Genomic DNA, 72089 nt, shown 5'->3' with positions numbered 1-72089 from the left:
GCACAAGACCCAAAATTGTGGGCTATCTGGACGTAGATAACACAAACGTTAAGATTCTGATGGATTCTCTTTGTGGAAGCAAATTTAAGCTATAGTGTTTAGAGCCACCGACTCATTTTCAAGTATAAAACAAAGAGAACCAATGGGCTCAGGTTCAGATATTGATATTGTCATAGGGACTTACAGTTGAAGTTGGTAGTTTAAATACACTTAGGTTGGAGTCATTAAAACTCGTTTTTCAACCACTCCACAAATTTCTTGTGAACAAACTATCATTTTGGCAAGCCGGTTAGAACATCTACTTTGTGCATGACACAAGTCATTTTTCCAACAATTGTTTACAGACAGATTATTTCACTTATAATTCACTGTATCACAATTCCAGTGGGTCAGAAGTTTACATACACTAAGGTGACTGTGCCTTTAAACAGCTCGGAAAATTCCAGAAAATTATGTCATGGCTTTAGAAGCTTCTGATAGGCTAATTGACATCATTTGAGTCTATTGGAGGTGTACCTGTGGATGTATTTCAAGGCCTACCTTCAAACTCAGTGCCTCTTTGCTTGACATCATGGGAAAATAAAAAGAAATCAGCCAAGACCTCCACAAGTCTGGTTGATCCTTGGGAGCAATTTCCAAATGCCTGAAGGTACCACGTTCATCTGTACAAACAATAGTACGCGAGTATAAACACCATGGGACCACGCAGCTGTCATACCGCTCAGGAAGGATACGCGATCTGTCTCCTAGAGATGAACGTACTTTGGTGCGAAAAGTGCAAATCAATCCCAGAACAACAGCAAAGGACCTTGTGAAGATGCTGGAGGAAACAGGTACAAATGTATCTATATCCACAGTAAAACGAGTCCTATATCAACATAACCTGAAACATAACCCGCTCAGCAAGGAAGAAGCCACTGCTCCAAAACCACCATGAAAAAGCCAGACTACGGTTTGCAACTGCACATGGGGACAAAGATCGTACTTCTTTGAGAAATATCCTCTGGTCTGATGAAACAAAAATATAACTGTTTGGCCACAATGACCATTGTTATGTTTGGAGGAAAAAGGGGGAGGCTTGCAAGCCGAAGAACACCATCCCAACCGTGAAGCACGGGGGTGGCAGCATCATGTTGTGGGGGTGCTTTGCTGCAGGAGGGACTGGTGCACTTCACAAAATAGATAGCATCGTGAGGCAGGAACATTTTGTGGATATATTGAAGCAACATCTCAAGACATCATTCAGGAAGTTAAAGCTTGGTCACAAATGGGTCTTCCAAATGGACAATGACCCCAAGCATACTTCCAAAGTTGTGGCAAAATGGCTCAAGGACAACAAAGTCAAGGTATTGGAGTGGTCATCACAAAGCCTTAACCTCAATCCCATAGAAAATTTGTGGTCAGAACTGAAAAAGCGTGTGCGAGCAAAGGAGGCCTACAAATCTGACTCAGTTACACCAGCTCTGTCAGGAGGAATGGGCCAAAATTCAGAGTGCAGTGCGTACGGCCCAGTACATCACTGGGGCCAAGCTTCCTGCCATCCAGGAACTATATACTAGGCGGTGTCAGAGGAATGACCCAAAATTGTCAAAGATTCCTGTCACCCAAGTCATAGGCTGTTCTCTCTGCTACCGCACGGCAAGCGGTACCGGAGTGCCAAGTCTAGGTCCAAAATGGCCACCCACTCATTGTTTTTACTCTGCTGCTACTTGCTATTTATTGTTATTTTATTGTGTTACTCTATATTCAATTGTTTTACTTTAGTTTATTTAGTAAATATTTTCTTAACTCTATTTCTTAAACTGCATTGTTGGTTAAGGGCTTGTAAGTAAGCATTTCACGGTAAGGTCTACTCCTGTTGTATTCAGCGCATGTGGTAAATGTGACAGAACATTTGATTTGATTTAATTTGACTCCTGGGCCATGATGAAAATGGACAAGACATAGTGGGTATTGGGGATGTGTCGACAGCACTTCTGTTTGCAAGAGGGTACTGTGATGAAACTGAGCCAAGCAACCAATTGTCTGTGAAACAGAAGGCAGCAGTCACATAACGTGAAGGATTTGAGAGGGAATGGATTGACTGGAAGCGGACACAGCAGAGGTGGACTGTATCGAGGACTCAGGACTCTTGGAAAGGGAGAAATACTTTGCCACTGTGAGAGTTGCTGGTGTCAAGGCTCCTGGCTAGAAGCCAGTGTAAATCTCCTACAATTGCTGTGTCAGCAGTGGTTTCATACACATAGCTTGGTGTTTTATGTCCCCTCCACTCCTCCTTCTCCAGTTTATGAAGAAACTAATGAAAAAATCTTAAAAATACAACTGGAAATTTCACAGAGTAACTAAATGTGTGTTTAAACGCTACTCATCCAAAAACACAGGTGGTGCCTGTCATACCCAGTTGATGTATGACATGCTGACATGCTGCACAATGTGTCCTAGTCACCAGGCTTCCACATGATCTCATCTCCTGACATGAGGATTTTGTCATGCTGCAGATGGCTCGCTGTACCTTGGCCCATATAATAACACATGACAGGAAGCTCCCCACTGGGAATATTCTTGGATTAAGAATGACACAGACATGAATTGGAGCATTGATATACTACACATTAGTAGGGTAACACACTATAAATTGATGTACTACACATTAGTAGGGTAACACACTATAAATTGATGTACTACACATTAGTAGGGTAACACACTATACATTGATTGTGTGATGTCAATATCCCTGGTTGTCAAATAGTAATATCTTCACCATCTTGATAAATTGCACAAGCCAAAAGCAGTAGTTTGGAGCAAATCATTTCTAATAGAAAAATCATAATTTCTTAATGTTCTTTTTTGGAGTAATACAAGCTGTTTTCAATGTCCTTAGAAATATAATACACACTTTAATAAATGACTTGAGCTGGGCCATCTTCCTTGGAGGATTCAGCATAGTTTAATTGAACAACCCAATAGTCAAATGTCCATCCATCTCCACTCTACAGCCTTCCTGTGCCTTGGTTGTGTCTCTGAGGAGAGAGAGGCTGTACTAGCAGAGAACAGCCAGCATACAGGGAGCCGTCCAACTGTCAATAAAGAGGCATTAAAAGCTCATTCCTTCTCAGTCACTCTCATGAGGAAGGAACCACACTGGCCAAGTCCAATCGCAAAGCCAATGGACAACAATTATTACACATTCAAAGACACACTTCCCAAAGAAAAGTATAAAACGGTGGGCGTAAAGTAAATAACACAACATTATAAAATAGCATTTTGGGTTAAAATGATATGTCCTGGCACTGAATGGTGGAAGTGAGTCACTATGAGTGACAACAGCAGGAGATTGAATTGTCAGGTGTCACTAACGATTGACATCAAAGTCCATTCAGTGTTGAAATACTTGGGTTTCAACTTGGATCTTCCATGGTTTCAAATGGAGGTTCTTTTGAATCTTTTGTACAAACTTTGAAAAAAGCTTTTTGAAGGAATTGACATTAAAAGTCCTCTTGTGTAAGTTATTTTCTTGTATAATAGGCATCCAGTAACAAAACAAAACAAACAACTTTTTGGAGAAAACTTTCCCCTACGCCACCACCTCATGGTATAAATATTAATTCACTGCCTAATTAAAGATGGTTTTTGCACCATTTTTCAGAAAAACCTATTATGAGTTCTCACCTCCAGTGTGGTGTGGTACAGTACTTAGGGGGACCTTGGAAATACTGCATACTGCATTGAGCAAATTCAAGCAGTCAATACAGCCATCTGCATAAATGATTCCAGATTTAAAAGAACGTCATTGAAAATGATCCTGTCAAAACATGAATCAACTGTAACAATGCCAAACTAAGCCCCTCTGCATATGGTTGCATAACTGAACACACACTCTCCATACATACCAGGTTTAGTCAGGACAGCAAGAACAGTGCAGTACCAAAACATCCCAAGAGGGTCTGCCTCTGTCTTCCTCATGGAGCACAATGCAAGTGCCTCGTTTTATGTCTCCAGAGAGGCCTGGGTTTCAATTAGACAATGCTGTGTGCACTACGTGTTAACAGAGCTTACTTTTCTAACCCAAGTCCATGTTAATCAGACATCCAGTGTTGTCTGATCCTAGAGCGTGTAGGCTAAACAATAGGATCACAACACAACAGGAAGCTAAAGGTAAAGTGACGTGGATGTGGGAATAAGACTGTGGACTTGGCAAGGAACAGTGGAAGCTATCATTAACATAAATGCCTTCCAGTAGCAAGGTGCTCATTACCATGATCGAAAGGGCCAAATATACTGTAGTCTTAATCCAATGCCGAAGGGTAGACAAACAAATCACAGTGCACAGTGCAATTACAGATGCACTTACACATACAACGTTTCATTATTACTACTAAAACATTAACTATGGACATGAAATCCAAGGCGTTTTCTGACACTTAACATATGACTCTGTGAGAAGCATTAAGTATGCTGCAGTGAGGCTGTGACTGAGAACCATGGCTGCAGGCTGGAGGATGTCAGGGGAATCTGTGGAAAGGTCACAAGCCTGTACTTTCTCTGTTTGAGATGAACAGCAATGGAGAAGGAACTCACGTTAGAGAAAAATAAAGTGTGGTTGAGACTGAGGCTTACAACCTCTTTTGTTTAGTTGTATAGAGCAGTGACAATTGTGTGAGCAATTTCTCTTCCATCTTAGCTATGTATGTGTAAGTACAATTTACTATACTATTGCTGACGATTGAAGGATGACATCCAGCGGGACCTTGCAGCATGCTTCTATACAAGAGTATTTATGTAAAGGGACTAGGCAATACACATACGTACGCAGTCAATACAGTACATGCATACAGTAAATTCATAAATTGCAGTGGCTAAGGAAAATGATGGTTCCGGTTGTTATAAATTTGTTCCTTGTCATCCGGCGCTTCCCTTATAATCCAAATGCAACTATCGCCAGAGGAGTCAGCCAGGGTTTACTCACTGAGGATTTAATTTGGATCGGATGAGTAATCACTGAACTTTCACTAGAGTTTTTCCTCCCTGGTTACACTAACTTTAACTTCAGTAACCTTTAACCTGGCCTGACTTAACCCACCAACTTTTCGCAAAATCGAGATATCCTGCAACTATGTAATAATGGTATGAAACTCCATTGAACATAAAGGGCCAATTTTAGTACTGTAATTGGCAGAATCCGGGAACCGGTCCAGAATATCCGTAACCCTAAAAGTTAACAGACAATGTAGCTGTATGGATATGTGCCCCAATAGAGTGGCACAAGTAGACAAGATATTGCGCTTAATAAAATAACTTATGGAGTGGTTTTTGCCTTATGCAGAATATATCAAGCTTAATGTTGTAATTTAAATGAAATATATTCTATTTATGAGGGACGGTAGGTGTCATTTTGTATGGGTGAGCAGAAAAGGGAATACTGTTAAACTCCTGCAGTAGTGTAGAGTGTAAGTGAGTCAGTAGGAGGAAAAACTGTTTAGTCATCCAGCGATGCGTCACGACTGTAGTGAGAGTGAGGACAGTATACCTCTTGTGTTTTACACTGTGTTTTAGTGTGTAGGTGGAAGTGGGGAACACATAGTCAAGGTGAAGAACAGTAAGGGAACACTAGTAAACAAATAATAGAGCAACAAAAGTGTGGCTCATATGGTCACATGTCATTTTGTCCCTGCAGTTATTTAATACCAATAAGAAGCTAATTGCAAAGTAGGCAGTACATATTATTTTACAATTAAAACTGGCCATGAAAATGGTACCTCAGGGCATACCCACTGGGCACACACTGATTGAATCAATGTCGTTTCCACATCTGTTCAATGAAATTACGTTGAACCAATGTGGAATAGACGTTGAATTGACGTCTGTGCCAAGTTGGTATTTTGTCAACAAGTTATTCAAGTTTTCTTTGCAGATAGCTAATCAGAATATTTGTGGACACAGTGGACATTATTCTACTGTAGAGGCCTTACTACAGGTACAACTACTGACTCAGTCCTACTGTATACTGTGGTGGGTGTTTTGATGTTTCTGAATCAAATCTTAAGTAGCCCAGAACCATTTGCCTACCTTTTGAAGTCTGTTTATCAGATTCCGCTGAACAAGAAAGTTGCATCCCAACTGATTGTAAAGTTTTAATATTGGTATAGAAAACTGTCTCGGCGCAGAAACAAGCCCTGCAGAAGCTCAGAACTTTGTTACCACAAAGTATCTTTTGACGATAGAGCTTCAAGACACAACTGAGACCTCTACTTGGAGCCATTGTTTGGGCCTATTGATTTACCAGCACCATTGATGTAGGTTTTCTCACTTTGAACAGAACACTCCCTCTTGAATCACAAGAGGCCTCATATGACGAAAAGAAGAGAGTTCTATCCCATACATCATTCCAAATGTGTAGTGGAAAAATGAGAGAAGGTGATACTTGCGACTAGCAACTGGCTGGTGTGGGAGCACAGCATGAAGACTCAATAAATTGTTTGGATGGATGGCTGTATATTTGCATCTCACAGGAGAGAGCCCCACTTTAGCTGTCAAAATCTCCGGGGAAGAGACGTTCCCACAGATGTCCTGGGGTCACTGATGCCAGGCAGAGAGGTTTAATCGACAAAATTAATGTTACTGTGTGAATGAAATTGTCATGTTTGGTTTGTTTTAAGAGTTCATAAAGAGCTACAATTTGTTTGATGTTTTATTGTACTGTAAGCGCTATGGATTTATTGTTACAGGGAAACGGTGTTATTTTGTTCGTCGGACAGTTCAAAAGAGGTAACACAGGAGTGGACTCCTATCATTTTAATTGAGTTGATTCGATTAGAATCTGAGTGTTGTTTCTGCCTTTTGTTTAAATTAGCAAAGTGCAAAGAAATGTTCATTCTGGTTTAGGGTGAGTTTCTACTTGAAGGTTAAATGGGCAGTGAATTCACTCATACTTGGATAACTTGCTTCCAAGCTCCTGTGTGTATCAGACTTACATCGTTTTTTGTTTTAGAGATTATTCTGAACTGAAAACACGTATAACCACATCAAGTCTTATTTAGTTGATAGTCATTTACTCTGGGTATTCTGTAATGTATCATGTATTTAATGTACACTGTAATTGTTTGAGTGTTAATTCTTTCATGACTAATAAATTCCATTAGTTGAATTGAGTAAATGCATTCCTCCATGTTCAGAATAATAATTTGATTGACTATATGCTCAGAATTTAGTGAATCTATTGGTAAATATTATTTATACTACACAGTACAGTAGGCTTGGGTTCCACTTTGATATTCCTGGTCTACTTGACTCTATAAATTAATGCTAGAACATTGGTCGCCAGGATTAGCTATTTGTATCTAGCCTCTTAATGATTGCAAAACGGTGACACATGTTCATTATAGTCATACTGAGAGGTGATGAGAGGCTTGCTACCTTGACTAGATCCTCCAGAGACGCACAAGGCCTGTTGCATTTATTCACAAAATAATGGAGTCAGATTGATGAATGTACTTTATTATTATATTCAACATAATTCTATAAATGTACACAAATCAAACTGGAAAGAAAGCAGCAGCTCCTGTTTTATTTACCATCGTTTTAATCCTTCGACTTCAAGCTCATAAGGACATGTTTAACATGTTTTGCTTCATCCTCATTTAAATGTTCCTTCACTAAAGATGTCCAAATCATTAGGGAGATGTAGTCTTTTCTCCAATAACCATCTGGATGCCCTTTTCCTTAACTACATGTTATGAGACTGAAAAGCTCCAAGACAGAAGGTACTAGCAGACGGTCCTTTATTCTTTCCTGTCTACCAAACAAAAATTGCCGGCTGTCAGCGAAAGCATCACTCAAACTCTGCAGACATAAACTACATACATTATGATTCAAAATGTAACTGTTACGAATCCCTTTGGCCCGACAGTCTAGGGGGGATGGTAATGGGACCCGTAACACAACTCATGCAAATTATAGTGAAAACGTAACAGTGAGAACAAATAACCCAGACAACTTAATTACCGTCAAACACTAAATGTTTATTTATAAACACACGGTAAATGGGGGGGGAGCAGGAAAAGGGGCTGAGCAGGACCCAAGGAATGAAAGAATAATAATTCAAAAACACCCCAAAGCTAGACTAGCCTACTTCACAAACAGCTAACTAACCAAAAATACAGGGGGTGGTCCGCCCAGTTCTAACTAGTGTTTTTAACAATGTTTAACTACGGGTAGTGTAGCCCAAGGGCGACTTGTCTGGTTACCCCCTTTTCCCACCATCAAACAAACACTCAAACACCATAACCAAAACAATACTCACAGGTGGGGACAAAGTGACATGTAGCTGCAAAACACACAAGCGATCTACAGACAGAAGGCATGTTACAAAGAGATTGAGCTGGGGAGAAAACAACTGACAGGGGTTTTAAACCAAGGGAAAGGGACTGTGATTGGGTAAGGGAAAAGGAGCAGGTGTCTTCCGATTAGCGACTGATTGATGACTGATTGGGGAATGATTATTGTCACCTGGGAGTAGGGGAGAAGGAGAGAAAAGAAATACACACAGGATACACACAGAACACTTGTATCCGTAACAGTAACTATTTGTGTTCCAAGCAGAAAGGGACGCATTTCATCAGGGGCACAATTTTTACTGGAAACGGGGAGGACATGTCCCCCCCACATTCTGAAATTGCATTCCCTCCAGTTTTATCATTGGAATGTGATACAAAACAGGGCAATGGTGTGCTTCAGGACCATGCGGACACCTCCGAGCGGTCGGGTAGGCTGTTTGGAGTGCTTACTCGACTGGATAATAAAAAATAAAAAAACATGTCCCTCCCCCACTTCTAAAACCAAAGTTGCGCCCCTGCATTTCACTACCCATAAGCACCTCACATCTTTTCGAGTGTAGTTAATAATGCCTAGCTACTGTACCTCCCCACCACATCAATAATGTTCCAGGCTCAAGGTTAATCTAAATAAGCTCATGATCTGTCTTTCAGAGTTTGAGCTCATGCTCAGAGAAGTACTGAAAAAGCCACAGAGCTCAAGACAAGTTTGCTGTTTATATACAATGTCCTCCCTCTGCAAAAATGTATCTAATTCTCAAGTCTGAGTCAAAAAATGAAATACCACCAGCCCCAAGAAGATTTCAACCCTGCCATGAGGATTCAATCCCCACCGAAACAGATAAAGAAGTCCTTCTCACATGAAAAATATCATCTCACATTGCCCTTTACCCCAGTGGCCGAAATCCCTACCTGTGGGTTGAGTGTAGAGCTTGTAGTTCCATATATGATCATGTTCCTGGGGATGTACGGTCATGTAGCACAGCAGGTGACCCGCGCCTCACGACAGCTCTGTATGAGATGGCTCCCACTGCTAGGAGAAGGGGGCTGTGACATCCCATCAAAGCCCATCTCCCTGACACATCAAAGAGCCAGACCCAGCCTCTCTCTCGCCTCCGTGGCCCCTGGGTGAAGTCACAGGCCTGTATGATGGAGCGATAATCACATCCACCGGTGGTGCACCGCAACACTTGGAAGAGAACATTGAAACCAGGGGCTCAAAGAGGGAAATCAAACACATTCACATGACATCTACACAGCCTTTTCGCCAGCCAGGTATGGGGGGAGGTTGGATCAAACACATTCACATTACATCTACACAGCCTTTACACTAGCCAGGTATGGGAGGGAGGTTGGATCAAACACATTCACATGACATATACACAGCCTTTACACTAGCCAGGTCTGGGAGGGAGGTTGGATCAAACACATTCACATGACATCTACACAGCCTTTACACTAGCCAGGTCTGGGAGGGAGGTTGGATCAAACACATTCACATGACATCTACACAGCCTTTACACCAGCCAGGTCTGGGAGGGAGGTTGGAGGAAGGGAATGATCTGATTGCTATGGGTAGACACAGTTACCTAAAGCAAATCAAGCTTAGTGATGCTCTTCTCTCTGGTTATGGTCTAAATATAACAAGCCTCATTGTAGGAGGTTATGGGGATGACTGTAGATATTTAGATCAGAGAAAAATAACACAAGACAATATGTCTACCAATTCGAAATGAATACATTGACAGGTACAGGCTATCTCTAAAAGTGGAGTGTGTGCGTGCGTTCCGTAGTGCGTGGGTGTTGTTCAGTGGGGTCAGAGATAGCGTCGGCCCACTCCATTGTTTTGGAACAGATGCCAAGTGAATTCCTCCCACTTTCTTTTCCCTAAGTTAAATTCTCTTGCTTAAACAGTATGTTCTGTTCTGGTTCCATGTTTGTTAATGGATGCTGCACTTATGTTCTTAATGAGCCTGTCTTGCCCCTTAGTCCAGGTATACCGTCCAAGAGTCCAAGAGACTTTTGCCTCATTTCTACAGTGAGTGTGTCCACAAGCACACACACACACACACACACACACACAGTCTTGTACAGCTAACCTTTGGGGACACTCAATTCAGTCCCATTCAAAATCCTATTTACCCTTAACCCTAACCCTAACCCTAACCTTAACCCAAAAACCTAACCTTAACCATAACCCTAAACCTAAACCTAGCTCCTAACCCTAACCCTAAAACTAACCCTAGCTCCTAACCCTAACCCTAAACCTAATTCTAACCCTAACACTAATTCTAACCTTAACCCTAAACCCCACAAGAATAGTTTAACACGTCCGCACGCGCACACGCACACACACTCACTCATGAATTTTCAGGACTTTTTGGGGAGTAAAAATATATTCCCCATACAAAATCCTATTTTCCCTAAACCCAACCCCAACCCTAACCATAACTCTAACTTTAACCCCAAACCTTTAAACCTATACCTAACTTCTAACACTAACCATAACCCTTTTCAAAAATGTTCTTATTTTCCAACCTTGTCAAGACATTCTGGTGACTGGTCAGGACTTTTTGTTCCTGATAATCTAGGAAAAAATATACACACACAAACACACACAGACACATGCAAACACACACACACAGTTTCAAATAAACAGTAATTAATCATTTCATGAAACCTTTGTTTTGTCATCATTTCAGGTTATTCAAAGTCATATTGGAGGCCAGCAGATATTTGAAATTCAAGGTTCTGAATTATTAAAAAGCCCAATCCATGAACAGCCTTGGCAATGAACTGTCATGCATTTCTATGGGACCCAAGATTAAATCATGCAGCCTTGTTTACAAGTTCGAACACTGGAACACTGGAATATGAGATGCAATCTACACCTTGATTAGGATGATAGATATCCTCATTATTATTTTTGTGTAATTATTTCTATAAAGCCTACACTTTCTTGTTCTGAACATCTAACACCAGTGGGGCGGATGTTGCTTCATGACAATGATTGCAACAGCAGCTGCTCACCGATTTGACAGCTCCAACGTGCCAAAAAATCCTCTATGCGGGTGTTTACTATTCCTGGTAGCTTGATCTGATTGGCCTAGTGTTTGCTTTTAACCCAAGCAGAAATTTGATAAAGCAGAAATTTGATTATGTCAGTGACTTTTGTGATGGGTCTGTTCACTGTTAATAGCTGTGATATCTTCATAATCGCTCGGCAGGCCATTTCAGGGGAAAACAATCTCCCAATACACCGAAGAAGCTGACTCAGAGATGGTGTTACACTGCTGGGTGGTGAGTATAGCTATTTCTGTTACCAGGGATTCTTACTCAATCAGAAATCATTTAGAAAGGCAACAGTGAATAAGCTTGGAATAATACAGCCAGGATTTGTCTCCTTTCCCTGGTACCCTATGACATTATGTTTTCGGTTAATAATGATAACAGAAGAACTGTATCACCCACATAGTTCTTGGCAGTCATACAAGAAATTGTGGTTCAATGCATGCTGTATTTACAGTACAGACGGTACTAAATTCATACATTGCCTTGGATTTCTATTTCTTGTTTGTACTGTATCATTATTCTCTACCGGCTGCCTGTGCTTAGTAGTGTGTTTGTGCCCAGAGCTTCTGTGCAAGATGAGATTGTTCCACACCAATTACAAATGGTTGCTTAAGTCTGTTTCTCATGATTCGATGCACCTCTAATCCAGTTGTCAGGTAGCATGTGTAAAAATGTCAACTATTTTACAGAGCCTTGGGTGAAATCAGGACTTGCTCGCGCAGCAGCTTGTGCTTTGTACTCTCACTTCCACTAGCTCTCTCTGTTAGGAAAATAACTCCTAACCACACATACTTACAGAGGACTAAATCAATTAACAAACTAACAAACGCACACACACGCAGACAGTCAGACACAGACACCCACATAAACGTACCCACATAAACGTGCACACATGTGGGCACACACACACACACACACACACACACACACACGGTTCTCTAACAGAAACATACTGTACTGTGCTTTTGGCCATATTAGGTTTATTCCCATGAGAACACACATAAAACAGATGACATTCCACCTATGGGAGAAGTTATTTTCTCTAATGATAAAGGAGCTTTATGCAAATGGCATAAATATGATGCTACAATGTCACAGTGAAATAAAATACATTGATGGAACAAGTGTTTGGAGAAATGCAAATAAATGTTATAGAAGGGGGGAGAAGGGTTCAATTTAAGATATTTGTCATCTTAGCTATCATCAACATATTGGTTTACAATATCTGTAGAAATTGTTCATTGTAGTTTGCATGCCTAGAAAATACCCTGTATTATTAGTAGTGTATTAAACTTGCTATGTCGAGGGGACAGTTTATTATCATGCAAGCTCTGTCATACACATCCTCAAAAGAAAACTGTAGAAAATGTGACACACAGGACAAGTGACAGAGTCATACACGCTCTTAAGCAGAGACAACAGTAGCTAGCTGAGTCCAGACCAGGACTATGGGTAGAATAAAACTGAATCTGGACATCTGCAAAATATCTGTACGCGACCAATACAATTGCATTTTATTTAGATTTGATTTAAACAGAACTAACCAAAGGTGAAGTAAGACGAATAGCACAAATAGCTTGTATTATGTCACAGTGCAGGGAAGAAATACTTATGAGCGTACATATCATTATAAACCTGCTTGTATCATCAGTAGCCTATACTCAACACCATGCACTAAAATATGCACCAGTCAGGGGCAGGAGGGGGGACAGGGATGGAGGGAAGGGGGGCATATCAGGGTCACAGGACTTGTGCTTATGTATCATGAATATCAAAATGAGGTACTGCCCGTTCCCCTGGGTCCAATACTGAGGGACTCTCTGGGTCCTGTGTTTTGCTCTAGTATATTTGTCACACGTAATGCGATTAAGCATGACAGTGGAACCGCAAGGGAGATTGGACAAAATACGAGGGTGATTGGACAAAGAGACAGCGCTTGATCTATAGCGGGCGGCGAGCTGAACTGAGCTGAGCTCTACTTCCTGCCTACAGGTACGAAGGAGGGCTAAAGCGCGGCTGCGTATATATTGCCTTCAGTTAAGAGTTTCCATAGTGGAGTACTGTAATAACAAAGCGTGATGGGATTGAAGATAATGATCTGGTCCGTACATATTCTGTCGGAAGCGGAATCAACAATCTCTAAATTTAGGATATTGGATAATTTGTAAGCTGTGATATTCGTTCGTCATGGCTACCTGTTCCACTTCAGGTTATACAGTATATCACTTGAGCTATTACTACTGTAATGGAAATATGTGGTCGCCTCAAATATAAAAAGACAATACGACCAATCTGGAGCATATTATGTTTGTATAATTGTGTGTGTGTGTGTGTTTGTTTGTTTGTGTGTATTTGTGTCTGCAAAACAAATATTTACTACAGATTGACACTCTAGAGAATTATTGCATGGGGAGGGGGGGGGGGGATCTTTTATCTCCAAGCAATGCAATGGAACAAGCTGGCCATTGACTAAATGAGGCATAGTCTTTAGTAACTTTGTCTCTGGTTTGGCTTATCTGAAGTAGTCAGTCCAGTCCGGGCTGGTCTTCCAGAGCTGCAGCCGAGCCGTTGATCTCTCCCCTCTCCCCTTCCTCCCCCTTGTCCACCTCTTTGGTGAGTGGGTTGTGGGTGGACAGAGGTTCCAGGGTGTAGGGTTTGGTGGGCTCGGGCGTCAGCGAAGAGAGCGTGGGGAGCAGCTGGCCCTCTCGTAGTGTAGCGGCTAGCTCTTTAGCACTGCATGACGGCGTGTTGGTCTCGTAGATGTCGTGGAAGCTGTTGTAGTCCACCTCGTAGAAGCCCTTCTCCAGAGACAGGACTGGGGTGAAACGCCAGCCCCACAACACCTCTTTGTCCAGATAAGAGCTCCGGGCCTGGCAGGTCATCCCTGTTAACACACACAGATGCGATCACACGTGCACACACACAAACGCACATGCACACACAGAAATACACACACACACACAAACACAGAAAAGGAGAGCCAGATGGAGGGAGGAAGAGGAATAGTAAATTATTCACAAACAACACTCCAGAGTCAATAACGGTCTGAGGTCTCAGGATCAACAAACAGAGAGGATCAGTGAGAATAAGATATGAGGAGCATCAGGACTGAGAGGTCCAAGAAGATATATTCCACCTGGGATTCTCTGTGTGTCTATGCTAATGTCCATACCTCTGGAGAATCTGTCTCATAACCTGATAGGATTCCAAAGTGTGCTCTACAAAGCATTGTAAGTTAGATCTTACTAACCATTCAGCCTGCTGTAGTGTCCAACTTAATTGATGGGGAATACAGTATCTATCCAAATTGAGTATGTAGCATATAATGTATTGCCCTACCAAGCAAAAGGGCAGTAACTGCACATTTGGTCAAAAAACATTTTTATACATTTAATACATGCTTTATCATGTGGACAAATATCCTGCCTCCATTGTGTTGTGTTATGGAGAAAATGGGGGGGGGGGGGGGGGGGGCTCATCACTTACGTCAGTTACTGCCTTTTACCTTGGTTTCACCGAGCTTTGGGCTGCAGTGTCTATGGTTTACCTTGGCAGTATTGATTGTTCTTTGCTGATACAAGTATCAAACTATATGAAACTGACAGACATATACAAATAAATCTATGAACACAAGTTTGTGTAAAAAAAATTGTAATAGAAATGTATTCCAGTGGGTGTACCAAGGTCAAAGGTCATGTCAGAGGTCAGGGTCAATATGAATAAAAAATAAGACAACAAATAATCACATATCCAGTGATCTGCCTACAACTAATTTGGTTGGACAATAAAAAAACTTGAAAGCCATTTTTATCAGTTCCACTCAATTAGCTGCTCTTTTCTTTGGTAGGGGCGAACACTGGAGGTTCCTCATGGTAATTGACAGCACACAGCGTCCTAAACAATCAATTGATCTGCGAAGCCAACTGCTTCTTTAGGGAACTGCATAGGATCATTTTTTCTTGGTGAATCACTGAATAAACATCTCTTGGTCTGTTGGGGAAAACAAAGACCCACCTATCTGCTGTGATCTAGAGCTAAATAACAGCATCTTCAGGAGCCTGCTACACTCCTGCTGTGATTACATCAGGGCATAGTAAATCCATTACTCTGAGTGGGAAGAAGAAGACAAACACTATCAATTCTATGGGAAGAGATAGAAAGATGTGATATGGTCCAGTTGACTCAGCCTGGTCTTATAGACAAGAAGTAACATAGTAAAGGTAAATCCGGGACACTCAAATTAGTCTGATATGCTACGTTTGGTATGGTTACATAAGACAGATGATTACTTAAGGCAAAACAAAGGTTGCTAACTTTAGCCACCTAGCCACCTAGCTAGAATTCGTAACATATCATACATACATTTAGCAAATTTGAACCATCAAATCAAATGTTATTTGTCACATGCGCCGAATACAACAGGAAATACTTACTTACCCTTAACCAACAATGCAGTTCAAGAAATAGAATTAATACAATATTTACTAAATAAACTAAAGTAAAAAGAAACAAAATAAAATAACAATAACGAGGCTACAGTTGAAGTCAGAAGTTTACATACACCTAGGCCAAATACATTTAAACACATTTTTTCACAATTCCTGACATTTAATCCTAGTAAAAATTCCCTGTCTTAGGTCAGTTAGGATCACCACTTTATTTTTAGAATGTGAAATGTCAGAATAATAGTATAGAGAATGGTTTATTTCAGCTTTTATTTCTTTCATCACATTCACAGTGGGTCAGAAGTTTACATACACTCAATTAGTATTTGGTAACATTGCCTTTAAATTGTTTAACTTGGGTCAAACGTTTCAGGTAAGCTTCCACAAGCTTCCCACATTAAGTTGGGTGAATTTTGGCCCATTCCTCCTGACAGAGCTGGTGTAACAGAATGAGGTTTGTAGGCCTCCTTGCTCACACACGCTTTTTCAGTTCTGCCCACAAATTTCTATGGGATTGAGGTCAGGGCTTTGTGATGGCCACTCCAATACCTTGACTTTGTTGTCCTTAAGCCATTTTGCCACAACTTTGGAAGTATGCTTGGGGTCATTGTCCATTTGGAAGACCCATTTGCGACCAAGCTTTAACTTCCTGACTGATGTCTTGAGATGTTGCTTCAATATATCCACAAAATGTTCCTGCCTCATGATGCCATCTATTTTGTGAAGTGCACCAGTCCCTCCTGCAGCAAAGCACCCCCACAACATGATGTGGCCACCCCCGTGCTTCACGGTTGGGATGGTGTTCTTCGGCTTGCAAGCATCCCCCTTTTTCCTCCAAACAAAACAATGGTCAATATTGCCAAACAGTTATATTTTTGTTTCATCAGACCAGAGGGCATTTCTCCAAAAAGTACGATCTTTGTACCCATGTGCAGTTGCAAACCGTAGTCTGGCTTTTTTTATGGCGGTTTTGGAGCAGTGGCTTCTTCTTGCCTGAGCGGCCTTTCAGGTTATGTCGATATAGGACTCGTTTACCTGTGGATATAGATACCTTTGTACCTGTTTCCTCCAGCATCTTCACAAGGTCGTTTGCTGTTGTTCTGGGATTGATTTGCACTTTTCGCACCAAAGTACGTTCATCTCTAGGAGACACAACACGTCTCCTTCCTGAGCGGTATGACCGTTGCGTGGTCCCATGGTGTCTATAGTTGCGTACTATTGTTTGTTCAGATGAACGTGGTACCTTCAGGTATTTGGACATTTCTCCCAAGGATGAACCAGACTTGTGGAGGTCTACAATTCTTTTTTCTGAGGTCTTGGCTGATTTATTTTGATTTTCCCTTGATGTCAAGCAAAGAGGCAGTGAGTTTGAAGGTAGGCCTGGAAATACATCCACAGGTACACCTCCAATTGACTCAAATGTTTTATATTTTATTTTACCTTTATTTAACTAGCAAGTCAGTTATGAACAAATTCTAATTTGCAATGACGGTCTAGGAACAGTGGGTTAACTGCCTTGTTCAGGGGCAGAACGACAGATTTTTACCTTGTCAGCTCGGGGATTTAATCTTGCAACCTTTTGGTTACTAGTCCAACGCTCTAACCACTAGGCTACCTGTCGCCTGTCGCCTGTCAATTAGCCTATCAGAAGCTTCTAAAGCCATGACATAATTTTCTGGAATTTTACAAGCTGTTTAAAGGCACAATCAATTTAGTGTATGTAAACTTCTGACCCACTGGAATTGTGATACAGTGAATTTTAAGTGAAATAATCTGTCTGTAAACAATTGTTGGAAAAATGACTTGTGTCATGCACAAAGTAGATGTCCTAACCGACTTGCCAAAACTGTAGTTTGTTAACAAGAAATGTATGGAGTGGTTGAAAAACGAGTTTTAATGACTCCAACCTAAGTGTATTTAAACTTATGACTTCAACTGCATATACAGGGGGTACCGGTACCGAGTCAATGTGCGGGGGTATAGGTTAGTCGAGGTAATTTGTACATGTAGGTAGGCGTAAAGTGACTATGCACATACTATATACTGTCTATACCATATTATACGTTTTGCAAAATTGTTACATATTGTACGTTTAGTAAATTTGTAACATGCTGTATAATATGGATTGTGACTCGTGACATATCATATGAAATGTGTGGTGGACATCCACAAATTACGTACAGAATAATACAAAATGCTCTGTAACCTGGTTGGTTGACTCTGAAACCAGTGTTTGTTCATGTTTCAAATTAAGCAATAAACCCACTTTATAATGTACAATGGATGTTTTCCATACAATTTCAAAATCTAGGTAACATGTGAATTATATGTGGGCTGAGTGTGCATTATACAAATGTGTCTGGACTACACAAGTAAACTCTATGTGATTATATCATGCAAATATCTTTTTTTACATAATACAACAATATACTATATTTAACATATTCATGAATCTGTTAGTAATTCTGTTTTAAGTTGGACGCGCTCTTCTTTGAAATCGCACAGAAGGAGAGATTTTGGGGAAGAACGTTCAGTAATCAGACAAAACTGTATTTTATCTCTCTCCCCACCCTCCCTCCCTTTCATATGCCTAGGACTAAGTTTCTTCTCTCTTTTAAAGCGATGCATACCCAAGGACATCTCTATATAGATTTCAACATTTACACAACAACAAAGATATTGGATAAAGGAATAAAACAGACACATTTGGTCTATAAATAAGGGGAAATTGTTTCATCCCCCAACTCTTCTGAGAACATTAAAAACAACAGCAGTGCATGTAGGCAACAATAAACACAACAGGAAGCTCTTTGATGACTAGGGTCTTTGGGCGTAGCAGCTCCACTCGCTACATCATTATCAGCAGGGCATTCTTATTTGTGATTAAACACAAAAATACTGTATATTCCACATTTTAAAAAATGACTTTGAAGTAAATCAGTGCATGTTGTTCACCACCATTTTTCAACAGCTCTTCTCAGAGTTGGGATTGGAACAATCCATGGACTTTTATAACACTACGCCACGGGGGTCTCTACACACCCCTCCCACCCCTCCTCTCCATCCCCATCCACAGTCACTTCTCAGGGCCATCAAGCTTGAAGAGGCATGTGTGGGAGAGAGATGTCACCTCTGCAACATTCATTTAGCATCCAGCAGCAGCACAACAGAGCCCATTCACCCACATACTGGACCTGGATCCCTCTTAAGCCTGGGAGTCAATAGAACACTGGAATGTGTTTCTGGCCCCTTAAAAACACTGGCCATCACCTCAAGGCCAGGGTTCCTCTGGCTATTTTTATCTAGAGAGCTGTGTGTGTGCTGCAGTGAGTTCAGCTGACACAATGGAACGCTCGTACGCGGGCACACATGCACACACAGCACTGGGTAACACAGTTTCTCTGGATCAAATAATATAGTCAGTCCACCCTCAAAACACTAGCTTACTAGGGATTGTTTCATTATAAAGTGTACTATCTATAGCTACTATATACACCATATTTAGCTGCTATTTATAAACTTTTTATACAAATTACACATCAAATAGCCTAACAATGTGGAAAAAAGTAGTCGGCTTGATGATATTTTCAACCACTATTTATCGTTGAATTTAGCGGGTTTTGTCTGGCTAATAGCCTACACAAATGGGCTGCAATAATCAAGGTAAATTAAATTACATTAAATTAAATCCAACTTGCTGTTTTGTGTGCAAATGTTTTCACCACCGGTTAAAGGTCCAGGTTGTGCGCAAGACTGTTTTCTATACTGAGTATTAGCAACCCAGAGAGTCTTTCCTGAAACGTTATAGGCCTATGTCCATTGCGCTGCACACAATTTAAACTTAGTGTTGAATAATGCATCCCAAGATATAACAGAGATAAGGGACTATTGATATTTGCAACCACACAATTCAAAAACTGGTTCACCAGTATGAATAAAATCAAGCCCTCAAGAACTGTTGTCCGCTAGGTATGATAACCTCCTTGCATCTGCTAATTTATTGGCTGTCCCGTGTCCAGACGACCTGTCCCCAGAGCTTCCTATACAGTTAATCTCTTTCCATAACGTGTTGAGGCCAGCAATTAAAGAGAATGAGATGCTCAATTAAAGATGTTGCAAAACTGCTGTATTTGAAGCACAACTCCCTTCTACCCAGTTTCCCTGATGGTGCTACTGCAATCCAGCTGTTTTTACCATCCCTGTAACTTCTACAGAGATTGTTTTCTAAACAAAAACTCATAAAGAACTACCTAAGAAGCATTAGGCTCTCAGTCTGAGAATGAAAAAAATCACTTTCAAGGCCTGAGGCACTTTTCCAGTCACATTCCTGAAGCCCAAGAAACAAACACTTAGCTTCCTAGTACATATGGATATTAAAACGTTTTATGAATGACTTCTTGGAGGGTTACTATCAAAATTATTTAAAAAACAAAATAATAATAGACATCGGTGATAGGCTCGTGGGCCCCCCTGCCGTGCAGGGGCTGCGGGGGTGTTCGGTACGACAGTAACACATGCACCCACACACACAGAATGACGGCTGGTAACACGATGCAGGCTGCACGGGGACACAAAACACCCTGTTTTCTCTTGTACATTGCAATACCTAATCTAAGGAAGTCTCTAGATTTTGCTCGCCTGAAGTAGAGTAAATTGGGATAAATTGCATGCCACACTACTTGCCTAGAGAGTTCTCAGCTATACTTTTCGTGGCTGTTTATTTACCACCACAGACAGATGCTGGCACTAAGACCGCACTCAGTCAGCTGTATAAGGAAATAAGCAAACAGGAAACCACACACCCAGAGGCGGTGCTCCTAGTGGCCGGAGACTTTAATCCAGGGAAACTTAAATCAGTTCTACCAAATCTCTATCAACATGTTAAATGTGCAACCAGAGGGAAAAAAATTCTAGATCACCTGTACTCCACACACAGAGACACGTACAAAGCTCTCCCTCGCCCTCCATTTGGTAAATCTGACCACAACTCTATCCTCCTGATTCCTGCTTACAAGCAAAAATTAAAGCAGGAAGCACCAGTGACACGGTCTATAAAAAAAATGGTCAGATGAAGCAGATGCTAAACTACAGGACTGCTTTGCTATCACAGACTGGAACATGTTCCGGGATTCTTCCGATGACATTGAGGAATACACCACATCAGTCACTGGCTTTATCAATAAGTGCATTGAGGACGTCGTCCCCACAGTGACTGTACGTGTACATACCCCAACCAGAAGCCATGGATTACAGGCAACATTCGCACTGAGCTAAAGGGTAGAGCTGCCGCTTTCAAGGTGCGGGACTCTAACCCGGAAGCTTACAAGAAATTCCGCTATGCCCTGCGACGAACCATCAAACAGGCAAAGCGTCAATACAGGGCTAAGATTGAATCATACTACACCGGCGCCGACGCTCGTCGGATGTGGCAGGGCTTGCAAACTATTACAGACTACAAAGGGAAGCACAGCCGCGAGCTGCCCAGTGACACAAGCCTACCAGACGAGCTAAATCACTTCTATGCTCGCTCCGAGGCAAGCAACACTGAGGCATGCATGAGAGCATCAGCTGTTCCGGACAACTGTGTGAGCACGCTCTCCGTAGCCGACGTGAATAAGACCTTTAAACAGGTCAACATACACAAGGCTGCGGGGCCAGACGGATTACCAGGACGTGTGCTCCGGGCCAACTGGCAGGTGTCTTCACTGACATTTTCAACATGTCCCTGATTGAGTCTGTAATAGCAACATGCTTCAAGCAGACCACCATAGTCCCTGTGCCCAAGAACACAAAGGCAACCTGCCTAAATGATTACAGACCCGTAGCACTCCCGTCTGTAGCCATGAAGTGCTTTGAAAGGCTGGTAATGGCTCACATCAACACTATTATCCCAGAAACCCTAGACCCACTCCAATTTGCATACCGCCCAAACAGATCCACAGATGATGCCATCTCTAATGCACTCCACACTGCCCTTTCCCACCTGGACAAAAGGAACACCTATGTGAGAACGCTGTTCATTGACTACAGCTCAGCATTCAACACCATAGTACCCTCAAAGCTCATCACCAAGCTAAGGAACCTGAGACTAAACACCTCCCTCTGCAACTGGATCCTGGACATCCTGACAGGCCGCCCCCAGGTGGTGAGGGTAGGTAGCAACACATCTGCCACGCTGATCCTCAACACTGGAGCTCCCCAGGGGTGCATGCTCAGTCCCCTCCTGTACTCCCTGTTCACCCATGACTGCATGGCCAGGCACGACTCCAACACCATCATTAAGTTTGCTGACGACACAACAGTGGTATTCCTGATCACCGACAACGACGAGACAGCCTGTAGGGAGGAGGTCAGAGACCTGGTCGGGTGGTGCCAGAATAACAAGCTATCCCTCAATGTAACCAAGACTAAGGAGATGATTGTGGACTACAGGAAAAGGAGCACCGAGCACGTCCCCATTCTCATCGACGGGGCTGTAGTGTAGCAGGTCGAGAGCTTCAAATTCCTTGGTGTCCACATCAACAACAAACTAGATTGGTCCAAACACACCAAGACAGTCGTGAAGAGGGCACGACAAAGCCTATTCCCCCTCAGGAAACTAAAAAGATTTGGCATGGGTCCTGAGATCCTCAAAAGGTTCTACAGCTGCAACATCGAGAGCATCCTGACCGGTTGCATCACTGCCTGGTACGGCAGTTGATTGGCCTCCGACCGCAAGGCACTTCAGAGGGTAGTGCGTACCCTGGGGTGACCCCAGCCACCCTAGTCATAGACTGTTCTCTCTACTACCGCATGGCAAGCGGTACCGGAGTGCCAAGTCTAGGACAAAAAGGCTTCTCAACAGTTTTTACCCCCAAGCCATAAGACTCCTGAACAGGTAACCATATGGTTACCCGGACTATTTGCATTGTGTGCCCCCCCAACCCCTCTTTTACACTGCTGCTACTCTCTGTTTATCTTATATGCATAGTCACTTTAACTATACATTCATGTACATACTACCTAAATTGGCCTGACCACCCAGTGCTCCAGCACATTGGCTAACCGGGCTATCTGCATTGTGTCCCACCACCCGCCAACCCCTCTTTTTACGCTTCTGCTACTCTCTGTTCATCATATATGCATAGTCACTTTAACGATACCTACATGTACATACTACCTCAATAAGCCTGACTAACAGGTGTCTGTATATAGCCTTGCTACTCTTTTTTCAAATGTCTTTTTACTGTTGTTTTATTTCTTTACTTACCTACACACACACACACACACACACATACATTTTTTTCCGCACCATTGGTAAGTAAGCATTTCACTGTAAGGTCTACACCTGTTGTATTCGGCGCACGTGACAAATAAACCTTGATTTGATTTGATTTGAATACCTGCTGATGTGTGTTTTCTGTTCAGTTTGTCAAGGAGGATTAAAAAGTAAGCTTATTCGCTTAGCTAGGCTTGAATTGTAAATGGTAGAGGGTCTCATAAGATGTTGATTTGTGATATAGTATTTGAAGCAGGTTCTAATAAACAGTGTACTGACATATTAATAATGTGCTGAGAGAATGATAATCAGAGTATCTTACAAGACCATTTGATGTATTCACTTTATAACTGTTGCTGTTGCATTGACAAAGACATGGATATAATGTTCTTTGACAAGATAAATCATCATCTTGTTTTCTAATTATCTGAAATGCTCAAGGTGAGAGAAATGACATTTGTCAGTGGAATAAGTGGCTGACTCAGTTTTTTTTTTTTTTTTATCTTCAGGGTGATAGGTTGTCAGTGATATAAGCAAATGTCAGATTTTATTTTTGTCAATGAGATTATGCTTATGCAATCAGATGCTTGCTGCAGGGCTATACATGTCCACGGTGCAAAAATTGTACATGAAAAGGGCAGTTTACTGTACTTCAAGAGATGGAGATGTGTTTTGCATTGGGGCTGTTTAGCATGCCCTCGGCCTGGCTATAGGAATGGATCCCACGAACCATGCAGATGATTCCACTATTAATCTGAAAATCATTAGGATTTTGTCAACAGCACATTAACTACAGTACTAGCCTAGTAATTTAGCACTACAGCAGAGAATGTACCCCATCTAGAAGCTATCTAGCCATAATAGAGCAGAATAACAAACTCATACATTTATAATGACAAGTGTGGACATATATTCAAAAGTTGCTGCAGCATGGGGGTTACTGTAATGGTGTCTTTGACCTTATAATACATCCACTGGTTGTTAACTCTGAGTAACGAATCGAAAGTGAGCTATCATTACCCAGTCCAGGTACTGTGGGCTTCGATCCAACAGTAAGAGTTGTAGGCTTCTGCTTTCTCTGGCTTATAGCCGACACCAAGATGACTGATCACTTGGGCCATTCGTCAGATGCAGTACTTTGTAATTTACACAAAGTCCACAAAATCAATGTCATTAGCAAGAGCCGACCATATTGATTTCCTCCCCTGCAGATGAACAACATTTAATGCAAAATGGTTGAAGGCCACAATTCCCAGGTCAGGAGAGGTCCTTCTGTTAATTCCTGTGAGAAAAGCTTGTGATTGCTTGTGTAAGACCCCTTTAGTATCATGACATAGTGGAGGAGGGATTACTCAACGATCAGTGATTGACATGACGACATGTGCCCAGCATGCCATGCTCCTACTGGTCAAGAGGAAAGCGATGCGATTTACTGCCTGAGTCTAGGCATCAGGCATGGTGTGAGTGTGAGGGTTGACTACTGGTGGTATGGAAAGAAAAATGAAATAAATACAAATCCTAAAAGAACTAGAGCAGAAATGTTCAGATGCATGAAAAGCCATGCCAGATCAAATTAGAGGTTGGAGATTTCTGTATTTTAAAAATAGGGGAAGATGAAACGTAAACTGAAAATCCTCTGTCCACCGATGAAAATATTCCTAATTATGCTACTATGTATTTCTTGTAGTCACTGCATTTACACTGTATTTACAAGATGGGGAGAGATACTGCACATTCAGAAAGTATTCAGACCTCTTGACTTTTTCCACGTTGTTACATTACAACATTATTCTAAATTTGATTAAATTGTTTTTTTCAACGATTACAGCCTCAAGTCTTATTAGGTATGATGCTACAAGCTTGGCACAGCTGTATTTGGGGAGTTTCTCCCATTCTTCTCTGCAAATCCTCTCTAGCTCTGTCAAGTTGGATGCACAGCTATTTTCAGGTCTTTCTAGAGATGTTTGATCGAGATGTTTGATCAGGTTCAAGTCCGGGCTCTAGCTGGGCCACTTAAGGACATTCATAGACTTGTCCCGAAGTCACTCCTGCGTTGTCTTGGCTGTGTGCTTAGTGTCATTGTCCTGTTGGAAGGTGAACCTTCATCCCAGTCTGAGGTCCTGAGCACTCTGGAACAGGTTTTCATCAAAGATTTCCCTGTACTTTGCTCCCATCTCCACAGAAGGACTCTAGAGCTCTGTCAGAGTGACCATCAGGTTCTTAGTCACCTCCCTGACCAAGGCCCTTGTCCCCCATTTGCTCAGTTTGGCTGGGCGGACAGCTCTAGGAAGAGTCTTGGTGGTTCCAAACCTCTTCCATTTAAGAATGATGGAGGCCACTGTGTTCTTGGGGACCTTTCAATGCTGCAGAATTGTTTTTTTTACCCTTCCTCAGATCTGTGCCTCGACACAATCCTGTCTGGGAGCTCTACGGACAATTCCTTCGACCTCATGACTTAGTTTTTGCTCTGACATGCACTGTCAACTGCGGGACATTATATACACAAGTGTGTGCCTTTCCAAAACATATCCGATCAATTGAATTTACCACAGGTGGACTCCAAATAAGTTGTAGAAACAACTCAAGGGTTCTCATTGCAAACAGGATGCACATGAGCTCAATTTCGAGTCTCATAGCAAAGGGTTGAATACTTAAGTAAATAAGGTTTTCACTTTGTCATTATGGGCTATTGTGTGTAGATTGCTGAGGATAAAAAAAAAAAATTTTTAGAGTAAGGCTGTAACGTAACAAAATGTTGAAAAAGTCAAGGAGTCTGGGTACTTTCCAAAGGTCCTGTATGTCAGTAATAAAAAGATGTTCTGCGTTTTTGACAAAGATCAACTGCACTAGTTGTTCACGCTCTGGTCTTGCCCATCGTGATTACTGTCCGGTAATATGATCAGGTGCAACAAATAAAGACCTTCGAAAGCTGCAGCTGGCTCAAAACAGAGCAGCACTCCTTGTCCTTAATTGCACACACAAAACGAACATCAACAACATGCATGATATTCTTTCCTGGTTGAGGAGAGATTGACCACTTCTCTTTTTGAGAAACATTTGTATGTTAAAAATGCTTACTCACTTGTATAATGTATTTGCATACATTTTAATCATTTAGCAGACACTCTTATCCAGAGCAGCTTACAGCAGCAATTAGGGTTAATATCAGGATAAGGTAAGACCCAGATGCAGACCATGTTGAAGTAACAATGTTAATTACAACAACAGAGCTAAGGTACCGGACGGCAGGCAGGCCCAGGGTCAGGTCAGGCAGAGGTCGGAAATCCAGATAGGGGTAAAGGTACAGGACGGCAGTCTGGCTCAGGGTCAGGGGCAGGCAGAGTGGTCAGGCGGGCGGGTTCAGGGTCAGGACAGGCAAGGGTCAAAAACCAGGAGGGTGAGAAAAAGAGAGGCTGGGAAAAACAGGAGTTGACAGGACAAACGCTGGTAAGCTTGACAAACAAGACAAACTGACAACAGACAAACAGAGAACACAGGTTTAAATACACATGGGATAATGGGGAAGATGGGCGACACCTGGAGGGGGGTGAAGACAAGCACAAAGACAAGTGAAACAGATCAGGGCGTGACAGTACCCCCCGCTCTGGGGTGCCACCTGGTGTCCTACCTGGGCGCATACCTGGTTGACCGGGGTGCCGGCGGTGGAAGTCGGCGACGAGGGCTGGGTCCAGGATGTCTCTAGCGGGGACCCAGCCCTCTCCTCCGGGCCATAACCCTCCCAGTCAACCAGGTACTGGAAACCTCTGCCCCGTGGTTGAACACTCAGGACGCGTCTCACTGTGTATGTCGGATGGCCATTGACGACACAGGGAGGAGGGTTAGGCCTAGAAATGGAAGACAAAGGACCATGAGACATGGCCTTAATACAGGACACATGAAAGGTGGGGTGTATACGAAGGTTACGGGGCAATCAAAGACGAACAACAGAGGGGCTAATAATCTTGGAGATGGGGAAAGGGCCGATGAACCAGGGGGACAGTTTGCGAGACTCCACCCGGAGGGGCAGTTCCCGGGTGGAGAGCCATACCTTCTGCCCGAGATGATACCGGGGAGCCGCTTGTCGTCGATACCTGGAGGTGGTCTTGAGGAGGGCCGACCGCACTTTCCTCCAGGTACGACGACAGTGGTGGACAAACATCTGGGCAGAAGGTATTCCAACCTCTTCTTGCTCAGGGAAGAGCGTGGGCTGATACCCTAGGGTACACTCAAAGGGAGATAGGCCCGTGTCAGAGCAGGGAAGAGTGTTGGAGGCTTAGTTGACTCACACAAGCTGCTGGCTCCACGTGGTGGGGTTTGCGGAGACCAGGCAGCGCAGGGTGGTCTCGAGGTCCTGGTTGGCTCGCTCCGACTGGCCGTTGGACTGGGAGTGGAACCCAGAGGGCAGGCTTGCCGACTGTGGTGCTGGGGTGAAGCTGTGGTGAAACGATGTTTGAGGTCCAGTCAGCAGTTGGGAACCACGTGAACGGAACCTTGGCCGAGGTGAGTGCTGACAGGTGGGAAGCCAGGGTGCTGTAACCCTGGAAAAAGCGGCAATAGAAATTGGCGAACCCCAGGAAACATTGCAGCTGCACCCTGGACGTAGGCTGAGGCCAATCCATCATTGCTCTCACCTTCCCGGGATCCACCTGGACAATCCCAGCAGAGATCATATAATCCAGAAAGGGGATGGTGGAGCGATGGAACTCGCACTTCTCCGCATTCACAAACATCTGATTCTCCAGAAGGCGCTGAAGGACCTGCCTGACTTGGAGCAAGTGTTCTTGAGGGGAGTGGGAGAAGACGAGGATGTCTTCAATGTCGACGAAGACGAACTGGTTCAACATGTCGCAGAGAACATCATTCACCAGAGCCTGGAACACAACAGGGGCGTTGGTGAGGCCAAAGGGCATGACCAGATACTCGTAGTGGCCACTGGCTGTGTTGAAGGCGGTCTTCCACTCGTCCCCCTCTCCTATCTGCACCAGGTGGTAGGCGTTCCGTAGATCCAGCTTGGAAAACACAGTGGGCCCCTGGAACAGCTCGATGGCCGAGGAGATGAGTGGTAGCGGGTAACAGTTTGTAACTGTAATGTCGTTGAGTCACCGGTAATGAATGCACGGGGGTAGGGTCTTGTCCATTTTCTCCATGAAGAAGAAGCCTGCTCCGGCGGGAGAGGAAGAGGGACGGATAATCCAGCAGCTAGGGAGTCCCCAATGTAGGTATCCATAGCCTTGGTCTCCGGTCCCGAAAGAGAGTACAGACGTCCCCGGGGCGGCATGGTGCTAGATAGAAGGTCAATCCCGCAATCATAGGATCAGTGGGGCGGAAGTGACGTGGCCCGGGCCTTGCTGAACACCTCCACCTCTCCTTTCGAACCCCCAGGAAGACGTCCCGGTCCAGGTTGTGCTGACTTCAGGCAATGGGCGTGGCAGAATGGGCTCCAGCCCATGATGGCACCAGTAGACCAGTTAATGAGGGGATTGTGTCATTGGAGCCAGGATAATCCCAATACCATGGGAATCAGAGGGGACTTGATGAGCAGGAACTGGATAGCCTCGCTGTGGTTCCCTGACAACCGTAGGTGGATGGGAGTAGTGTTGTGGGTGACTCAGCCTATAGAACGCCCGTCCAGTGCTCTAACGTCCATGGGAATGGAGAGGGGCTGAGTGGGGATGTTCAGCTCGGACGCAGGGTAGCGTCCAAAAAACTCTCGTCGGCCCCAGAGTCAATGAGAACCCGGAGAGATTTGGACTGGTCTCCCCACAACAGAACGGCATGAAAAGGGGTGTGAGCAGGGGAAGCAGGAACGTCCTCCATATGGCCCACCAGAGTCCTTGCTCCTACCGGTGAGCCTGGCTTCTTTAGAGGACAAGTGGATACGAAATGACCAAGAGTCCCGCAATACAGACAACTCTTCGTGTCGATCCTGTATTGCCGTTCCGCTGGTGACAGCCCAGCTCTGCCTAGTGGCATAGGCTCAGGAAGCGGTGACTCAGCCGTCTTCAGCAGCCCTCGGGGCAGGTCAGGAAGCCTTTGGTCCTCTCGGCAATGAAACCGGCGGGAGCTTCCGGGTTGACTCGGAGGCAAGGTGGGTTCCCTGGGCGTGCGAGCAAAATCGAATTTCCTCTCCTTCCGTCGTTCCCGTAGTCGCCCATCGATTCGTATGGTCAAAGCGATGAGGGAATCGAGAACCATAGTTTAGTTTAGTTTATTAATTCGACCATTTAAAAAAACCAAGCACACATAAAACTTAAAAGCCATACATGCACATGAATAAAATAATCGAGGATAACACACAATAAAGTCTGGAACTTATTTCCATTGTGGTCTTCTAGGTAACTCCCAAGCAGCAAACTCGTACTTGACCTCCTTCAAAACGAAGTGCAGGAACATATCGAACAGTGCATCATGGTTCCAAGCATTCTCCGCTGCCAACATGCGGAAATCCACTGCATAGTCAGCCACACTGCAGGAGCCCTGCCAAAGCTGGATTAGCATCCGTGCAGCTTCTCTCCCGGAGAACGGGGAGTGAAAAACCTTCTTCACCTCTGTCAAGAATTCCTCCAGACTAACACATATGGCCAGCTGCTGTTCCCATACAGCAGTAGCCCAGGTGAGAGCCATCCCGGACATCAGCGTGATGAGATGGATCTCTCCAAGATAGCCTGATGGGAAGGAGGAGGGCTGAAGCTCGAAAATGAGGGCACACTGAGCTAGAACTGCCTGACAGGTGCCCGACTCTCCATTGAAGCATTCCGGGGGGGTGGTAAATGGGAGAAGGTGGAGTTGCAGATGAGATGGCGCTGCTAGCAGCTGGGTTACTGAGTGGCTGTGGGGTTACCAATGCCCGGTCATGGCATTCAGTCAACGATTGGACCCCCTCCATAAGGCCACGAAGCAGTTCCTCGTGCCTCCCGATGGTGGCTCCTTGGGAGGAGATGGCGTCGCGCAGCTGGCCCGGGTCTGCTGGGTCAGTCATGGCCAGTTCCTCCTATCAGGATAAGGTAAGACCCAGATGCAGACCGTGTCGAAGTAACAATGTTTATTACAGCAACAGAGGCAAGGTACCGGACGGCAGGCAGGCTCAGGGTCAGGTCAGGGCAGAGGTCGGAAATCCAGATAGGGGCAAAGATACAGGACAGCAGGCTGGCTCAGGGTCAGGGGCAGGCAGAGTGGTCAGGCGGGCAGGTTCAAGGTCAGGACAGGCAAGGGTCAAAAACCAGGAGGGTGAGAAAAAGAGAGGCTGGGGAAAAACAGGAGCTGACAGGACAAACGCTGGTAAGCTTGACAAACAAGATGAACTGGCAACAGACAAATAGAGAACACAGGTATAAGTACACGGGATAATGGGCGACACCTGGAGGGGGGTGGAGACAAGCACAAAGACAGGTGAAACAGATCAGGGCGTGATAGTTAAGAGTCTTGCTCAAGGACACATCGACACATTTTCCACCTAGTCTGCTCAGGGATTCAAACCAACGATTTTCAGTTACTGGCCCAAACCTCTTAACCACTAGGCTACCTGCATACACTTCAAACAGACATACCACAACGGGTTTCTTCACGGTACCCAAACCAAAACCAGATTTAATGAGTTGCTCAGTTATTTATAGAGCCATGCCATCGTGAAATGCTCTGCCGCAAGAGGTTACTCAGGCAAAAAGCATGTTTATCTTTATTTATTTTTTAAAGACATCTTGTAGCACAGCTCCCATCCTCTTTCTACTGTACATAAGAATATTAATATGCACACTACCGTTCAAAAGTTTAGGGTCACTTAGAAATGCCCTTTTTTGCCCTAATTTGTCCATTAAAATAACATAAAATTTATCAGAAATACAGTGTTGACATTGTTAATGTTGTAAACGACTATTGTAGCTGGAAACGGCAGATTTTTTATGGAATATTTACACAGGTGTACAGAGACCCATTATCAGCAGCCGTCACTCCTGTGTTCCAATGGAACGTTGTGTTAGCTAATCAAAGTTTACCATTTTAAAAGGCTAATTGATCATTATAAAACCCTTTTGCAATTATGTTAGCACAGCTGAAAATGGTTGTTTTGATTAAAGAAGCAATAAAGCTGGCCTTTTTTAGACTAGTTGAGTATCTGGAGCATCAGCATTTGTGGGTTCAATTACAGGCTCAAAATGGCTAGAAACAAAGCACTTTCTTCTGAAACTCGTCAGTCTATTCTTGTTCTGAGAAATGAAGGCTATTCCATGCGAGAAATTGCCAAGAAACTGAAGATCTCGTACAACGCTGTATACAACTCCCTCCACAGAACAGCGCATGCACGTCTGGCTCTAACCAGAATAGAAAGAGGAGTGGGAGACCCCAGTGCACAACTGAGCAAGAGGAAAAGTACATTAGTGTCTAGTTTGAGAAACAGACGCCTCACAAGTCCTCAACTGGCAGCTTCATTAAATAGTACCCGCAAAACACCAGTCTCAGAGTTCCTCTGTGTTCTTTTGCCCATCTTAATCTTTTCTTTTTATTGTCCAGTCTGAGATATGGCTTTTTCTTTGCAACTCTGCCTAGAAGGCCAGCATCCTGGAGTCACCTATTCACTGTTGAAGAAACTAGCCACTAATGTACTTGTCCTCTTGTGGTTACATGTGGTTACCTAGGTTACAGAAATTGTCTCACAGCTAAACTTAGCCTTTTTCAAACACAATTTTCTCGTTGTCTGCTTGTTTTTGTCAATTACAAAACTATATTTAAGAAAAGTACATGTCTAAATATTACTTTCAACATTGCCTGCTCCCGAGAGTTCTCTCTACTTAGAAAAACACGATATTGTAGAGCTTCCCTCATGTCCCTTTTCATTAAGGTGCTAGCAGCCACCTGAGTGAGTGCTAGCTAGCTAGCTACCGACCGGAACATTAAGCTAGCCAAGATCAACAACACAAGCAAACAGACTATACAACTACAAGTAGTGAGTGGAGTTACAAACAGATTATACTAAACAAGTTAAATGTTTTTTTTTTAAATTATATTTTCCAACTTTTTTTTCACCTTCTCTCCATTATATCGAGTTAATGAGGAAATCGACACCTTTGCAGCCTGAATGGAGAATGTTTTATATACAAACCGGTCCATTGGGATACGAATGTATAGCAGGCTGCATTAATTTCCTTTGGACGGTAAGATGAAACGACTCAATATCGCCATCTGCAGGCCTTTTGGCAAAGCCTTCATCAAGTAGTACAAAAATATAATTGTATCATTGTAACTTTGTACTCCCTGACGAAGGCCATACTGCCGAAACATGTCAGAGTTTTAAAATATTTGTTCAAATCAAATCATAGTTTATTTGTCATGTGCACCGAATACAACAGGTCTACCTCACCTTACAGTGAAACGCTTACTTACAAGCCCTAACCAACAGTGCAATTTTTAAGTAAAAAAATAGGTATTAGGTAAACAACAGATAACAACAGATATTTTTTTTTTAAATGACAGTGAAAATAACAGAGGCTATATACAGGTGGTACCGGTACAGAGTCAATGTGCGGGGGCACCGGTTAGTTGGGCTAATTGAGGTAATATGTACATGTAGGTATAGTTAAAATGACTATGCATAGATCATTAACAGAGAGTAGCAGCAGCGTAAAAGAGGGAGCTGGCGGGTGGGGGGTGGTGGGACACATTGCAAATAGTCCTGGTAGCCAATGTGCGGGGAAACCGGTTAGTCGGGCTAATTGAGGTAATATGTACATGAATGTATAGTTAAAGTAACTATGCATGATGATAAACAGAGAGTAGCAGCAACGCAAATGAGCGGTTGGGGGGGGGACACATTGCAAATAGTACCTGTTCAGGAGCCTTATTCCATTGAACATGCAATGCAAATAAAGGCATTGTAATTACATGAAGAGTGCCTTGTTTCTCCTTTCTTTTTAAAAACATTAACATTCACGAGGAAGAAGAAAAAACATGACCCTACTGAATAAAGTAAGCAAGTGACCTGTATAATGCATCGTATTTAGATTGGTGCATTATAACCTTTCCTTGAACAAAGGCCAGTATACGATGCGTAAGGCTTGCACAGTACAATGTTTACCTGAGTGAAATAATACACCACAGGAACATATTAGGACAAGCAAATAAGGAAGCCAGGGCTCTACAAGTGTGTACATTCCCTGTGCTACTGTGATAAATAAGCAGATTTCCTCAAGCAATATTCCATACAAGGATTTCCAAGGCTATCAGGAAGCTAGCTGGGGGATCTCGTGAATGCAATTAATTAAAAAGTCTCTGGGACGCAACTTCGGCATCTGCCCCTCATTAGGCACAGGACAGGTCTTTTACAGCTTGAATTTAAATGTTGCGAGAGAAAAAAAGTGAAATCTTCTTATCCTTATACATCTGTATAAAAAGGTGGTTTTGTGTTTTTGGTAACTTTCCAGAGAAGAGAAGGCGTTGATAATGCTTTGGCCAGGCCAGTACTGTCTGAAACCCCCCTGGAGCGATTGCTTTCATCATTGCACCGCCTCTCCCCAAATACAGACCGCCTCTCCCCAAACACAGACCAGCATGGGCAGCTAATATTCTTTCCTTTTTGGAACAAACATCTCAAAGAGGCCTCTCTGATGCACCAACATAGGGGAGATGTGGGCCTAAGTATGGATGTGGAAGCATATGCATAACTGTAACAACCTTCCTAATAAAGACCCTACCCACTGTTTCTTTTTGTTGGTAATTTGTCTTTGTGGAAAATTACAAGGATGGTGATGGCAACAAGATATAACCTATTGTCATGGATCCCTCCGGAAATGTCATTACGCACACCTGGTCCCTATTCCCATTTGATGGTATAAGTGTGCCCTTTGTTCACCATTGTCCTGTCGATTATAGTTCCAATGTCCGTTGGTCGTGTGAGTACCTGTGCTGTGTTGTTTTGGCTTTCGTGCCACGTGTATTGTGCAGATGATTACGGGTCTCATCCCGTGTGATAATCATTGTGCGATTGTATATTTACTCGAGGTACTCCTCGCTCTTTTGTTTGGGTCTCAACCCTGCGTTTTATATAGTGTTTGTTTGGTCTTTGTCCCCGTGCCTGTACATGGCACGCTGTAATTTGGGTAAATAAAAAACCCTATTACGCATTCCTGCGCCTCTCTGCCGACCCTTTATACCAACGTGACACCTATGCTCTCAAAAAGTGTTGTTTCTATTTTTTTAATGGTCTTTTAAAAGCCATATTTACCTGAGTTGGTAAATATATTTATTATATGCAGATCTGTACCACATGTTGCCTCTAGAAATTGTGTTTGTATGGGTTTGAAATTGTCTGGTTTGTTGAATAAAAGATATTACATTATCAATTAATATGAAGAACCTCAATGGATTAACTGAACACACAAGAATTGAAATGGAATTGACCAAGGCCCAATCCAGAAACAACCCCTAGCTAGCCCCTACTCCCTACGCATTTGTGTAGTTGCAAAACGATTGGACAATTCCACCAAGCCTATCAGAAGACAAGGTGGAGCTACTACCATATTGCTTATGCCTATCTAGTTATTTCAGGTCTACATGAAGGGTCTATGGGCTAGGGGTCCTGCTGACCTATTAGCCTTGTTTCAAGAGGACGTACCTGTAGCTTCAACCATGCCCTCCAGGATGACCACGATCTCAAACTCCTCCTTGTCCATTTGGGCCTGGGACAGCTCCCAAAAGGGGCTCTTCTCGTTGATCTCGTGGGAGATTATGAGTGGGGACACCAGGAAGAGCCGGTCGTCTCCCGTGTCAAAACCGATGTTGATGTCCGTCTGGTTGAGAGGGATGAACTCCCCCTCCTTGGTCTGCTGTGAGCGGATCAGCTTGGCCCGGATCGAGGCCTCCACGATGTGGGAGTTGCGCAGGTCCCCGACTCTGAACATCAGACACAGCTTGTTGTCCCGCACAGAGATCACCGCCTTGTGGGAGAACATGAGCGTCTCGGCACGGTTCTTTGGCTGGGAGATCTTCACGAACATGCAGCCCACCATCATGGCGTTGACGATGGAGCCCAGGATGGCCTGGATCAACAGCAGGATGATGCCCTCAGGGCACTTCTCTGTGATGACGCGGTAGCCGTAGCCGATGGTGGTCTCCGTCTCGATGGAGAAGAGGAAGGCAGAGACGAAGCTGTTGAGGTTCTCTACGCAGGGGGTCCAGCCCTCCTCGTCGCTGTGCCACAGATCCCCTCGGATCAGGGCGATGATGTACCACAGCAGGCCGAAGAACAGCCAGTTGACCACGTACACCAAAGTGAAGATGAAGAGGCTGAAGCGCCAGCGCAGGTCCACCAGGGTGGTAAACAGGTCGCTAAGGTAACGGTAGGTTTCCTGCACATTGCCGTGGTGAACGTTGCATTTGCCGTCCTTCTGGACGTAGCGTTGTCGGGGCTTCTTGATGGGGTCGGCGATGAGGTGGGTGCGCTCAGTGGAGATCTGGGCCTCCCGCATGTGTTTGGGAAGCTTTTTCACCTGGAGAGACAGAGAGGAATAGAGACAGTTCTGCTGAGACGTTGGTCACATTATCATTGTCTTCAGAAGTTCATGTGTGTAGACAGGAGTGACCTGTTCAGGAAACACTCTGTGCTCTCGTTACAGTCTATTGCTAGAGGCCATTGTTTTCCTGGTCAGGTCAAAAGGTCAACAAAAACGTATGCCTCTATTCATGTGCAATGTCCTCATATTACCCTTGTTACTACAATGTGTGAAATGTCCTCATTTTACCCTTGTTGTTACAATGTGTGACATTTCCTCATATTACCCTTGTTGCTAAAATGTGTGAAATGTCCCCATATTACCCTTGCTGCTACAATGTGTGCATTATAATATGAGAAAATACACATTCTCAACCTTTTAAGTAATTTCTTTGCTTTCACCCTCAACAACCTTCAACTGCTACCCTCGTTGACCATAAATAAACTGTAAATCAATGCTACAGATACAGTTGAAGTCGGATGTTTACATACACCTTAGCCAAATACATTTAAACTCAGTTTTTCACAATTTCTGATATTTAATCCTTGTAAAAAATTCCCTGTTTTAGGTCAGTTAGGATCACAACTTTATTTTAAGAATGTGAAATGTCGCAATAATAGTAGAGAGAATTATTTATTTCAGCTCTTATTTCTTTCATCACATTCCCAGTGGGTCAGAAGTTTACATACACTCAATTAGTATTTGGTAGTATTGCCTTTACATTGTTTAACTTGGGCCAAACTTTTCAGGTAGCCTTCCACAAGCTTCCCACAATAAGTTGGGTGAATTTTGGCCCATTCCTCCTGACAGAGCTGGTGTAACTGAGTCAGGTTTGTAGGCCTCCTTGCTCACACAAACTATTTTATTCTGCCCACACATGTTCTATAGGATTGTGGTCAGGGCTTTGTAAGGGCCACTCCAATACCTTGACTTTGTTGTCCTTAAGCCATTTTGCCACAACTTTGGAAGTATGCTTGGGGTCATTGTCCATTTGGAATACCTATTTTGCGACCAAGCTTTAACTTCCTGACTGATGTCTTGAGATGTTGCTTCAATATATCCACATAATTTGTCTCCCTCTATTTTGTGAAGTGCACCAGTCTCTCCTGCAGCAAAGCACCCCCACACCATGATGCTGCCACCCCCGTCCTTCACGATTGAGATGGTGTTCTTCGGCTTGCAAGCCTCCCCCTTTTTCCTCCAAACATAACAATGGTCATTATGGCCAAACAGTTCTATTTTTGTATCATCAGACCAGAGGACATTTCTCAAAAAAGTACGATCTTTGTCCCCATGTGCAGTTGCAAACCGTAGTCTGGCATTTTCATGGCGGTTTTGGAGCAGTGGCTTCTCTCTTGCTGAGCGGCCTTTCAGGTTATATCGACATAGGACTCATTTTACTGTGGATATAGATACTTTTGTACCTGTTTCCTCCAGCATCATCACAAGGTCCTTTGCTGTTGTTCTGGGATTGATTTGCACTTTTCGCACCAAAGTACGTTCATCTCTAGGAGACAGAATGCGTCTCCTTCCTGAGCGGTATGACGGCTGCGTGGTCCCATGGTGTTTATACTTGTGTACTATTGTTTGTACAGATGAACGTGGTACCTTCAGATGTTTGGAAATTGCTCCCAAGGATGAACCAGACTTGTGGAGGTCTACAATTTTTTTCTGAGGTCTTTGCTGATTTATTTGCCTTTTCCCATGATGTCAAGCGAAGAGGCACTAAGTTTGAAGTTAGGCCTTGAAATACATCCACAGGTACACCTCCAATTGACTCAAATTATGTCACTTAGCCTATCAGAAGCTTCTAAAGCCATGACATCATTTTCTGGAATTTTCCAAGTCTAACGCCTACCAAACCCGGATCCGGGATCCCCCCCATCACAAAAGCTGACTAGCATAGCCACAGGGATATCATATAATAAAATGTTCATGAAATCACAAGTCCAAGACACCAAATGAAAGATACACATCTTGTGAATAAAGCCATCATTTCTGATTTTTTAAATGTTTTACAGGGAAGACACAATATGTAAATCTATTAGCTAACCACGTTAGCAAAAGACACCAGTTCCATACTCCACCATTTTTTTACTGCATCAGCAGCTATCACAAATTCGACCAAATAAAGATATAAATAGCCACTAACCAAGAAACAACCTCATCAGATGACAGTCTGATAACATATTTATTGTATAGCATAGGTTTTGTTAGAAAAATGTGCATATTTCAGGTATAAATCATAGTTTACCATTGCAGCCCCCATCACAACTCTCACTAAAACGACTAGAATAACTACAGAGACCATCGTGTATTACCTAATTACTCATCATAAAACATTTCTTAAAAATACACAGCGTGCAGCAGATGAAAGACACAGATCTTGTGAATCAAGACAATATTTCAGATTTTCTAAGTGTTTTACAGCGAAAACACAATATAGCGTTATATTAGCTTAGCACAATAGCGAACATCACACCAGCATTGATTCAAGGCAAAAATAGCTATAACGTATAAACCACCAAAATATATTAATTTTTTCACTAACCTTCTCAGAATTCTTCAGATGACAGTCCTGTAACATCATATTACACAATTCATATAGAGTTTGTTCGAAAATGTGCATATTTAGCGGCACATTCGTGCTTATACATTGAGAATAGTGTCCAAAATATCAAGCAATCTGTCCGGCGCCATCTTGGAACGGCACCTATTCTTATCGAAAACTATTCCTAAACTTTACTAAAAAAATACAGGTTTGACAGCAATTGAAAGACAAATTAGTTCTTAATGCAATCGCTGATTTACATTTTTTAAATGAACCTTACTGCGCAACACAGGCTGCGATAACGCAAGGCTACACTGCCAGAAATGGCGTCTCATGCATTTTACTTTTTTCAACAGAACAATGAATTATCAGCATAAATAGTTCTTACTTTTCGATGAACTCTCATCAGAATCTTGGGATGGGTGTCCTTTGTCCAAAAGAATCGTTGCTAGGTTGGAGAACGTCGTCTTCAGAGTTGCAATTAGCAGTAAACATTAGCACGAAAGAGAGAGATACCCAAATTCCTACAGCGCCAAGGAAATAAATACCCGAAAATCGCAATATACTGACATAAACTGATATAATTCGGTTCAAAATAACAAGATTATGATGTCTTTAAAGCCTATATCGAATAAAAACACAGCCGGAAATGTCAAAGACCTATAACCGATGTTTCCAAAAGAACGTCCCAAGGTCCTTAGTGCGCCAGAGCGAAGGTGAAAAGAAAGAGCCACCTATTTCCCAAGCAATTTATAAACTTTGGGAACTACGTAGAAACTCCATTTCAAGTCTCCCTATTCGCTAACAACCAGGGGAAGGCGTATGCAGTGCATCTCAACCAATAGAGGACAGGCAAATTAATACACAGGTCTCAGAACAGCCAGCAAAATTCTGCATTCTGACATACACATAGGAAAATTGCTCTAAGTCGAGTTCTGTTTCACCCACAGATATAATTCAAACGGTTTTAGAAACTAGAGAGTGTTTTCTATCCAATAGTAATAATAATATGCATATTGTACGAGCAAGAATTGAGTACGAGGCAGTTTAATTTGGAAACGAATTTGTACTATGTCGAAATGGCACCCCCCTAGTGGCAAGAAGTTAAAGGCAGTCAACGTGGTGTATGTAAACTTCTGACCCACTGGAATTGTGATACAGTGAAATAATCTGTCTGTAAACAATAAAAAATATACTTGTGTCATGCACAAAGTAGATGTCCTAACTGACTTGCCAAAACTATAGTTTGTTAACAATACATTTGTGGAGTGATTGAAAAAAAACTTTTAATGACTCATACCTAAGTGTATTTAAACAACTGTATCTCTGCTACAACAGTGCTGGGCGAGGACTGCATACGATGCTCTTGTTAAATGAAATTAAGGGCCCTGATACTGTAGCTGCACTGCTCCCATAACATTGTGTGAGAGAGTGTTTCTCCAAGCACATGGTGCGCCATCACTGTGGGAGGAAGAAGAAAGGGAAAAAAGGGAAGAAAAGGAGAGAGAGAACATAAGGGTACAGGGCCTTCCTTCCTCACTGCTGGCCTAGCTCCAGCCAGGCGATCTGGCTCCACAGCTGTGCCTCCCCTGTCCCTAGTGCTGTACCTCACCCCCTATGGGACACTGGCAGGTCTGGATAGGAACATAGGAACACCCCACTGTCCCGTCCCTCTCAGCTCCTACTCTATCCCCCAGCACACACAGGCCAAGGGTACATTGGCACTCTGTATCCTGATCGTTGGAGACGACGAGCTCAGTTGTTAATTGAAATGTGGTATTGCCGTAGTGGTGTTGCTCCTCCTGTGCCCTCTGAAGATCAGGGTGTTAATCAGACACCTGTGTTCACTGCTCACCCTCTCCCCAGAGTGGCGTGACATCCGAAACTGCCACACAACTCTTTTTTTTTTGCAACCTGTATTGAATATTATTCAGCTCCAGCTCCAAAACTGAAATAATGGCTCCCGATTGAAGGAATTCAAATTAAAGACACAACCTTCAATATACATGCTATAGTCCTGCAAATGATTTAAATAAAGATCTGAATACTGTAGGCAGGTTTCCTTTGACCCAAGTTTATTCGACAAAAGCAATGCTCAAAAGAAATCTTTGCAACGTGTAATGGAAACAGCAGATATTGGGGAAATTTTGTTTAAAAAAAAAATCTATGAATTTATCCATTCAAAGGGTGGATTTTTCTTTTGTCAAAGTTTATTTATCGAGACAAATTATGATAGAAACAGTGTTTTTTAAATAAATTATGATTGACTAATATGCAGGACACGTGATATCAACACATAACTATGAAGCTCCACTCCACATTTATTTCTATATGCCTACTGCCTGCTAAATCTTTTTTTCAGCTATAAAAATAATGTTTGTTTGCAGGATCCTTGTCCTGACTTTCAACAATGGCTGATTTTCTTCGACTTGCTTTCTGATTTGCTGGACGCAAGTTTCCCTATCCAATTACATCAGATCTACAGGAGTGTAAGTTTCACCATGGCATGGACTGTGACAATACATTGACACGAGAATTATTACAATATGGCAAATATTTGTAAATTCTTGGATTCTATCCATGCTGGCTTTTGCGGCCTACCTGAGACATGAAACAGATAGGTGGGAGAGCATACAGCCTGTCACCAATTTATTCATCCGCAATTTGCCTAAATGGGTAATGTAAACATATCAACCACTTAATTTGTATTCAACACAGTTGTTTTTTTCTTAGTTGTAACGTCATTTCGGACAGCTGTTTTTATCAACACAAGATAGCAGGCAATTGTTGAATCTGTTTTCGATGAAAATGTTCTAAATGTCGACAAAAAAATCACTGGACAAGTTAATGGAAACATAGCTGCTGTGAAATTCTAGCTAGGGTCTCTTCATTGTAGTTCTATGTACACACACATTAGGAGAGTATTCCATGTATCAGATGTTGCTTTATTTATTTACATATTGATCTTTCTCTAGATTATACGGTAATGAGAGGTTTGACAGTGAAGTGAAAGACAACACCCATTGACAATTACAGCAATTAGTCACTCAATGACATTGGGATCTTTGACCTGTGTTTGGGAGAACACATGGGTCACTTCAACATGTATTTCCTTGGGAGAAGGTAGCTTTTAGACCCCCTCCTACAACAAGATCAGTTTATGTTTCCTCAAGGCCTTTAATTGTACAGATGTGGGATCTTAATTTGAAACAGTTTGCTACAGCAGGAAAATAATCCTGCAGCAACAGGAAATGTGAATTATTATGTGGATTAGAATGGACATTTTTAAACCTTCAACACACTACAGGTTTTAAATGTCCTGCATTGCAAGTTCTCCTGACAATGGACCTTTTTGTTTCTATTTGAGAGTGTTGAAGAAATTTCTAATTGAGTGATTGATGAAGCCATCACAGACAGTGCTACAGTAGTTCAGCGAGCCCACGTTTGGCCATCCCAGAGTCAATGATGTCCGCAGTGCTGACACTCCAACAGATTCATTAGCAATTGCTGTGTGCTGGTGTTTTTCCACAATTGGTTTGCCTCACCACACTCGGTTAGGAAGAATAAATTCAATCGTCTCTGGAATGAAGACAAATAACCTGGACTATTTCACCATCCATTATCAGGACGTGTGAGTCGTTTTCTCACAATCCTCTCCATAGTAGTGGGCTGAACCATCCATCCATCCTCTTCTGCAGAGACAGACAGGCACACACACATGATCACCCGTCTTATAGGAAACTCATGATCCACAATGGTTCCCTCTCGTCCCCTTATATTTTCCCTTACACCAGACACTTCCATCTTTCACCACCCCCTCTTTCTTTCCCGCTTCCTTGCTCTGCCCCCTCTCTCTCTCTCTACCTCCCAGCAGTGTTGCACAGGACAATTGGGGGAGGGGGAGGACTGTATGTGCATATGGAAAACATGTTCTTACCGCTGTGGGTGTGACTCCTATCTCCATGTCGTGGTCCATGTGGACTTGAGAATCTCCTGCCATCCTCAGGTGGAGCTCACCACCTGTGGGGAGAGAGGGAGGTGGAGGTTCAACAAACTGTGAATCTCCACTACAGTCAGCATTTCACTTTCATTAATGTTCAGAATTATGCATCAATCAACTCTCAACAATGGATGATTTTTCACAAAACATCCCATAAGATCACTCAGGAAAAATCCGGGATCAGGAAAATTCTGCGTAGTCAATACTACATTAATTGATAACCCCCCAATAAATAGGTTTCTACACATATCATGTCAATCACTTTAATGAAATCAATACTACTATGCCAGTCATCTGTTTGAATAGGAGCCACTACTAACAGCGAGCCTGAATCTTAACAATGCATGCTCAGGTCTCCATTTTAATGTTAAATCTAGGCTAAAACACTATGTTCCAACAACCATACTAGCATGCCAATAAGAATGCATAGCCAGTACATTAATTCATTCATTACTCCATGCTACAGTAGGTGGTATGTGAGGACAGTAAAGTCAGTAGTGAGGACATTAGAACAGAGCCTCAGTTCATCATAATAAGACAGACCTTTCTCACCAACACAGAATGCTAATGTGTGGATTATCTCTGAACTCACATGGGAAATGGGACTCTGTTCAAAATGTGCATCACTCTGTTAGCTAATTTGTAATCTCTGAATGAAGCAGTCTCAGCTGTCTGTAGCTACCGTGTTCAACCTTTGTTATCCCCCCGAGGAGGAGTGGAGGAGAACACATCAGTGCCAGTACGCTGCCTGGGCTGAACACCAACCCAACTGTTAAAAGCCCTGATGCTGCACGGACACGCTGACCATTACTTGAATCACAACGATCACCAGCCTGGACCTTTCACATTCTGTCCACAGCACATTTTAAAATCTTCATTTCTTTGTTTAAACTTCCCATGTGACTACAATAATAGCTCTTTGGCGTTTTAAAATAAAGTAACACTATGAAGGTGATTTGATGTAGTTTCAAAGACTTCTTTCGAACACTAAATGTGGTTTCTTTGTTGCTATTTTAGGTATGTTGGTGTAATACAGTGATCTAGTGACAGACTGCAGTATCTGTGATCTGATTTTAAAGTGCTGGAAATTTTATTTTTAAACATCAATTACAATGACTCAAACTGACAGAGGGAAAAACAGAAGAAAAAAATATTTTGGCAATAGGATGAAATAACACATACAGGAAGTCAGCACTACAGATATGAGAGGCGGAGAGGGCACATCGATAAGGACTAATTTTAGCAGCAATTTCATAACAACACCTATTCAGTTATATAAAAGCATAATAACTGATAGGGTCACTGGTGTTTGAAAATAAACCAATAGAGTGACAGAGAGTATGAACTGTGTGTTCCCTAATCACCAATCAGAAGAGGTGTGGACTTGAGTCGCATGACTTGGACTCAAGTCTGTCTCGAGTCACAAATTCGATGACTTGAGACTCGATTTCATAGAAAAAAAATAACTTGAGATTTGACTTGGACTTGGAGCCTCAAGACTCGGGACCTGACTTTGACTTGAGATTGTGGACTTAAATTATCTAGCCACGTTTTGACACTCATTTTGTGGCACAGAGTCTCCATGGATTACTCTCCACACAGTCAGAGACCGTAGCTGCAGCATGCATTTGCAAAACCAAAAAAACCTGCAACAGATTGGCTAGTGAAATGCATGTTCAGCCCTCTGATTGGACCAGAAAACTGTCAATCAACACAGGTTGGGTGAGCTAGCGCAATGGTTCTCAAATTGGGGAGAAGGTTTTGGGGGGTTGCGAGTGTGAAACTGAATGGGAAAATACATATTTTTCATACATATTTTAATAGGTTACATATAGCCTACCATTTGTATTTATATACACTACATGACCAGAAGTATGTGGACACCTGCTTCTTGAACATCTCATTCCAAAATCATGATCATTAATATGTAGTTGGTCCCCCCTTTGCAGCTATAAAAGCCTCCACTCTTCTGGGAAGGCTTTCCACTAGATGTTGGAACATTGCTGCGGTGACTTGCTTTCATTCAGCCACAAGAGCATTACTGAGGTCGGGCACTGATGTTGGGCGATTAGGCCTGGCTCGCTGTCGGCGTTCCAATTCATCCCAAAGGTGTTCGATGGAGTTTAGGTCAGGGCTCTGTGCAGGACAGTCAAGTTCTTCCACACCGATCTCGACAAACCATTTCTGTATGGACCTTGCTTTATGCACGGGGGCATTGTCATGCTGAAACAGGAAAGGGCCTTCCCCAAACTATTGGCAAAAAGTTGGAAGCACAGAATCGTCTAGAATGTCATTGTATGCTGTAGAGTTAAGATTTCCCTTCGCTGGAACTAAGGGGCCTAGCCCAAACCATGAAAAACAGCCCCAGACCATTATTCCTCATCCACCAAACTTTACAGTTGGGGCTGGTAGTGTTGTCCTAGCATCCGCCAAACCCAGATTCGTCCGTCGGACTGCCAGATGGTGACAGGCTGTATGCCCTCCCACCTATCTGTTTCATGTCTCAGGTAGGTCGCAAAAGCCAGCATGGATAGAATCCAAGAATTTACAAATATTTGCCGTATTGTAATAATTCTCGTCCAAAATCATGATCATTAATATGTAGTTGGTCCCCCCTTTGCTGCTATAAAAGCCTCCACTCTTCTGGGAAGGCTTTCCACTAGATGTTGGAACATTGCTGCGGTGACTTCCATATTTCAGATAGGCCTAGTTTGGGTGGCTACTGGCTTTATGTCTAAGGATAGCTGTAACATCTCCCTGCCTTCAATATTATGGGATGAATATTGAACATATTCTGGTGAATTAAATACAGTATTTGTGAGGAAGAAAAGGGCTACCCAATTGGCAACGAGTATTCTGGAGACGGGCAGACCTTGAAAGTGATAGTGTTTGGTGTAGACTGACCATGCTTTCCATCCGATCCTGCACCTGCCACTGCATACAGGTAGGTAGGCCGTATGATTCTGCTTGCTCTGTCCTCCAGAGAAGTGACATGATATGCCTTCTTGATATTGGCTGCTAAGATGAATGACTTTCAGCTCAAAATGCAGGTGTAAAACATAGTTTATAGTTTTGAAAACGCAGTGCCGTTTATGGAGGTAGTGGCAGGCTACGTTTGCGCAGCTATTGTGCGCGCATGTACGTGTGTGCACGGGGGTCACAAGCTTTTAACCACTGCTTTTTGGGGGTCAAGGGTCAAACATTTTGAGAGCCATTGAGCTAGGGAACAGATTTCTGATTTGCTATACAGCTATAGGATCGGGTGCAGTGCAAACATCACATTTTATGGAGAGGATTGCCATAAATAAATATGCAGCTCCAAAAAATGTTTGGTGATATTCACTGTTTACTTTGCAAGCTCACCAGCAATGGGGCATCAAGCAACAATTACTAGCATAGGCCTACTGGTCTTTTGGTGTGTCAAACATTTCTTGAAATTTATAATTTACTTATGAAGCTTGCATTTGGAATTTGTTGTTAAAATCAATTTTTACATAATCGAAATATGTTTTAGACAAAATAATAAAAAGAGCTATCTGGTAGTCTCAATAAATAGACAAAGATGTGTAGTTGAACAACTCATTGCATGTATAGCTTTTTCTTTACTTGACAAAACGATTTGCTCTTAGAATGTATGATTGGACTTGACTCGAGACTCAACCCATTATTATTTTATTTTACCAGGCAAGTCAGTTAAGAACAAATTCTTATTTTCAATGACGGCCTAGGAGCAGTGGGTTAACTGCCTTGTTCAGCGACAGAACATAGATTTTTACCAGCTCGGGGATCTTGCAACCTTTTTTGATATTGCAACCTTTCGGTTACAGCGCTCTAACCACTAGGCTACCTGCCGCCCCATTCTACTTGGGACTCAACTTGAGACTCGGACCTTGTGACTTGAGACTTGCTTGTGACTAAAATAATAGTGACTTGATCCCACCTCTGTCAATCAGAGAACAATCACCAGATTGCTTCTACAACACCATCTGATTTGTCTCTGTCATCCTGCTCTGACATTGCTCTGTTTTGATCAGTGAGATGGAAGGCAAGGCATCATGGAGAGAAATTGCAAAGCAGGGTGGAGGAATGAGGGCTCACGTCACACAGGAGATCCACGCAGGAATACAGTGTTGACATTGACGGGTTTAAAGCAAAGGGCAGAGTGACGTGACAGGCATCTGAGATGTAGAAAGACAGACAGACAGAGGAATAGAAGACACACAAAGCCCCAGAAGAACCCTGGGTGAATGCATTATAGTGTTACCAGGTCCTGCTTCCCAAGTCAGTTTAGGCTTTCATGCATTAAACATCTCCCCAGTGACTGGTGAACCCAGGACCTGTGTGCATACTCTGCCTGCGTTTGATTGCTGCTTTGCTCTCGCTGCAGACTCACCAGCGGTTGTGCGAACACAGATTCCAGCTCAGTGTTTTATCTTTAAGAGGGTAACAAGCGTTTATCTTGTTACTTGAAGAGCGACAGGATGCTTTGGGTAAATTGTGTTTAGGCTCTGATAGCGTCAGCGCTCATCTGTCGTGTTTAGAGGCAGGGTGACAGTGGCAGAGAAGTAAACCTGCTTTCCCCCTCTCTCTCTCTCTCTCTCTCTCTCTCTCTCTCTCTCTCTCTCTCTCTTTCTCTGTCTCTCACTACAGCAGCTGTGTCAGGCTTCTGTAGTGTTTCCACCTGTATACTTTCACATTATGTTTTTTGAGGACAGTCCAAGTCTTTGTTTGAGTTACACAAACAGCTATTGTAAGGTTTAATTATCTTAATTAAAGGCACTTCTAAAATGTAGTTGTTGTCAGCCCTCAGTGCAGTTTGGGAAGGTGAGGGCTAGCTGTGAGGAGCCAGGTGGCCAGGCCAGGATGGGGCTTGTATCAATACTAATTACTGCTCCAATAACACGGCCGTCGCCCAGCAGAGTTAAACCGGCCTCTGAGGACCGTAGTACCCCCTAATCATTACTCTGCCTGAGAAGACAAAGAACTTCATCAACAAGATAACTGGGTTTGGATCACTTTATTTTCTCAATTAGCTTACATTTTCTCATAATTTGAAGGTAATCAAAGCTCTTTAAAAGAGCAAGTTTAGGGAGTCTGGGAAACAAACACATTTTCTGCCTAAAAATATCCATGAGACGTGCATGTTTTGCAAATTGTTTCAAGATAGATCTGTGAACAAGCTACAATATACCACCGTACTGTCCATTCCTCAGAGAATGATGATTGCAGTGAGAAACTGCTAATTCCGCAGTAAACCTTTGGTTTACAATACAAATTCTGCTATTAGGGGGCAATCATCCATATAGAAACTTCCCGTTTTCCACTGAAAGGCCATTCTGAGGAGTCATCAAAACAGAGCACAGATCTGGCAGAGGAGAGGAGAGAGAGAGAGCTGAGTCTTAAACAGTATCTGCACTGGGAGGATCTGCACAATCAGTGCAAAAGATAGGTATCTCCTCTAGTGGAATAATTTGCTCCAATGTCTCTTTCATCTCTGTAGCCCAGCATTGGGAGCGTACCGTAACTTTCTCTCAGCAGCGTCATGGTTACCAGGTTCTCATGCGTGCGTTCGTCTCAGGCTAAGACAAGTGGCCCACAGTGCAGCGCTTCGTTCCTATCTCTTTGACACTTTGAGGTCGGTCAGGGCAAATGACTAAAAATGTCTCCAAAGCCTGCGGATGCCAGCCAGCTTGGCTCCAGGCCCAGACTGCTTATTCCCCTCCCCATGGCTGATAGCCGGCCTTGAGTATATACAGTACATCTCTCACGGATCACCTTCTACAGAGCAATAGACACTGCCTCAGCTAGACGTCCTGCCCACACTGGAGACTATTAGTCTAATGAAATGACAAAAGACAAATAAAACACTACACAGCCTCAGCCAGGAATAGCTGTCGCAAGTTGAGTCTCTGCTGCTTGCTCCAATCTCGTCCTCTCGCGCCCCTGCGCCAAGGTTACGTGTATTTATAAAAGTGATGCCCCAGACTCCCCAACACTGTTGAGTGATGCTGGACGGACTGAGCACCAGGCCAAGCCAAAAACACCCACTCTACTGGACCAGAGCAGTCCTACAGGAATGAATGTGGCGGGGGATGGGGGTTAAAGAGAGGAAAGGAGCACCAACACCCTGTCCCGCTTTTATCAGGTGGCTCGTCAGCCTCTTGTCATGATTTACAGCCCAGGCCCCACATTCCCTCTCTCACAGCTCCATCTCTGTAGGAGTGAGAGAGTGAGGGATGGATGGACGAGAGGATGTAGAGAGCAGGAGATGAAGAGAGGAGGGGGTGCGAAGTGCATGCAGGAAGAGCCAAAGGTCACACAGACCTAATTAGAATTCCTGCGGCACCTCGCTCTGTCCCTGCACCAGTCCTATCAGGAGGCCGTTCCACTCGCCACCACCATACCACATCAGAACATCCATGGTGTCACTCAATAGGCCTTGAGCCTGTTATATTAAACATATGTCTCTTTTCTCTGTGTTAATGGGCTATGACTGAGGGCAACTTGTCCCCTGGGTGAAGAATAATCACGCTTGCCTCCATAGATAGAGGTGTACGCAAAGAAAAGCTCCTCTGGAGATGGTTAACTTTTACCGAACCTCAACCCCGTATCCGGGATCACCCCCCACCCCCCACACACTGATTAGCATAGCTAGCATAGCTTCACAAGTAGATAGTAGCATCTAAATATCATTAAATCACAAGTCCAAGACACCAGATGAAAGATACAGATCTTGTGAATAAAGCCACCATTTCAGATTTTTAAAATGTTTTACAGGGAAGACAAAATATGTAAATCTATTAGCTAAACACGTTAGCAAAATACACCACTATTCTAACTCCATCAGTTTCTTACTCCTTCAGGTGCTATCACCAATTCGGCTCAACTAAGATATTGATAGCCAATAACCTATAAAAAAAACCATCAGATGACAGTCTGATAACATATTCATGGTATAGGATAGTTTTTGTTAGAAAAAAGTGCATATTTCAGGTAGAAATCACAGTTTACAATTGCACCGACCATCACAAATCGACTAGAATTACTAGATAGAGCAACGTGTATGACCAATTTACTCATCATAAAACATTTCATAAAAATAGACAAAGCATAGCAATGGAAAGACCCAGTTCTTGTGATTTCAGACCATATTTCAGATTTTCTAAGCGTTTTTCAGCGAAAACACAATAAATCGATAAGTTAGCATACTACATGTGCAAACGTTACCAGAGCATCGATTCCAGCCAAAGAGCGCTATAACGTCAACATCGCCAAAAGATATTAATTTTTTCACTAACCTTCTCAGAATTCTTCCGATGACACTCCTGTAACATCATTTTACAACATACATATACAGTTTGTTCGAAAAGGTGCATATTTAGCCATACAAAACCGTGGTTACACAATAAAAATACTAGGAAATCAAGCCTCAATATGTCTGACGTCATCTATCAGAGTGATCTAGTTTAATTGAAAGCTAATCATATACTTGACTAAAAAATACAGGGTTGACAGGAATCGAAAGACAAATTAGTTCTTAATGCAACCGCTGATTTACATTTGTAAAATTATCCTTACTTTTCAATACAGGGTTCGCCAAGTGAAGCTACACCAAACAAAATGGCGAAATATGCGTTTAAAATATTTCGACAGAACAACAATTTATCATATTAAATATTGCTTACTATGAGCTGTTCTTCCATCATATTCTTGGGCAATGTATCCTTTCTATGTTATAAACGTCTTTTGGTCGATAGATGTCCTCTGTCCTTCGAAATATCCACTAACGATCGAACGGGACCCCAAAACGTGTCCAAAGTTTCAGAGTGCACAACAAAGAAATTCCTCAAAATCGCACTAAACGGATATAATTTCCTATAAAACGGTTTAAATTAACTACCTTATGATGTTTCTAAGTCCTATATCGAATTAAATTACAGACGGATACATTTCAAGTTGATAACCGAGCCTGTGAAAATGGCGTCCGGAGGTCCCTTCCTGCGTAAGGGCGAGCGTCGAAAGGGGGGCTACTCTCACTCCTTGGTCTTTTATAACCTCTGAGAGCTACGGAGAAGGCCCATTCCACTTCTCATTGGTTACTGACATCCAGGGGAAGGCGGGTGCAGTTCGTGTCGTTCCATAGGATAGACAGAGACCTTAAAAACTGATCTGAAACCAGAGCTTCGCTCTCAGACCTTTCACTGTCTGTCATGGATTTCGCTGTAGAAAGAGTTCTGGGTCACCCACAGACATCATTCCAACTTTGTATGAAACTAGAAAGTGTTTTCTTTCCAATAGAATTAATAATATGCATATTGTACGAGCAAGAATTGAGTACTAGGCAGTTTAATTTGGAGACGACAAAATGCTAATTCGGAACAGCACCCCCTGTAGTCGCAAGAAGTTTTAAGTTAACAACATGTTCAGTTATTTCACCTTAATGATAGCTTGGGTAGTAATTATGATTCTCCACCATAGACACGACTACTGCTTTATACCACCGTCATATTATAAAACAAATAATACATTATTATTGTCATATGAAAGGAAAGTGAAGACTATTGTCATTATCCTCTAAAAGTCTAATTATGTCAGCTAGATTGTTGAACACGTGTGTCAATCGACTCTTAAGGATTTGAACGTCATCAAAGATGTTCTGAAGTAGATAATAATAAAATGGTTTTATCCAAACGGACTTACGGTGAACACGTACTGAGAAAAGATTGATGCGCCAGTCTCACCCTGAAAGATAATGTTCAATTGACTTGACCTGCATGTTAACCAGCTGGCCAGTGGAGCTAAGGAACAGTATCGTGGAATCTCCTCTAGAATGCCTTCATCAGGGTTAAGGAGCAACTGCCACTAAAATCCAACTTCACATTTAGAAAACAGACTATGTGGCATCGATATGAGTCCGAAACATTTATTTTACTGTCAAAATTGATTACAAAGTGTAAATAGGATAATTTTGGTCATACAGTCAGTTGGATACAAAACAGACTTTTGAACGTAAAACAGCTTGGGTTTGTTTCAATCCTGCGCACATGCCCACAGCTGGCAGCACACAAGTAATCATCAATTCGGAGTGCAGCTGCACGCAACCCAATCGTAATGCCCGTGGTAAATGGTTTGACTTTGGATATTCCAATGGGGCTAGTTAGGGATAAAGGACATCACTGCTTTTACAAGGAGCTCTGTCTCTAAAACCTCAGTGTCATCCCAGATTGTCCTCCTGTCGATGACACTGGACAGATTAGAGCATGGCCAATTATTACTCTCCTCCCACCTCCACCTTGGTAACGGCCAATTAACCTGGACAAGGAATGCCCTTCCATTCTGTCTAGGTGAGTTGCTTTACAGGGAAGGAGAACATTATTGTACTACACTGCCAGACACGGTAGTAGAGACTGAAGGTGATCTGCTAGCTCTGTCTCTGCTGTACGAGGAGGTCTGGCTGTGACAGAGAGGCGATCACAAAAATGTGATCCCTGCAGCTGCCCGACCAGCATCTGTTTACAGGCTGCTGGAAGTGCGTTTGATCTGCTTACAAGCAGTGTGGACTTCCATGTATCAACTTTATGTTTTGACAGAACCAGGCAATAGCAATAGACAGAGCATATATACTTTTCCAAGGAAAAATCGCCTACATTAAACATGTACGATGTCACTTTTAAATACAGTATAAACACAGAGCTCGTTCCATTTCCAATAGCCGAGCATCATGCGCATGCTCTACCAACTGAACCACACGGGACACTCAATCATTTTCTTCCCGTGCAGGATTTGGAATTGTATTTGAACAGAACAGAGCTCAGTGTCGACTATATATTTCAATGATATAACATGCTATAGGCTAGAGGAATTCTACAATAGATTACTTTTTAATTCCGCTAACTAATTCAACAGCACAGCAGGTATCAGAAGAGAGCACTCCTTTCATCCACAGTTGACCATTACACAATATATAATATATAGTATAGCTTTCTATTCTAATCATAAAGACACACAGTTTAATACAAAGAATTGTTCACGCTTGGCTAAGCTCCTGACACAGATGCATTGCTACAGTGCAATGTATTCAGACCCCTTGACTTTTTCCACATTTTGTTACATTGCAGCCTTATTCTAAAATAGATTCAAAATAAATACATCCTCATCACTCTACACACAATACACCATTTTCACAAAGCGAAAACAGGTTAACATTTTTTTTTGTTAATTTATAAAAAATGTAAAACAGAAATACCTTATTTACATAAGTATTCAGACCCTTTGCTATGAGACTAGAAATTGAGCTCAGGTGCATACTGTTTCCATTGATCATCCTTGAGATGTTTCTTCAACTTGATTGGAGTCCACCTGTGATAAACTCAATTGATTGGACATGATTTGGAAAGGCACACACCTGTCTATATTAGGTCCCGCAGTTGACAATGCATGTCAGAGCAAAAACCAAGCCATGAGGTCAAAGGAATTGTCTGTAGAGCTCCGAGACAGGATTGTGTCAAGGCACAGATCTGGGGAAGGGTACCAAAATCTGTCTGCAGCATTGAAGGTCCCCAAGACCACAGTGGCCTCCATCATTCTTAAAAGGAATAAGTTTGGAATCAACAAGACGCGTCCTAGAGCTGGCCGGCTGGCCAAACGGAGCAATAGGGGGTGAAGAGCCTCGGTCAGGGAGGTGACCAAGAATCCGATGGTCACTCTGACAGAGCTCCAGAGTTCCTCTGCTGAGATGGGAGAACCTTCCAGATGGGCAACCATCTCTGCAGCACTCCACCAATCATGCCTTTATGGTAGAGTGGCCAGACAAAAGCCACTCCTCAGTAAAAGGCACATGACAGCCTGCTTGGAGTTTGCCAAATGGCACATAAAGACTCTCAGACTATGAGAAACAAGATTCTCTGGTCTGATGAAACCAAGATTGAATTCTTTGGCCTGAATGCCAAGTGTCACGTCTGTAGGAAACCTGGCACCATCCCTACGGTGAAGCATGATGGTGAAAGCATCATGCTGTGGGGATGTTTTTCAGTGGCAGGGACTGGGAGACTAATCAGGATCGAGGGGTAGATGAACAGAGCAAAGTACAGGGAGATCCTTGATGATAACCTGCTCCGGAGTGCTCAGGACCTCAGACTGGGGTGAAGGTTCACCTTCCAACAGGACAACGACACAAAGCACACAGCCAAGACAACACAGGAGTGGCTTTGGGACAAGTCTCTGAATGTCCTTGAGTGGCCCAGCCAGAGCCCGGACTTAAACCCGATTAAACATCTCTGGAGAGACATGAAAATAGCTGTGCAGCAACGCTCCCCATCCAACCTGACTGACCTTGAGAGGATCTGCAGAGAAGAATGGGATAAACTCCCCAAAAACAGGTGTGACAAGCTTGTAGCGTCATACCCAAGAAGACTCAAGGCTGTAATTACTGCCAAAGGTGCTTCAACAAAGTACTGAGTAAAGTGTCTGAATACTTATGTAAATGTCATATTTCAGTTTTTTTTTAATTATAAATTTGCAAAAAATGCAAAAAAACAGTTTTTGCTTTGTCATTATGGGGCATTGTGTGTAGATTGATGAGATTTCTTGTATTTATTTTTTATCCATTTTAGAATAAGGCTGTAATGTAACAAAATGTGGAAAAAGTCAAGGGGTCTGAATACTTTCCAAATGCACTGTATAATATAAGCGGGGATGGGCTGCTTTTTAACTTATCCATGTCTACCACCTGTACAGATGGATGGACTGGTCAGAATGAAGTGATTCCTATATGGATAGGCTGGTCAGAATGAAGTGATGCCTATAAGGATAGACTGAGAGAAAAAAAAACTGCACATTGCATCAAAAGGTCAAAAGGTGAGCATAGAATAAAATATGTGCAATGTGCTACTGGTCTGCACCATCCTTCTCCTATAGCATTTCCCTGTTAGCCCTGCCTTTACACTGCTCAAGGGGAAATGTATGATCACGTACACATTCTGCATGAATACTGAACGCTACTACACCACCTCTGCATTCCCTGCTGAGGACATTCCCGGGAACATTGCGTAGGAAAAAAAATCTTGTTGTCCATGGCCACAGACATGATTGTCATGAAAGTTTTACAGTGACAACTCTCAAGATGTTTTGTGCAGGGTACACTCTTCCAGGACAGCCTATAACAGGAGAGCTTACGGAATCAGCAGACAATAGTACATCACAATGGCACTGAAATCAGACTCTCTAATGCCCGGCTCAGAGACACATCAATGGAATCAATACAAATGATTTGGTCTAAATTTTTAGATAGTCTCTGATATTCCAGCGAAAAGCTACAGCAAACAGATAATGGCCTCTCTCTCTATCCCTCTCTCTCTATCTCTCTCTCCACCGTTCCTTCTGTCATTGAATGTGTGGACTGTGTTGTGCTGCCACCCTCTGTAGCAAACCCCCACACTGTTGGCTGCTGCACTCGTAAAACTCCTGCATTGTACTATAGGACAATTACAGCATCCTCTCACACCAGACAGCTAGGCAGGCACACAAAGGCAGTAGCATCAGCAGACTCTCACAGTGGTCTGACAGGGCTGAAAACCCATTGCTTTTTGATTACCTAGCCCTCGCATTGAGGGCAAACAAATGCATGGGTGATCTATCACTGCAGTGACATTAGTGATATAGAACCTAGGCAGGCTGTGACGGGACAGAGGTCGCAGGCAGACATACATGCAGGCAGGCAGACAGGCTAGCAGGCTGGAGGAATCTGAGGCAGCTGAGCTCCACCACAACACACCATATCAGTCTCTCTCTTGGGGAGCATAAGAGCCATACTATATGATTTTAATTAACATACACTCTTTGATCTGACACGCGGCTAAATGGACAATGGCAAGGTGAAGAATTACGGAAGGTAATGACAGCACAGCACAGCACTGCATTCAAAGGCAGATCGAACGGCTCAGCTGCAGCCTGAGGGTACCCTATAACCACAGCGTTAGGCTTGCATCAGCGCTATACTTTCTCCACCCCTCTCTCTCGCTCTGCTCCGTCCGTGTCTTCCCACTTTTCTCAGTGTAGCATGAGTCTTACCTTTAGGTGGCCACAAGAGTAGCTGGCAGGCTCCCGTCGAGGCATTTCACGGCTGCTGCTCTCCCCTGGACTCCACTCTCCTTCCCTTGCTTTGTTCAGCAGCCCTCCTGCCTCCCAGCTCTTCTCTTCTCCTCTTCACCGCTCTAGTCCTGTGTGTGTGTGTGTGTGTGTGTGTGTGTGTGTGTGTGTGTGTGTGTGTGTGTGTGTGTGTGTGTGTGTGTGTGTGTGTGTGTGTGTGTGTGTGTGTGTTTGAGTGTGTGCTTGAGTGTGTGTGAGGTAGAGAGGGAGAGCATGTGAATATGTGTGTGAGTGTTTCCTCCCCCAACCACCCCCCTCCCCCCCTTGCTCTTCTCTCACTTCCACACAGAGCTCTTGTCTCTCAGGATTTGTCCTTTACGTGTGTGTGTGTGTGTGTGTGTGTGTGTGTGTGTGTGTGTGTGTGTGTGTGTGTGTGTGTGTGTGTGTGTGTGTGTGTGTGTGTGTGTGTGTGTGTGTGTGTGTGTGTGTGTGTGTGTGTGTGTGTGTGTGTGTGTGTGTGCGTGTGTGCAGAGAGCGTCTATGTGTGTGTGCCTGCCTACCACATGGCTCGTTTCACTCTGCAGGCAAAGGCATAGAGGAATGAGCTTGGAAGAGAAAATACTGCGAGAGAGAGAGAGGATAGGGAGAGAGTGAGGGAGAGAGAGAGAGGATAGGGAGAGAGTGAGGGAGAGAGAGGATAGGGAGAAAGAGGATAGGGAGAGAGATTAGGGAGAAAGTGAGGGAGAGAGAGAGAGAGAGAGAGGATAGGAAGAGAATGAGGGAGAGAGAGAGATACGCCGAAGGGAAGTGCTGTATAATCAATTCCTCTAAAATCGCAGTTGAGGAAAAGGCCCTAAGGGCTTGAGACAGAGAGAGAGAGACTCAGAGAGAGACACAGAGAGAGAGACACAGAGAGAGAGAGACACAGAGAGAGAGAGACACAGAGACAGAGAGAGAGACAGAGAGAGACAGAGAGAGAGAGACACAGAGAGAGATTATCTACCTCACTTGCTTTGGCAATGTTAACACATGTTTCCCATGCCAATAAAGCCCCTTGAATTGAATTGAATTGAGAGAGACACAGAGAGACAGAGACACAGAGAGAGAGACACAGAGAAGGAGAGAGAGAGAGAGAGAGAGTGAGAGAGAGAGAGAGAATTAACAGGAAGAGGTGTAGGTGCAGTGAGAGGAGAGGACAGGAGAGGGAAGGGAGGATCAGGGTAGCGAAGTTTGGACCTGGTGTTTCCCCAACTCCAGAACCGTGGTATTATGTAAATGTGATCTGGGTGACAGTTGAGTTGCACTATTTTTGTTAGCTACATTGGATCCTAATAATAAATAGGAAAATACAGTACAAACATGTCCTTCACACATCTCCTTCACAACCAGCGACCATCTGTCTGACCCTTTACACAAGCCTTGTCCTCATTTACCATGGACTGATGGGAGGTTGGGCCACAGGGTTGATGGATGTGTCCCTGGAAAATGTTAATTACCCAGACTTAGGAGGCACAAAATTCTGAATGAGTGAGTCATTTATCTCCATTCTCCCCTTCCTTCCTTCCTTCCTTCCTTCCTTCCTTCCTTCCTTCCTTCCTTCCTTCCTTCCTTCCTTCCTTCCTTCCTTCCTTCCTTCCTTCCTTCCTTCCTTCCTTCCTTCCTTCCTTCCTTCCTTCCTTCCTTCCTTCCTTCCTTCCTTCCTTCCTCCCTCATTTACATTCCCCTGCCTTGTCCCAGAGTTCATTAGTTGTGATTGACACCTCAATGAACTGAAGTGTTAACAGCTCCCAAGAACAAGAAGGACCAGGCGGGGGGAACAGGCAGAAGGACCAGGCAGGAGGACCAGGCAGGAGGACCAGGCAGGAGGACCAGGCAGGAGCAGAGCAGGGAAATCAGAGCGAGCCAAGGACTTACACCAATAATAAACTCCTCATCATGGAAGAAACAGGACTATAGAGTAAGGGAGGGAGGGATTGCTTAAAAAATCGAAATAGTATTCCATAATCACTCTGCCTTGTTGGCTAACTAAATCGTGCAGCTGGTTTTAACTGCTTTTAAGGTACAGTCCCTGCATTAATGTCTACAATATTTATCATTTTCACTAAATTATCATTTTCATATTAAGCAGAGAGGGCCAACATGAATAGCATGGTAATGATATATTCATAATGAAGCATATCAATTGGCGCCAGAAAATGATTAAATGATTAATTTATCGTCTGTGCTGGGACCGATTTGTTTAACTTCAATAAATCACCTTGTCAGCAAAGCAAACATTTTGGCATTCAGATCGTGTAGATCATTAGACCATCCATTTACCAGACAACAATCAATATACACTGAGCAACAATATCAATGCAACATGGTGTGTTGGTCCCATGTTTCATGAGCTGAAATAAAATATCCCAGAAATGTTCCATACGCACAAAAAGCTTGTTTTTCTCAAATAATGTGCACAAATTTGGTTACATCCCTGTTAGTGAGCATTTCTCCTTTGCCAAGATAATCCATTCACCTGACAGGTTTGGTATATTAAGAAGCTGATTAAACAGCATGATCATTATACAGATGCACCTTGTGCAGGGGACATAAAAATGGCACTCTAAAATGTGCAGTTTTGTCAGCACGTGTATGGGATCGTGTAGGAGAGCGGTTTGCAATTTGAATGCACAGAGATACAGTGACGAGATCCCGAGGTTCATTTTCATGCCATTCATCTGCCTCCATCACCTCATATTTCAGCATGATAATGCACGTCCCCATGTCGCAAAGATCTGTACACAATTCCTGGAAGATGAAAATGTCCCAGTTCTTCCATGGCCTGTATACTTACCAGACATCTCACTCACTGAGTATGTTTGGGATGCTCTGGATCGACGTGTACGACAGCATGTTCCATTTCCCGTAAATATCCAGCAACTTCGCACAGCCATTGAAGAGGAGTGGGACAACATTCCACAGGCCACAGTCAACAGCCTGATCAACTCTATGTGAAGGAGATGTGTCGCGCTGCATGAGGCAAATGGTGGTCACACCAGATACAGACTGGTTTTCTGATCCACGCCCCTACTTAATTTTTATTTTTTTCTGTTACCAGCAGGTACATACAGTATCTGTATTCCCAGTCATGTGAAATCCATAGATTAGGGCCTATGAATATTTTTCAATTGACCGTTTTTCTTATATGAACTGTGACTCAGTAAAATCATTGAAATTGCTGCATTTTGAGTTTATATTTTTGTTCAGTACAGGTACACATGTTTGATGCACTAACTAATTTATTAAAAAAGAGAACTTCTATTAGTGTTTAAATTCTGAATTATTCTATGGTGTGTGGACGTACTTCTTTTATGTGGATACATTACTCATCTAGATCTACTCAAGCTCATGTCATGCGGTTTGATCCTATTGTTTAGGACATTTTCAGTTCCTCTATGGGGCTCTTAAATAAATCAAACGGGGAGATAAAAGTTAATATTCCAGGACCACTGAACAATTGATCTGTGACACCGCAGTTAAAAAGATTGTCAATGTTTTTGAAGTACTGGTTAGATTCTCCAACGTTCTACCTCCTATCAAGCACAATATTTAAACTGAGAGAACTGCAACAATTTCTCTGGAAGAGGTTTGGATTTCAACTTAAAAACAGGGAAGCAAGGATGCACTCGACTGGAAGACTAGACCACTTGCACACGATGGTGTGTTGTGCGTGGGAAGGACAGCCCCGACACACTGACACTGTGTGGAGAGAAGCAGTAGCAGTAAACCATTGAAGAATTGCCCTGACTGCTGCAGTTCTCTGTGTGAATGTACAGTGTGTAAGTATCGCTGCACTGTTGTTGTAGAGGTGAATAACTACAACAGGACAGGCTGTGGCTGTTGGCTGGGCTGGAGACTTAGGCTTGTTGTAAGCCATCTCTTGTAACAGTGTTGTCTATACAAATGTTCATGTTGTCTGCTGGGAGGTCCTGTCATGCTCAGAGGGAAAAAAACACTCCAGTCGGTGTTTGGTCTCTGGAAGTGGAACAGTGTTGGATTGGCACCAATGTCTGATAGTAATACCTCATCAAGCTGACCAGCCCTGTGGTTCTCAGGGAGGCCTGGCGGGGTTAGAAGGATCAGTACGTCCACTTTGTAGGCTCATTCTGACCCCAATCAGCCTCGTGTTGTGGTAGGGGAGTGAAGGTAGGGGAGTGAAGTGCTGACAGAGAAAAATAACACAGGCTGAAAGGAAATGTTCAGCAGTGGGATAAGGTGGTCATACAATGTTTATATTATTTTACAACAACCAGAAATGGAAGCTTAAATGTAAAGGACTGTACCTGTAATTGTAAATAAAACGGGAACTAACTATGGTGCGGTGTTATCTACAACAGCAGACGTGGCGAAACTAAACCAGACAGGGGGGACAATAGAAAGAGCTTGCAGCGGGCTTTAACTTAATGTTCTCTCTTACAAATGGTGCTCTTTCCACCTCTTAGTGCCACATAACATTCTACAGATGTAGGATCTTAATTTGAGCCTGTTTGCTACAGCAGGAAAATAATCCTACAGCAACAGGAAATGTGAATTGTTTTGTTGATTATAATTATTAATGGATTTTTTTTTAGGGGTAGATACATTTTTTGTAAGGGAAAATCAAGTCAGACAGTGGGAATCACAAACTTCAGAAGGCTTTTTAAACTTAAAAAACGACAAGTTTTCCTGCAGCAGGGTGATCAAATTAAGATCCTACATCTGTAAGAAATTACATTGGCACTCATACCATAACACACGCCACTGCACCCCTTACAGAACAGAACAGGATGAGAAAGGCCGCTCGAGAAAATAATAGATTTTCATCTTTTCATAGGCTCAGATTTAATTTAGGCCTTTTCTTTCACTTCAGTGTAATTACTTTCTTCAAGCTAGACGGCTGCTTAATCGTCATGAAGTCTTTGGAGGGGAGGACGTGCAAGGGGAGGACATGAGCTAGGTAATGCAAGACAAGGGAGGAAGAGACGCGCACGCACACACCATCACCTTCATGTGACGCTGAGAGTCTATACCTGCTCTTGTTAGATGCCAGCATGGTAACCTGCAGCCACAGCGTGTTTGAGGAAAGCCTGCAAGCCACATCAAGGTCTAACTGGAACAGTACCATTGACATGTACAGCCTCACCCACCTCATCCACACAAAGATATCACAACAGTATGCCCCTGTCCTACAATCATTTTGATAAAAGCTTGCTTCTCTGAATGTTTACATGTTTCTCATCTGTCAGCTAAAGGTGAGCACCGATGCATACAGACAATGAGGCAGCTACATGCCAAACAAATCATATTGAAGGACTATTTGTGTGATCAAAAGCAGCCAATCATTTTTGAGTACGACCCAATTTTCCATGTCAGACATTTGAGAGCGTAGCATCCTACCATTTCTGCCAGAGACTCTGCGGGGCAGACGGATGTTTGAGGAATATGAATGTCCCTCAATATGATGACTCTGCAGAAAGCTTCCCTGTAGCTTTATATCATAAATTAAAAGAAAATAATTTCATATGAAGAATCCTAAATTATCATCCAACTGGAATTAATTGCAAGTCTTTGTGGACTTCCTCTGACCTGATTTTCCGACTAAAACTTCTAAACATTCCATGAAAAAGAGCTGGAAATCTAATTGATTGAGTGATATTGCAAAATGGGACAGCCGAGTGTTAAATCGCGTAGCGCATAAAAATCGTCTGTCCTCGGTTGCAACACTTACTACTGAGTTCCAAACTCTGTAAGCAACATCAGTACAATAACTATTCTTCGGGAGCATCATGAAATGGGTTTCCATGGCCGAACAGCCGCACACCAGCCTAAGATTCCCTATGCGCAATGCCAAGTGCCGGCAGGAGTGGTGTAATGCTCGCCGCCATTGGACTCTGGAGCAGTGGAAACGCGTTCTCTGGAGTGATGAATCACGCTTCACCATCTGGCAGTCCGACAGATTAATCTGGGTTTGGCGGATGCCAGGAGAACGCTCCCTGCCCGAATGCATAGTGCCAACTGTAAAGTTTGGTGGAGGAGGAATAATGGTCTGGGGCTGTTTTTCATGGTTTGGGCTAGGCCCCTTAGTTCCAGCGAAGGGAAATGTACAGCATACAATGACATTCTAGATGATTCTGTGCTTCCAACTTTGTGGCAACAGTTTGGGGAAGGCCCTTTCCTGTTTCAGCATGACAAGGCCCCAGTGCACAAAGCGAGGTCCATACAGAAATGGTTTGTCGAGATCAGTGTGGAAGAATTTGACTGGCCTGCATAGAGCCCTGACCTCAACCCCATCGAACACCTTTGGGATGAATTGAAACACTGACTGCGAGTCAGGCCTAATCGCCCAACATCAGTGCCCGACCTCACTAATGCTCTTGTAGTCCCCGCAGCAATGTTCCAACATATAGTGGAAAGCCTTTCCAGAAGAGTGGAGGCTGTTATAGCAGCAAAGGGGGGACCAAATCCCTATTAATGCCCATGATTTTGGAACGAGATGTTCGACGAGCAGGTGTCCACATACTTTTGGTCATGTATTAACCTTATATCAAGATAATGCTGACTCATACATGCTTATAACAGGTAATAAAGCATTATAGCTTATACAGTTTCAGGAGTAATGCTGGGAAAGGTACTTTCTTGTGTACTGGAGCCTCAGAGTGGAATGAGTTGCCTCTGCCCATAAAAACAACTTCCTCTCTGGGCAGCTTTAAAAATAAAGTACTAAACTGTTTGATGTCTTCTGTGCCCAAGTGAATGTACCCTACGATGTAACTGCAGTGATGAGATAGATGTTCTTCTTCTTTGTTTTTATGTTTTATTATTTCAAGGTCATACTGTGTGCAACTGTGTTTGATCTTGTCTTAAGAGGACCACAATGTAAATAAGTCCCAGAGTTTATTGTGTGTTATCCTCAATGATTTTACTAATGTGCATGTATGGCTTTTTCAAGTTTTAGTTGTGCTTGTTTTTTTAAATGGACGATTTAATAAACAAAACTAAAAAAATACCTGGTTGTCCCTAGTTACCCCAGCCACAAAGTCATAAACCTCGCCTATTTCTTCAATTTCTCTTAATTTCTCTTATTAAAATGTGATTTTGAACCTAAACCTAACCTTAACCTCACCGCTAACCTTATGCCTAACCCTAACCAGAAATGAAGACCAAAAAGCTAATATTTGTTTTAATTCAATTTTACGATTTTTATGATATAGCCAATTTTGACTTTTTGGCTGTGGTAACTAGTGGAAACCATTATACCTAGGAAGATTAAGTAATAATTTTTGTCAGCCATGATCCCTTCTTGTGTCTCAACAGACATGTAGACTTGGAAGATAAAAACGCCAGTTTTTCCTTGAAACAATACGAGGTGAAAGACAACACAAACAGCAATTCACACCACGTCTACTCCCTACCCCACGCATTCACACATATCCTCCACGATCATGAATAAAGATAATACCAGTCTTACCCAAGAGAGCTATCTGCTATCTGATCTAGGACATGGTCTCTTTCTTTCATCTCCTTTCTCTGTGTCAGTCTAACCTATGCATGTTGCTAGGCTTACTTTTCATTCACAATGGGGATGAGCTCACCAGGCCTTAGAAATATTACAGTAATCTGTGAATAAGAAAAGGAGAAAGTGCAAGTCACAGCACTTCGGGAGCTGTGAGCTACAGGTAGATCAGGGGAATTGGGACTGTGCGACTGTGCATCATAAATGGAGCATCACTGTTTGACTCAGGTTGACAATTCAATAGCAGATACAACTCAAATCCTATGTCACACGTCTTATCAGAAAATCTGTCCCTCGATTCAAGATCTTTATTTTCCCCATTGTGTGTGATTGTGTATGTGTGTGTACAGTAAACAGTGGCACACAGCTTCCTCTTGATCTAAACATTGAGAGCCCTGCCCCAGACACGGGTGGTGTAGCAGGGGGTAGTCAGGCTGGACGTGGGAACCAGCGCCGTGTGGGCTAAACACATGCACACTCAATAGCCCTGCTGGAGGGCTGTACGGGTAGCCTACTTCATGTTTGTGTGTGTGTAAACATCACCTGAAGTGATTCCAATCCCATCAGTACAAGGCTTTATAAAAGCACACACAGCTGTAGCACTGAGACACCACAGTTCAGAGGGCACACCATCAGAGACTGGCTGAGAGAGAGAGACAGAGACAGAGGTGATCCAGGGTGCAACACAGTTTCCACACTCACAGGAAAACTCAGTTTGAGTGAGGAGCTCATCTTCTGTAGTTGGACCATTATCATCCAGTGAGTACTTGGTATTCTCTTGTTATAACAACAGTGTAATAATGATATCTATCATGTTTAAATGCACCCACTTTGAGCCTAGGGTGAGCTTGTCGTGTTAGAGCTACTCTCTCCTACAAATATGTGATGCATATATTTTTAAATCGGCTTTCCGCTAATATTCTTCTTCCTTCCAAGAAGCGCTGCTTCCCAAAACACTATGAGTGAAAGTGGCATGTCTGCCAGTAAGCATATTGTATGTAGTATGACTGATCTGACTCCACTCCTAACTTTGTGTGCAGGTATATGTATAGGTTAGTTTGTCGTCTTGTAAATTGTTGAGGATCTTAACATTAAAAGGAAATGGTCTTGGGAAAATATATATATTTTTATTGTTATTGTTATTTGAGATATTTACAGTAGCCACAGTCTTTCTCACAAAAGGTAAAATAATTTGCGAACTTTCTGACCTCTCATTGTAGAAGCAAAGTATAAAACATGTGTTTACATTTATCAGTGTAAATATTGAGTGAAGTATCTAATTGGCTCAAACATTAAAATCTGAATAAGTGTAGTCATAACATTGCAATTAATCAAAAACTGATGATTACAAGGGTGGAAATGGTCCCTATTACCTTGGCATTGGTTGCAGAACAGTGTGTAATATGCCTAAATAAAGTATTATAAGATTTCCTTGAGGAAATCATTCCCTGTTGAAGAGTTATTACTGACAATGACAACTGAACCATACAATACTAATAAAAGCATCACTATTCAAAAGAGTAATATTGAAAAGCATCAGCCAAGCATCGTATCAAAGTAAACCTTAAATGAGCTCAGCATTCATTACATCACGTTATAGTAACAATGGGGAATAAATAATGATTAGTGTTAAAAGGCTTTGTGAGACCCAAACAAGAAAAGCTTCACAACAAAGCATGGTGTGTGATTATCGGGTTTTTGCTTGTGAAATACAATACAGGATGTTTCAAAGCTTTGAGCGTAGAAACAAACGCACAAGCTTACGGCACTGGTCATTTTGTACACAACACTCCCTAACAAGCGCACCACCACCCAAATCAGTATTTGGCCTAACTTGGCAGCAGGACAGGACCGATTTATTCAGAAAACTCCTATGCCTTTCATATTGCCAGGGGTCATCCATCAAATACTTCTGTGCTATACCCTACCAGTGATTACTATGAAAGTGCCAGTTTATATGCAGCTACAATTGAAGTTGGAAGTTTACATACACCTTAGCCAAATACATTTAAACTCAGTTTTTCACAATTCCTGGCATTTAATCCGAGTAAAAATTCCCTGTCTTAGGTCAGTTAGGATCACCACTTTATTTTAAGAATGTGAAATGTCAGAATAATAGTAGAGAGAATGATTTATTTCAGCTTATATTTCTTTCATCACATTCCCAGTGGGTCAGAAGTTTACATACACTCAATTAGTATTTGGTAGCATTGTCTTAATTTAAAAAAAACTTGGGTCAAACATTTCGGGTAGCCTTCCTCAAGCTTCCCACAATAAGTTAGGTGAATTTTGGCCTATTTCTCCTGACAGAGCTGGTGTAACTGAGACAGGTTTGTAGGCCTCCTTGCTCGCACACACTTTTTCAGTTCTGCCCACACATGTTCTATAGGACTGTGGTCAGGGCTTTGTGATGGCCACTCCAATACCTTGACTTTGTTGTCCTTAAGCCATTTTGCCACAACTTTGGAAGTATGCTTGGGGTCATTGTTGATTTGGAAGACCCATTTGCGACCAAGCTTTAACTTCCTGACGGATGTCTTGAGATGTTGCTTCAATATATCCACATAATTTTCCTCCCTCATGATGCAATCTATTTTGTGAAGTGCACCAGTCCCTCCTGCAGCAAAGCACCCCCACAACATGATGCTGCCACCCCCGTGCTTCACGGTTGGGATGTTGTTTTTCGGCTTGCAAGCCTCCCCCTTGCAAGCCTCCAAACATAACGATGGTTATTATGGCCAAACAGTTCTATTTTTGTTTCATCAGACCAGAGGACATTTCTCCAAAAAGTATGATCTTTGTCCCCATGTGTAGTTGCAAACCGTAGTCTGGCTTTTTCATGGCGGTTTTTGAGCAGTGGCTTCTTCCTTGCTGAGCGGCCTTTCAGGTTATGTCGATATAGGACTCGTTTTACTGTGGATATAGATACTTTTGTACCTGTTTCCTCCAGCATCTTCACAAGGTCCTTTGCTGTTGTTCTGGGATTGATTTGCACTTTTCGCACCAAAGTACATTCATCTCTAGGAGACAGAACGCGTCTCCTTCCTGAGCGGTATGACGGCTGAGTGGTCCCTTGGTGTTTATACTTGCGTACTATTGTTTGTACAGATGAGCGTGGTACCTTCAGGCGTTTGGAAATTGCTCCCAAGGATGAACCAGACTTGTGGAGGTCTACAATTTTTTTCTGAGGTCTTGGCTGATTAATTTGGATTTTCCCATGATGTCAAGCGAAGAGGCACTGAGTTTGAAGGTAGGCCTTGAAATACATCCACAGGTACACCTCCAATGGACTCGAATCATGTCACTTAGCCTATCAGAAGCTTCTAAAGCCATGACATCATTTTCTGGAATTTTCCAAGCTTTTTAAAGGAACAGTCAACTTAGTGTACTTAAACTTCTGACCCACTGGAATTGTGATACAGTGAATTATAAATAAAATAATCTGTCTGTAAACAATTGTTGGAAAAGTTACTTTTGTCATGCACAAGGTAGATATCCTAACTGACTTGCCAAAACTATAGTTTGTTAACAGGACATTTGTGGAGTGGTTGAAAAACAGTTTTTAATGACTCCAACAAGTGTATGTAAACTTCCGACTTCAACTGTATATGGTTGTAGTAGGCTAGATGATAATGGTTTTAGGGAGGTTATGGGGATCTGACTGATTTGGGCTAGTGGAGTGACATATTTCAACAATAACTTTCTTTCTGTAATGACTTGGGGTCTTAACTATTCCATGTGCCCAGGATTACAGGATTTAAGTGTGGATTAAAATGTGCAAGTGATGCATAGCAACTGCTAGTAACTAGAGCAACACTTTACAGTTAGATAAGAATGAGGGTTGGGGCTTGTGAAATCATTTCATTGATCATAGACTGGCTGAGGCGTTTGTGCTTCTAAGCTGTTTCAAATAATGATATTTTGATGATAATTAAGGTCAGTGGGACTATTACCTTGTGTTTTACCTAATTAGTTTAATAACGATGTGTGAATTTAAGAATTAAAGAAGGTAAAACATGAACTATTTCACAAGTCTGAATCCAAGAGTGAATGTTACACAACTCCATTCTCTCTTACAGCCTCTTATAGACCAATACTTGGTTTTTCATTATCGCATTAATGAAAGTTGTGAAGGGCAGCTATTTCATCTGAAAAACAATGATAAGGACATTATTAATCATTGAATTCTGGTTCATAATATTTGTTCCATTCAGTTCAAAGCATCCAAGAGCCTTGAACAACTGGCATAGAGGGAGGGATCGGTTACAGGGTGGGATGCAGGTTAATCTTGGAAGATTAAACATATTAATGAAAACCCCCAGTATTCTGTATTAATAGTATTCAGTCTGTATATATCTAACAGTTCTTGGATGACAAGGATATTTGATTTATTTTTCTGGGTGTGTACTAAATTTAAATTAACACATTGTCCTCTCTAACAGACGACAGGAGCTAGAAAATGGTTTTTGGTATCCAGAAGCTCATCCAGGACCACCTGGTGGAGCGAAGAATCCGCAGAACTCGGCTGGTGACCAAAGATGGCCGCTGCAACATTGAATTTGGCAACGTGAAATACGGCAACCACTTTGCTTTCCTCGTGGACTTCTGGACGACCTTCGTGGAGTTCCGCTGGCGCTTTGTCCTCTTCTTCTTCATCACCTCCTTCACCCTGAGCTGGTTAATCTTCAGCCTGCTGTGGTTCTGGATTGCCTGGAACAACGGGGATCTGAAGTGGCAGAACCCCTCAAACGACCACACCCCCTGTGTGTGGAACGTCGTCGGTCTCACTACAGCCTTCCTCTTCTCCCTAGAGACCCAGACCACCATCGGGTATGGTGTACGCGCCATTACCCCTCACTGTCCTGTTGCTGTAGCCCTCATCATTATCCAGACTCTCATAGGGGCCCTCATACACTGCTTCATATGTGGAGTCATTGTCTCCAAGATATCCCTCCCTAAGAAAAGGGCCAAGACCATCGCATTCAGTGAGATGGCTGTCATCTGTCCTAAGAAGGACTTCCTTTGCCTCATAATAAGAGTGGCCAACTTACGCAAGACCCTGATGATCGGGAGCCAAATCTACGGCAAGCTGTTGAGGACAACCGTCAAACCCGATGGGGAGACAATCATCATGGACCAGGTGAACATTGAGTTCATGATGGACGCTGGGAAGGACAACCTCTTCTTTGTGTGCCCTCTCACACTCTACCATGTGATTGACAAGGCTAGCCCTTTCTTTGACATGGCAGAGGACACCTTCCATAAACAGGAGTTTGAGCTGGTGGTCTTTCTGGACGGCACAGCCGAGACCACCAGCTCAGCCTGCCAGGTCAGGACTTCCTTCATCCCTCAGGAGATCATGTGGGGTTACAACTTCCTGCCCATCATCTCCCGCAGCAAAGAGGGCAAGTACAGAGTGGACTTCTCCAACTTCTCCAAGGTTGAGGCGGTGACCACTGCACACTGTGCCTACTGCTTCCACAACATAGTAGGACACCACCTCCCCTCCATTAATGGAATTGACAACGGTGGATTTGGAGTGATTGGTATCCTAGAATAACTTAATATGATGTGAACTTTTGGATGCAAAATGTATAATACGTACAGTTGAAGTTGGAAGTTTACATACACTTAGGTTGGAGTCATGTAAAATTGTTTTTCAAACACTCCACAAATGTCTTGTTAACAAACTATAGTTTTGGCAAGTCGGTTAGAACATTTACTTTGTGCATGACACAAGTAATCTTTCCAACAATTGTTTACAGACAGATTATTTCACTTATAATTCACTGTATCACAATTCCAGTGGGTCAGAAGTGTACATACACTAAGTTGACTGTGCCTTTAAACAGCTCAGAAAATTCCAGAAAATTATGTCATGGCTTTAAAAGCTTCTGATAAGCTAATAGATATCATTTGAGTCAAGTGGAGGTGTACCTGTGGATGTATTTCAAGGCCTACCTTCAAACTCAGTGCCTCTTTTCTTGACATCATGGGAAAATCAAAATTAATCAGCCAAGACCTCAGAAAAAAATTGTAGACCTCCACAAGTCTGGTTCTTCCTTGGGAGCAATTTCCAAACGCCTGAAGGTACCACGCTCATCTGTACAAACAATAGTACGCAAGTATAAACACCATGGGACCACTCAGCCGTCATACCGCTCAGGAAGGAGAGGTGTTGTGTCTCTTAGAGATGAACGTACTTTGGTGCGAAAAGTGCAAATCAATCCCAGAACAACAGCAAAGGACCTTGTGAAGATGCTGGAGGAAACAGGTACAAAAGTATCTATATCCACAGTAAAACGAGTCCTATATCGACATAAACTGAAAGGCCGCTCAGGCAAGGAAGAAGCCACTGCTCAAAAACCGCCATGAAAAAGCTCGACTACGGTTTGCAACTGCACATGGGGACAAAGATCGTACTTTTTGGAGAAATGTCCTCTGGTCTGATGAAACAAAAATATAACTGTTTGGCCATAATAACCACCGTTATGTTTGGAGGATAAAGGGGGAGGCTTGCAAGCCGAAGAACAACATCCCAACCGTGAAGCACGGTGTGGCAGCATCATGTTGTGGGGGTGCTTTGCTGCAGGAGGGACTGGTGCACTTCACAAAATAGATGGCATCATGAGGGAGGAAAATTATGTGGATATATTGAAGCAACATCTCAAGACATCAGTCAGGAAGTTAAAGCTTGGGTCTTCCAAATGGACAATGACCCCAAGCATACTTCCAAAGTTGTGGCAAAATGGCTTAAGGACAACAAAGTCAAGGTATTGGAGTGGCCATCACAAGCCCTGACCACAATCCTACAGAAAATGTGTGGGCAGAACTGAAAAAGCGTGTGCGAGCAAGGAGGTCTACAAACCTGACTCAGTTACACCAGCTCTGTCAGGAGGAATGGGCCAAAATTAACCCAACTTATTGTGGGAAGCTTGTGGAAGGCTACCCGAAACGTTTGACCCAAGTAAAAAAAATGTAAGACAATGCTACCAAATACTAATTGAGTGTACAGTATGTAAACTTCTGACCCACTGTGAATGTGATGAAAGAAATAAAAGCTGAAATAAATCATTCTCTCTACTATTATTCTGACATTTCACATTCTTAAAATAAAGTGGTGATCCTAACTGACCTAAGACAGGGAATTTTTACTATGATTAAACGTCAGGAATTATAAAAAACTGAGTTTAAATGTATTTGGCTAAGGTGTATGTAAACTTCCGACTTCAACTGTATATATACATACAGTAGGATCCGAAATTAAAGATACCGTTGTTAAGATGAGCAATATTGACTGTATAAAATAACGTAAAAAACTGTGCTATATTGCATCCAACTTTTTTGGGGGAAAAAAACCCTATGCCAGCATATCATGCTCAAGGAAAGCACCTCGGGATAACAAGGGCAGTAACTAGAGGGGATTCCATTGTCTCTTTTCAACACAGTAAAATCGGTCAATCGGCCTTCTCTGTTATAGCTACAGTATACTGGAATGCAATGCCCATGGACTTGAGAAGTTGCACTGATTATTGTTTTTAATTTTTTTTATTTAAAACAAGGCTCAAATCTTTCCAAACCTGTACACATGAGTTATCTGTGGTTCCTCGTACGTAAGACGACAATTGATGATAGTGTTGTTGTTGTTAGAATGATATATTATTGGATGTAATGTATTTGTATTTTGTATTGCTTTAATGAGTGTTTGTATAGTGGCTGTGTAAAGACCCTTACATGTCCAGGGACTACGGGGGCAAATTAGCTTTTGACTTAACCCAGCACATTTACATGGATGTTTCATTATTGTAATATTGATGTTGATTAATGTGCATTGTTCCCTATAAATAAATAAATACAAATAAATACATTTCCACAACTGCTCAGAGAAAGAGATTCAGTTTAACAAGTAATATATTTTTTCTCAATAAGTTACCAATAAGATTTTTATTTGGTCCCAATTCCTAGCACGCAATGACTACATGAAGCTTGTGATTCTACAGACTTGTTGGATGCATTTGCAGTTTGTTTTGGTGTGTTTTGGTGTGTTTTGGTGTGTTTTGGTGTGTTAGCGAATATTTTGTGTAAATAATGTCTTGTGTAATTTTGGAGTGACGTTAATTGTAAATAACAATAGATTATGTTTCCAAACACTTCCCCTGTACATTAATGTGGATGCTACCATGATTATGGATAATCCTGAATGAATCATGAATAATGATGAGTGAGAACTTTATAGAGGATCAAAGATCTTACCCCCAAGACTTGTTAACCTCTCTCCATTACCATCTTTGACCCTCTGACCCTCTCCTTCGTTCGAGAGACTTAAAAAGCTGCAATATTATATGCCTTGCATGGCTGGATGACTCTCTGTACATAGAACTCCATGCACTCCATGGTTTCTCCATGCAGCGGCACAATCGGACAAATGTGGCCTAGAGTATGTCCAAAGGAGGAGGGGTGTTTCTCTTCATGAACGTTGCTTCCAGTGTGAAGGAAATCTCAAGCTTTTGCTCACCTGATATAGAATACCTCATAGTAAGCTGCAGACACTTTTATCTACCAAGAGAGTTCTCATCCGTAATCATCACGGCTGTATGCATCCCTTCACAAGCCAACACCCCTCTTACATTTCAGCTGGAGCTTGTGACTTTCTCTTCCTCCTTCGGGTTCGTAAGAGAGTGATAGCAAAAGACTTGAAAAGCAAAAGGTAACACAAAATATGGTACAGGTAGTAATGCATTAAGCTATGCATATTCATATATAGGAAGAACCGAAGTTTGATAACATGACGATTCCCACCTTCCTTAACTTTCGGGACACTGTTCTGCTGGGGTCCACACAAATGAATGCCCTAACAAACTTCCTCCTGCTTTTCCCCAGTCTTCCCTGTCAGGTAGAAGGTGGCCGCAGTCAATTCGATTTAGAGACACGCCCCCCTTTGTACTTTGCCGCCGGCCACAAATACATTTGCACATAAATCATTCCATCTAACCCAATAATTACTACTGCTTGGCCACTTACATAGTTATAAACATACTAAAATAGTGCTCAAGTCAATTAGTCAGTTTCCATTTCCCTCATTTGGAACAATGATCATTCACATTTCACACGACCTAGAAACCTTATTGACTTTCACAGGGAAGAGAGAGAACACATGTTATAACAGTTTCACACCAACCTTGTTAAGAATGAGATTGGGGCAAGGACCACAAAGCCCCTACTGTCATCATCCCAATTATGGATAGCCCACGCTACAATCTAGTGGATTTTCTGATAACCTCCCTAGACTCAATGGATTCCCACAAATACTTAATTAGTTTCAAAAACCACCTGCAGG

The 72089-nt window shown here is 42.7% G+C and overlaps 2 protein-coding genes across 2 annotated transcripts; one reads left to right on the top strand and one right to left on the bottom strand.

Moving 5' to 3' along the window:
- Positions 1-13927: 13927 nt before the first annotated feature.
- Positions 13928-55288, bottom strand: LOC120028464 (G protein-activated inward rectifier potassium channel 4-like). Its single transcript, XM_038973673.1, has 4 exons — positions 55204-55288; positions 42073-42155; positions 34708-35581; positions 13928-14286 (listed from the first exon to the last, which is right to left on the bottom strand). Exons 2-4 carry the CDS (start codon positions 42133-42135, stop codon positions 13928-13930), a joined length of 1296 nt encoding a protein of 431 aa, XP_038829601.1. The 5' UTR covers positions 42136-42155; positions 55204-55288.
- Positions 55289-67211: 11923 nt separating this feature from the next.
- On the top strand, positions 67212-68312 carry LOC120028463 (ATP-sensitive inward rectifier potassium channel 1-like). Its single transcript, XM_038973672.1, has one exon. It carries the CDS (start codon positions 67212-67214, stop codon positions 68310-68312), a length of 1101 nt encoding a protein of 366 aa, XP_038829600.1.
- The last annotated feature ends 3777 nt before the right edge of the window (positions 68313-72089 follow it).

The sequence above is a fragment of the Salvelinus namaycush genome, chromosome 34 (genome assembly GCF_016432855.1).
Source record: "Salvelinus namaycush isolate Seneca chromosome 34, SaNama_1.0, whole genome shotgun sequence".
Taxonomy (NCBI): Eukaryota; Metazoa; Chordata; class Actinopteri; order Salmoniformes; family Salmonidae; genus Salvelinus; species Salvelinus namaycush.
This window is presented reverse-complemented; position numbering and strand designations above follow the sequence as displayed.

Bases quoted from the DNA above. Each gene is read 5' to 3' on its own strand.
- LOC120028464 (XM_038973673.1), bottom strand. From the start codon at position 42,135: ATGGCAGGAGATTCTCAAGTCCACATGGACCACGACATGGAGATAGGA. The intron at 35,582-42,072 runs GTAAGAACATGT...CTGTCTCTCCAG, and splicing joins TAGGAGTCACACCCACAGCG to GTGAAAAAGCTTCCCAAACA. The intron at 14,287-34,707 runs GTACGTCCTCTT...GTGTGTTAACAG, and splicing joins GGGCATGGTTGAAGCTACAG to GGATGACCTGCCAGGCCCGG.
- LOC120028463 (XM_038973672.1), top strand. From the start codon at position 67,212: ATGGTTTTTGGTATCCAGAAGCTCATCCAGGACCACCTGGTGGAGCGA.